The following is a 72,089-nucleotide window of genomic DNA, read 5'->3' on the forward strand; positions in this document are numbered from 1 at the left end:
TTCAACATTATTGGCCAAAGGTTGCAGTGAGCTGACTGGTTACAAAGCGACAAAGCAGCGGCACAACGACACAGACACCACAGTATAAAGCACATCTATGATACATTGCCACACAGCAGTGGCAGAAATGAAAAGTAGTGCACCCACCCAGTGGGGTACGGCCAGCAGAATCACAGTACTTGTTTACATAGTGGGCTACGGCCCAAAGAGTCACAGTGCACAATCTTATTCACATTACACCGCACATAGGGCCTGATTCACATTACACCATAAAGTAGTGTCTCTTATTTATGTTACGACACACAGTAGTGCCCCTTTTACACAATGCCCCCAGTAGTGACCCTTTTACACAATGCCCACAGTAGTGCCTCTTTTACACAATGCCCACAGTAGCGGTGTCCCTTACACAATGCCCCCAGCAGTGGTGCCCCCTATGCAGTCCCTTTAGTAGTAGGGTCCCCTATGCAGTGCCCCCAGTAGAATGCCCCCCAGTAGTATGCCCCCATTAGCAGGCCCCCCCAGTAGTATGCCCCCCATTAGCATGCCACCCAGTAGTATGCCCCCCATTAGCAGGCCCCCCCAGTAGTATGCCCCCCTTTAGCAGCCCCCCCAGTAGTATGGCCCCCCCAGTAGTATGGCCCCCCCCAGTAGTAGGCTGCCCCATTAGCAGCCCCCCCCAGTAGTAGGCTGCCCCAGTAGTAGCCCCCCTGTAGTTTGCCCCCCCTGTAGTATGCCCCCCCAGTAGAAGTAAGCTCCTCCCCAGTAGTATGCCCCCCAGTAGTAGTAAGCCCCCCCAGTACTATGCCCCCCCCCCAGTAGTATGGCCCCCCCAGTAGCAGGTCCCCCCAGTAGTATGCCCCCCATTAGCATGCCACCCAGTAGTATGCCCCCCATTAGCAGGCCCCCCCAGTAGTATGCCCCCCATTAGCAGCCCCCCCAGTAGTATGGCCCCCCCAGTAGTATGGCCCCCCCCAGTAGTAGGCTGCCCCATTAGCAGCCCCCCCCAGTAGTAGGCTGCCCCAGTAGTAGCCCCCCTGTAGTATGCCCCCCCTGTAGTATGCCCCCCCAGTAGAAGTAAGCTCCTCCCCAGTAGTATGCCCCCCCAGTAGTAGTAAGCCCCCCCAGTACTATGCCCCCCCCAGAAGTATGGCCCCCCCAGTAGCAGGCCCCTCAGTAGTATGGCCCCCCCAGTAGCAGACCCCCCAGTAGCAGACCCCCCCAGTAGTATAGCCCCCCCAGTAGCAGGCCCCTCAGTAGTATGGACACCCAGTAGCAGACCCCCCCAGTAGCAGACCCCCTCCAGTAGTATAGCCCCCCCAAGTAGCAGGCGCCTCAGTAGTATGGACCCCCAGTAGCAGACCCCCCCCAGTAGCAGACCCCCCCAGTAGTATAGCCCCCCAGTAGCAGACCCCCCCAGTAGAATAGCCCCCCCCAGTAGTAGGCCCCCCAGTAGTATGGCCCCCCCACATCCCCAGTAGCAGACCCCGCCAGTAGCAGACCCCGCCCCAGTAGAGCCCCCGGCCCTTGCACAAGTAAAAAAACAAACAAAAAAACTTACCTGTATCCCCGCTCCCGCGCCGTCCGCTCTGCTGTCACACGCTGAGGAGGGAGCCGGAAGACGGAGCTCATGTGTGAGCTCCAGCCGGCTCCCTCCGTGCAGCAGCCAATGAGAGTCTGTGTGACTCTCATTGGCTGCTGTAACAAACACACAGCTGCCGCTGGCGGCTGTGTGTTTGTGTCTGTGTAGGGCAGACCGCTATCACAGCGCTCTGCCCTACTCAATAGGAGCCCTGATGTCGGATTCTCTAGTGAGAATCCGACATCAGGCGGCCGCCGTTCGGCCCCGAATGGGGATCCGAGTCAGGCGGTGAACACCCGAACAGGGTTCGGGTGGACTCGGATCCCCAATGTTCGGAGCGGTTCAGATTCCACAGAATCCGAACCGCTCATCTCTAATTATTACACTGCAATTTAGCTTTTTGTTTGTACACAACCCTCCCAAATCTATTTTAATTTAAATTTGCCCCCCCCTGCTGTGCAACAAGCAGTCCGATGGTTTGCGAATGCGCATGCGCATGCTTCATTCTGCACGTGTGCGAACTACTCAGTGCGATCGCAGCCCGTTCGCTCGCCCAGCAAAGACAGCCCAGTGAAATGAGTGACAGGAGAGGCCGTTTGTGGGTGGTAACAGGGGCAGGACACTAAAAACGGGGGTGTGGAGGTGTGAACGCAGGCGTGCCTTGGTGTTTCAATGCCGTTTTTAAGGCATGCATAATTAACAGGTAGTGTCATAGTACACGTCACATGCCTGTTTTTTACACTGAAGTCCTCGCAGTGCTTGCGGCAGGGTAAGGCAACCACAAGCGCTGCATTAGCTTCCGATGGTGCTTGATGTACCAATGTTTTAAAACACTTGTTGGAGATGACGTGCGCTAGTGGGCGTCTCAACATACGCTAATGGGTACATATCGCTCTGCATACTCAGAGCGATCGCTCGCACAGCCAAAGTGGGTGTGCTTATGCCTTGGCCCTGATTCAGACCCGCTTGCTAGATGCGATTGCTCGCATCCAGCGTATGCAAATTTGTCAAAGTGATGACATGAGAAGCGATCGCTCGACAAGACATAAGCACACCCACTTTGGCTGTGCGAGCGATCGCTCTGTGTATGCGGAGGTAAATGTGTTATTTTTCGCCAACTTTGTGCACACTCAGAAATGGTCCAAAAACCAACATACGCAATATGCACTAGGAAGTACACCACTGCCCGGAATGTTGCTAGGGGGCTTCCAGCAGCTCGACAGGCTGCAAGGTCAATGACCAGAGCATAACCTGGACGCTCTGGGCAGCTCTGCAGCAGCACTACTGGCTACAGGATGTCGAACTGAGCAGCCTGCAAGCCAAAAGCAGGGGCCGTAGAGCCATGTAAGTGTTGCCCCTTATGGTCTTGTGCCCTGATGATGGCACCACTCACACACCCCTAGTTACGGCCCCACTAGGGAGGTGGTAGGTAGAGGGAAGGAGTTCTTCTGTGAGTATAGTAAGGGTATGTTCACACAACTATGATCATTTGCACCCTCCACCATGACCTTTCCCCCAGGCATGGGCATAAAAAGATTTTTTTTGGGCCCATAGCAACAGTTTGTAAGCTTCCTATGCACCACCCAATGGTGAAAATATACCACAAGGAAATTAACCAGGGAAGATGGGCCCCCTCAGCTGTGGGGCCAATAGTTACTGCACCCCCTGCACCTAGGGTAGTTCGGCCCTTGCCACCAGATACAAAATGCTGCCATCATTAAGTAAGTGGGAAGTCCAGGAGCAGAGAATCTTATACCTGGCGGAAGGGATCATGTTGGACGATCTGCAATACAAAGTTGGGGACCAGCACCTATGCGCTTGTCTGTGGTTGTATCATGCTGCGGCTGATCATCCCTTGTGCAACTGCTGAAGATGACAGCACTAACTATTATAAATTGATCAGTGGCGTCACTGGGGGGGTGAGGAGTGCACCAGGTGTCACCATCCGAGGGTGTGACAACAAAATGCCTCTTCACTGTGACATTATTGTGCAGCACCCAGCACCTATTCAATGAGGAACATTTCCAGTAGTGCTGGGCACACCCCAGAGTAAAGAAAATGGGGGGCGTGCATTGTGGCCATGCCCCCTTCCCTCGAGGCCACACACCCTTACCTCGAGTCCACCACCCCCAATTTTAGTGTGTTCACGCCTACGGCACGTGTGTGACGCTATTTGGCTCACTGGGTGACACCAACCCCAGTCAACTAAATACTATATGTTAATGTTAGTTGGTAATAGGTAGTAAATGGTCTGCTAACACCATACAGTAGGTCAGGACACTGCAATCATTGCTGCTGGTTACTTCAATTCAATTAAGTAGAGATGAGCGGGTCCGGTTCTCAGAGAACTGGAGCCGCCCGAACTTCACAATCCAAGCTCGGATCCAAGTCTGGGTCGAGTTTTCTCGCCTGACTCAGATCCGAGAACGAGGCAAAACTAATCATCCTCCCGCTGTCGGATTCTCGTGGGTTTTGGATTCTATAAAGGGCCCGGTGATCGGCGCCATTTTCACTCCAGCTGTAGAGAGTGTGCAGAAAAAACGTGCTCTGTCTGTGCTGCTGTTGTTCAATGGTGCAGTGTTGTCGGGTTGGGGATGCAGTACACAAAGGGGGGCTTCAGAACATACAGGGGTGCTGCTGTGTTGTCCATAAAGGGGTTGGGGCTGAAGTACATAAATGGGGGCTACAGTACATAAAGGGGTGCTGCTGTATTGCCCTGTCCATCAAGGGGCTAGGGCTGCAGTACATAAAGAGATAGCTGTGTTGTCTAGGGGTGTTCTGTCAATCCAGGAGTGCTCTTCCCCAGTGTTAAAAAAATAAAAGTTAAATAAAGTTATCATTCCACAAAAAAAAGATCTGTTTTGATTTTTGTGTGTGTGTGTGTGCTATTGTAGCTAGTAGCTACGCTATTATTGTTCGGCAACATCGCTGGCTAGACCGCAGTTACCATCGATGTAATTGTGATTCTGCAGGTGATCCGCCCGCACTCCACAGGGGTGCTTTGTTGTCCATAAAGGGGTGCTATGTTGTTCATCAAGGGGCTGCTGCCTCGTCCAGGGTTGCTTTTCCCCAGTGTAAAAAATGTAAAGTGAAATAAAATTATCATTCCTCAAAATATAAAGAAAAGATCTTTTTTTCTTTTTTTTTTTTTTGTGTGTGTGTTAGCAACTTAGCTGCGCTGTTATTGTTCGGTGACATTGCCAGCCACACCGCAGGTTATCATCCACGAATTGTGACACTATAAGACGTAGCGCAGTGTGTTATTCTTATTCATAAAAAATCTTGTGTCACTGTAAGTGGTAGCGCAGGGTAATATCCAACTTTTCACTTCTTTCCTCTGGTAAATAAATGATTAGTCTACACACCGACTACAAGACCACAACAAAGTGATAAATAACATGCATAATATATAAAACATAATGACATCACTGTAAGTGGCAACGCAGTGTGTTATTCTTTTCTTATTCATAAAAAATCTTGTGACACTGTCAGTGGTAGCGCAGTGTGTAATTCTTTTCTTATTCATAAAAAATCATGTGACACTGTAAGTGGTAGCGCAGTGTGTTATTCTTTTCTTATTCATAAACAATCTTGTGACATTGTAAGTGGTAGCGCAGTGTGTTATTATTTTCTTATTCATAAAATATTGTGACACTGTAGGTTATTGATACAAGTGTAATATTTAAAATTGGTACAAATTGATGTGGGTGCTGTTCCCCACTATATTCGAGTTTGTTGATATGGAGATCGATCAGTTGAGAGAAGAGCAGGAACCACATACTAGTGCTGAAGCTGCTGCCTGTGCCACCAGTCATGACGATACTAGTCCGTCTACATCATCTACTAAAGCCGAGGCCCAAGGCCATACAGGGCTTAAGTCAGGGCATCTAAAATCAAAGAACCAATCTTTTACAGTGGTAAAGAAATATACATCAAAAGGGAAAGTTAGCTGCAAAAGGACATAAACTTGGCAATATGCCTTTCACCACACGAAGTGGCAAGGAAAGGCTAAGGCCTTGGCCCTTTATTTATGACTGGTGGTTCTGCCTCTTAAGATGATGTAAATCACTCACCTGTGGAAGAACAGTTGTTGCCCGTAATAAGAAAAAGCCCATTGTTATTCCTGGGCACAAGACAAAAAAAATCTACTTCTTATGTGTGGAAGAATTTCTATCCAAATCCAGACAACAATTGTCAAGCCACCTGTGACCTTTGTAAAGCCAGACAAGGTTCCTGGCTTTACTGAAAACTGTTTCTAAGTACACATTGGAGGGTGGGCAGCTCAAGTAAACCAAAGCCAATTTGTGCAAGGGCCTCCAAAATTGCCTTTTTTTCCTGCCAGTAGTCAAATGGACTGTCTGACATGCCTATTTGGATGCTATCATTAAAAAATGTAAAATAGTCCTCATCCATTCTTTGAATGGTAACCATATCAGCTGGAGTCATGCTAGAGATCTCATTAATTGTAGGCAATTCTTTTAGACCCGACCAAATGTCAAAACTTGGTTGTGTTGAGTCACCTGCATCACCAGTGGGTCTTTTGGGAAAGTTTTTTTTTCTCGACAGATGCACTTGCGCGAGAAACTGAAGAAGGAGCCATCGCTGCATCACGTGCCACTTGAGCTGACAATTTGCTACCAACAGCTCTTTGCATCCCTTCAGATCAGGGGGCCTGATTCAGAACTGAATGCTCTGACCAGAGCGCTCGCTCTGAATCAGGGCCCTCCTACCTTTTTTTGGAGCGTCCTCATGGACGCTCGCATAGCTGTGGGTTACCACCCACAGCTATAGTGAGCATCCATGATGATGGTTGCGATGGTCTTGACCATTGCGACCATCGGGCTTGCGATGGAGACCCTCCGGTAGGGTCTCGCTGCCGCAAGCACTGGAGTGATTTTGGCTCTAGCAGAGCCAAAATCACTTCCACTGACATCACCAGTGATGTCATTGGGGCCGGCTTGAGACGGTAGGCGTTCCTATGGGAATGCCTCCGTCTGGCAGGCACGCCCCCGGCACGCCCACCAAAGGCGTGCTGTCGATGTTGATTGACAGCACGCCCCCTTTGATGCAAGACCCAGAGCGACGGAGAGCCCGTCGCTCGCCGGTTCTCGCGCATGCGCACGACTGAGCTCCCTCCGTCATGCGCATGCGCAGTGGGGGAACATCGACCCGCTTGCGAGCGTACTGCCGCTCACGAGCGGGTCTGAATGACCCCCTGTGTCCGTTAGGAAGAAAGACACAACATATGACTTAAACCTTAAACCTTGCATTTGCTCTGCTCAGCTTGTCCACATATATGTGGTTAAGTGGACAGTGGGTGCAACAGCATTTTGTGGGCCACTAATTTTTTTTTTAACATCCCTGTACAGGTTGGGAATTGCTTTTCTAGTTAAGTGGAATCTAGATGGTATTTGGTAGTGGGGACACAGGACCTCAATTACCTGTCTAGAACCCACTGCATTATTGGTGGATATTGGACACACATCTAATACCAGCATAGATGTTATGGCATCAGTGATCCGCTGTGCAACTGGGTGTTTGCTGTCATACTTGCTCCCCCTTGCATAGGATTGTTTAACAGTCAATTGTTTTTTTAAAGTACTACTAGTAGTCTTCCTGGTCCCCTTCTGGGATGAAAATCCACTCCCAGCAGCAGCAGGCATAGCACTCAAGGATTCTTTTGAGGCAGGGACTGATGTGAATGATTGAAATATTTTTTGTAAATGCCTCTCTTCCTCCCCTCGCTCCCTCCCTCATAAATTTGCTTCAGAATCCAACATTTTTATTCAATATACTACTAATCAAATCTTACTTTCCCTGCCTTCAACTACATACATACTCTAACTCCCTAAGGCCTCTTGTATAATAAAAACATTTGTTTCCTGATGTGCCATGTTGGAAGCTGAACTGCCACCGCTGCTGCAATCTTTGGCATGCAGTTCTTGAATGCCAAAAATGTCCAAAATGTTTATGGCCACAGACAGCATCTCCTGCATGCCCCTTTAATTTTAAACATTTTTTTGAACCACCAAGTTGATTTTGTGGGCAAAACATGGGACATATTGTTCACCCATACTCTCCACTCCTCCTTCATAAATTTGCTTCGGAATTAAAAATTTTTTATTAAATTTACTACCAATCAACCCTTCCTGTCCCTGCCTTCAACTACATACATACTCCATCTTTCTCAGGCCTCTCGATTAATGAAAACATGGTTTCTTGTGTTCCATGTTGGAAGTTGAACTGCCACGTGTTTGTGCCGCCCATTGCTGCCCCTTATCCTAGACAGCCAGCTAGCTTGGTGCAAATTTTGGGCCTAAACCGGATGAAAACAATATTGTGAGCTTCAAGGTGGTCAAAATTGACTTTAAACAAGTGTAAATTAATGTTATTGAGGTTAATAATACTGTAGGATCAAAAAAAAAATTATAAATTATGTGATTTTAGCAGCTTTTATAAATTTTTTTGGTATACTGGTGGAAAATTTAATGTAATGATGATTGACATGTGTGCTATCACATTGATCTAGAACTGCAGGACCTATGTATGCCTTGAGATCTGATTAGAATGGAATCAGTGTACTACTGCCACACTCAAGCAGGATGTAGACGTCATCCCGGCGGTCAGGATGCCGACGGTCAGAATCCCAGCGCTGGAATCCCAATAGCAGTTGGAATACAGGCTCCAGAATCCCAAGAGCTGGAATCCCGATGGCGAGTATTAGGGTTAGGGTAGGGCTTAGGGTTAGGCACTAGAGGGAGAGTGAAGCTGCGGGTTGGGGGGAGTTAGGGTTATGGTGCCTGCATGCGTCTGGATTCTGACTGGCAGGATGCCACTGTTGTTATACCCAATCCTCTACAGTACAACCAATCTGTTTTATTGCACACACAGTGCGATTCAGTTACACAATTTAGTTTTTAAAGTACATGGAAACAAAATAGCTCAGTGGACAGTTCACAATCTGAGAGATTGATCTGATTTTGATTGGTTTGGGAGTATATATAAGACAGTTTACACAAGCTGAAGATGGATTACCCTGCTTGGCCTGCATTTGATCCAAGTATTAGGCATGAACATCAAACAACCAGATGCGGGTTATATGGTCCTACCGATCTGTGGCTAAATTGGATACAGTGGGTCAATTCAATCAGATTGAGCTTCTAGTTCTGCAACATTTTCCAATATCAACTTCATCATCTTCTACATTATGAAAAGAGTCTGCACCAAATTCATATGAAACACACTTTAATATATACATTTTTTTGCACGTTTTTTTTTTAACTTCAGAGAGCAGCCAAAACAATAACTAAAAAAACCCAACATGCAATAAAAATGCTGCATACTGCATCCTGATGAACTGAAACATCATGACAATAATAAAATGAAAATGTCACCTTTGGGGCCTGTTTGTTTCACTGAATTGAGGTTTTCACGTGGTCAAAACAGCTATAACCTAACAAACTCCATTCTGCCGAGAAAGATGAAATGAAGTTTCACATACAGTATAATTATGTGTGAGGTCTTTTCTATGAGTCAGACTTTAATGAGGGAAGAGGCCAGTAGATACACACTGTGCATGATCTTAATCAGAGTCTGTGGCACCTCTATCTCTGTAAAGGAGTCTCTTTATTAATTCAGATAACTTCAAGTTATTCAAGATAGACACCTAACCTCTGCTCTCAGGAGACGACATTGCAACCTTAAAGTGCGCCTAAAGGGGACCCATTAAAAGGATACCACAATACCACCAGCTCTGGGCTGGTGCACAGTGAATTCTTTCTGCAGAGCAGACATGGCCTTACGCCCCTCCACACATCAAGGGATGCCACTGAAAAATGAGCCTTCTCCAGCCCTTCATCTTATATAATAACCTTCCTCTGCTAAATGAAATCTATTCTCTGCACTTCCCCGCAGAATATAGATCATTCTTCGGTTGGAATGCCTTTCCTGCACTCAACATCTCCATTTTGTTTGTACAAAATGCAGTTCAGAATCCCCACTTTGCTAAGTAATCTGTGTCCCAATGCATATATATTGCAGCGCTTTACAGGGAATATTTGGCCATTCACATCAGTTCCTGCCCCTGTGGAGCTTACAATCTATATTCCCTATCACATGTACACACAAACACAGACACATGTTTGTTAGGAGACAATTATCCTACTAGTATATTTTTGGATTGTGGAAGTAAACCAAAGCACCCGGAGGAAACCGACAGATACACGGGGAGAATATACAAACTCCACACAATTATGGACGTGGTGGGAATCAAACTCAAGAACTCAGTTCTGTGAGGTAGTGATGCTAACCATTACACCAACTGTACAAGTTATAGTAGGCACAGAGAAAGAAAAAGTTGGGCGATTTGCAAGATAGTATGTACAAGATAAATTGAGTTTATTTAAGGGTGTAAAAGAACTGAGCAGAAATTGCTCTACTTTCTATGACAGCATAGAGTATAATCTTTGCAAAATAGCATAATCCTACCATATTATTGCTGCTTATAATGGGTCCATAATAAAAATATCTTGCTGGTAGGTCTAAAGTAACAGTATTCATTTGTTTTTTTATGTATATTGTACTATAACAAATCTTCTGTTAAGTAAGTGATGACAATATGTTATGCATCAAGCAGAGAAGCCAGCGGCCAACTAAGAGGGATGTGATGCACAATTATTAAACAGTACTAAGCATTTTGTAGCATATATACAATGAAAGCAGCCATAGTTGAATCCAAGATTCAGAAGAAAACAACCAATCAATTCTCTAGGAACTATAGACGTGCGCCGACCCCTGTGTTTTGGTTTTGGAACTGGATTCATCTTCATGTTTTGGTTTTGCAAAACCACCCTCACGTCTTTTGGTTTTGGTTTGGATCTGTATTTAAAAACAAAACAAAATAAAAACCAGCTAAAATGACGTCTTTTTGACCTGTTTACTTGCAGTCCAAAACCCCAGGATGATCCAAACCGGGATTTTGAACTTGGACTCGGTTCGACTCGGAACCCCTATATTCTGTTGTTGTTAGTTCTCTGAGAACCGGACCGACACATCTCTACTAAGAACTAGTGAGATCATGGAGGACTCGAGCCTTTGAGTTGCATTGGAAGCTGATTGGGTGCTACTACTAAATGTTTGAAAACAGACTGCATTGAGAACAGTAGCAATAGTAGAGAGTAGTGGGCACCAGCAGATTGATGACATCAGGAATCCTGTGATCACTGCAGGTTCATGTCTGTATAGGCAGAGCCCTGAGGAGCTGATTCAGACCCACTCGCTAGGATGCGTTCGCTCGTAGCTGGGTGATTGTCGCTTTCTACACATGCGTACGCATCCCAATGCACGTGCATACACCAGTGCAAGAGATCGGGAAGCGTTTGCTCACTGCGCATAGACAGCCCAGTAGAGTAAGTGATAGGAGAAGCCGTTTGTGGGTGGCGACAGGGGCTGGCCACTTGAAACGGGGGAGTAGAGGTGTGAACGCAAGCATCTTAACGCTGTTTAAGAGGCGTGCATAATTAACATGCAGCGTCATTGTACACGTCACATGGTTGAGTTTCACACTGAAATGATCACAGTGCTTGCGGCAGGGTATAGTAAACCTCAAGCGCTGCGATCGCATCCGATGGTGCACGATGTACCAATGGTTTCATGCATTTCCTGGAGATGACGTGCACAAGTGGGCGTCTGCATACACAAAGTGATCGCAAGCCAAGACATAGTGGGCGTGCTTATGTCTTGCCGTGCGATCGACTTCCTTGCTGGGTGTGGGGCGGATTTGCATACGCTTGGTGCGAGCGAACGCATCTAGCGAGCAGGTCTGGATGAGCCCCTGAGTCCTCCGTGCCTCCGGTGCAGTGCCTCTGCTGCCACTGACGAGAAAGTAAAAAGGATATGGGCTCTTATAGATGTATCGGGAGGAGCCCAGGTAAGTAAGATGTTTTACTTATCTTCATTTCACATTTTTCCACCTTTTTTAGCTTTATACGGATTTGTCCTGTGAAGCAGCTAATGAACCAGATAATAGAACTTCGTTAAAAGATCAGATCAGAATTTTCTGTTTTAAATAAATAACACTTTGATTTTACACAGTAATTTGATCATGTATGTAATGATACATACCAGGGACATTACTACATGTCACATGTTGGATACTGGTATTTAAAATTAAAATCCTGAAACAAACAAGTTTTACATTATCGATTTCCATATGTCAGTTCCTCTAAGCATCCTTATTCATTATAGAAGCTCTGCGCCATCATTATCCTTATAGGCCAAAACCTAACTCTACCCGACAGTTACACTTCAAGCAACACTGCCCACATAAGGTTAGTCAGGATCAATTATATCACCTGTAAACTGGATGACTATCAGAATGGGTATACTCAAAGACATTTCCTGAGATGTAGTTCTTTCTTCTTAATAAAATAAGAATTGGATTACAGTATAACCAGTCATCAGAAACACTAATAGGATAGAAGGTACAATATACTGTACTTATAAATATTACCCTACCCCGGTAAATAAGTCTTAAATATACATGCAGCAATAACAAAGTTCAAAGTTACAAATAGTTTGAAATGTCTCCACTTTGCCATTTGTACCACTGTAATTGATTGCAATGCGTACAAGGGGATAAATGTAAGAGTGCCAGTCGACGCCGCTGTGGGAATACATGAAAGTATTCCCATCTTTTTAAAACAGCAAGCATGTTAAATGCAAAACAAGCTTGGTTTAGCCTTTAACATGCTTGCTGCTTTAAAAAAAATGGGTATACTCGCATGTATTCCCGGAGCGGCTCTGCCTGGCACTCTAATACATTTATCACATGGTGTTTTGACTTATCGTAATGAAAAATATATATAGTATGCAGTAAAAAAGCCACATCACCCCCCCCCCCATCCGCTTCACCTGAGACGTGACAGGATGCAGGAGAGTTGTCCGGTTACACGGAGGGGGGCCTACCCCACGTTCTTTAATACTTACCTTTCCGGAGTCTTACTGTGCTGCACAAATCAGGGGGGAAATAGTGAGGCGGCCATTTACCCAGCAATTTGCGCATGCGCAGTTGAAAAACCACAGGGAAAATGGCTGCCGCACCATTGTCCTGGAGACCTGTTCATGCACAGTGGGTTTGATATAAAAGATCTACAGTAAAAAGATAGACAATGCTTATATAGACACCAAATGGTAGAGAGTCAATAGGTAGACAGGGACAAAAGGTCGACAAACAATTCGACATGGATGAAGATAGACAGGCACAAAAGGTTATCAGGGTCAAAAGGTCAACATTGAAATGGTTGACACAAAAATGGGCAACATGTTTTTTTGTCTAACCCTAATCTTCACCCTAACCCTCCCCTTGGTGCCTAACTCTAACCCTCCCTCCTGGTGCCTAACCCTAACAATCAGGGTAAGTGCCTAGCCCTTACTGTCCCTCCTAGTGCTAACCCTAATCCTCCAGTAAGTGCCTAAGTCAAACAGTCCCTCCTAGTGCCTAACCCTAAACGTGGGGGGAAAAGTGCCTAACCCTAACCGTCCCTCCTAGAGCCTAACCCTAACAAACTAACAAAAAAAAAACATGTTTCAACCATTTTTGTGTTGACCATTTCAATGTCAAGCTTTTGTACCTGTCATCTTTTTGTACATGTACCTATATATCTTCATCCATGTTGACCTTTTGTGTATTGATATTTTGTACCTGTTGCCCTTTTGTCCCTGCCTACCTTTGAACTATCTACCATTTGGTCTCTATCTAGACATTGTCAAGCTTTTTACTGTAGATCTATAGATTTGAACCCATGCACAGTTGACTGACACAGCGCCAGAGTCTACTCCGTGCGCTGCCAACTAGAGAGGGAGCCCTGAGAGACACAGTACATTGGCCCCCCCTATTAATATGCCCCTGGGGAGCTTAACGTGTAATAATCATCTATCTACATTCACTATTGCTTTCCAGACTGACTATGAAAGCAGCGTCATCAGCTGGAGAGATATACAGCACATTGCTCTTGTACTCTGGAGCAGTTGATTGATACATGCTTTCAAGAATGACATATTACACTACACCATCTGATGCATTGATCTGGATGTGGCAGATGACAATGCTTCCTGTCTTCTCGCGTGTTGCCACTTGTATAGTGCTGATAATTTCGAGCTGTTTATAACGATTATGCCTTACCCCTTCCATGGAGGTAACATTTACCGAATACAGCATATAGTGACATTCTAGAGAATTGTGTGCTGCCAACTTTGTGGCAATAGTTTGGGGAAGGCCCATTCCTGTTTTAGCATGACCATGCCCAACCCATGCACAAAGCAAGAGCCATTAAAAAATAGCTTGCAGAGTTTAGTTGGGTTGACAAGCCGGCACACAGTCTTGACTTCAACGAGATCAGAATGCTGGCTGTGAGCCAGGTCTTATCGCACAATATCAGTGCCCAACCTCGCTAATACTATTACTACTGTGGCTGAATGGGTGTGATTCCCCACAGCATTGTTACATAATGTAGTAGAATTACTTTTTTAGAAGAAGACAGGTGACTAACTCCATATTAATGACTACTAGTTTTGAAATAAAATGTTATTATATATTTATTACTAATTATTTTTATAGCACACATATATTCCACAGCGCTTTAGAGAGAACATTAGTACCCGTTGCCCCCCCCCCCCCTCTCGGCGCCGATGGGTAAAAGCTGATTGATTACTACAGAACTGAGCTTGCAGTTTAATATTTGGTGCTGTAGGTCAAGAATCAAGAAGAAAGTGAATGCAGTGTCAGTAACAAGTAAGCTCTTGTGCAAGGTAAATCTTATATGATATAAAATAAACTTGTATTTTGTTGCTGCAAAACTGATATCAGCACATAGCTCATAAGATACAGTAGTTAAATGTATTTTATTTCAATTAGCCAGGCAGAAATGTACAGCAACTAAAAAGATTGTAACATTACAAAGACTTGTCGTGTATTAGAGCAGCTCAAGTTTGGTTGTTGATGGAACTTTGCAATGATGTTTTAGCTTTTTTCCTGGTGTACTTCACCAAATAAGAAATGTGTTAGAACTTACCAGCGCCACGGACTGAATTCCCCCAATACTGACACAAGCGTGAAGCACAGAGACAGTAAAAAACAGCAGGGAGAAGAGAGTGCTGGTGCTTCAGAAGGGAAGTAACAGGGCAAATTTAGGGTAAGGAGGCTTTCCAGCCATAATTTACCTATTTCCGCACTCACCCAGCTTCATAGAGGCACAGAACATATCAGAAAAGTGCTATAACATTATCAATAATCAGCAGCTAATTTTATTGTTTTTATTCGCTTTTAATGCTATTTTTATTATATTACTGATTTATAGCTTGTTGATACAAGCTAACAAGTTATTGCTACAGATAACACAATACATAGCACTTGATTTTCAGAACAAATAAAAAAATATATTTAAACAGGAAGGCTATATTGGGATCTATTCTTCCATTAAGACCCAAATATCAGTCACTACTGCCCATTGAAGCCAAGAGGTAAATTAAATTTCGTCAACATTCATAATGTCAACATGAGACTGTTAACATAGTCAACATTTTGACATACTCCATGTTGACATGCACCATATCACCCTCCCATGTGAGTGGGCACTCACTTGACCTGGTCTTTACGCACCGTTGTGATATTTCTGATTACTCCAATTGCCCATTCTCCCTCTCTGACCATCACCTTCTCTCTTTTAACCTATCCCTCTCTCCTTCCCCTCCTCTAACTCCTAAAGCTACAATTACTAAGCGTAATATTGAGGCTATTGACACTGTTGCCTTTTCCTCCCTGCTGGACTCTCTTCTCTCCCCTATCATTTCTCTCTCCTGTCCTGAACAAGCTACTTACCTGTACAATTCCTCCCTTACTTCTGCTCTTGATTCTGTTGCTCCAGCAATAACCACTCACCCTCGCAGATCCACACCACAACCCTGGCATTGCAAATGCACCAGATACCTACAAAGTGTTCAAGAATTGCAGAGCGTCAGTGGAGAAAGTCACGCTCTAAGGCTGACTTCCTCCATTTCAAATTTATTCTCTCTTCCTACAGTGCTGCCTTGTCTCTCTCCAAATAAACATATTTCAAGAACCTCATCTCCTCCCAGTCCTCAAACCCCCGGCGTCTCTTTGCCACTTTCAACTCCCTACTCTGCCCTTCCCCTCCTTGCCTTCCCTCCTCGCTCTCTGCCCTCGACTTTGCAACCTACTTTACATCTAAAATTTACTCCATACGTGAGGACATCATATCCCATCAGACCCTCAGCACTCCTCCCCCTCCTTGCCCTTACCACCCCTCCCCTTCTGTCTCACCAACTCTGACATCCTTCTCCCCTGCTTCTGGAGAGGAAGTCATGGCCCTCATCTGGTCCTCCCCCCTTCCACCTCCCCTCTTGACCCTATCCCTTCCCGTCTCCTCTCCCACCTGTCTCCTTCTGCCTGTTGCCATCTGACTCACCTCCTTAATCTCTCCCTATCATCTGGCACTGTCCCTTCTGCATTCAAACATGCTCTTGTCGCCCCCATTCTTAAAAAACCTACCCTTGATCCTAACATACTTTCCAACTATCGACCCATCTCTCTTCTCCCTTTTGCTTCCAAACTCCTTGAGCGTATTGTCTACAACCGCCTTACCACCTTTCTTTCTTCCCACTCCCTCCTTGACTCATTTCAATCTGGCTTCCGATCTCTCCACTCCACTGAAACTGCCCTCACGAAAGTCAGCAATGACCACCTTGCTGCCAAATCCAAGGGCCACTACTCTCTGCTCATTCTCCTTGACCTCTCTGCTGCATTTGACACTGTAGACCACCCTCTCCTCCTGCAAATCCTTTACTCTCTCGGTCTACGTGACACTGCCCTCTCCTGGCTTTCCTCCTACCTCTCTGATCGTTCCTTCACTGTGTCCTCTCATGACTCCTCTTCCCCTCCACTTCCACTAAAGGTAGGAGTTCCCCAAGGTTCTGTTCTTGGACCTCTCCTTTTCTCCCTATATACATCCTCTTTGGGTGAACTCATTAACTCATTTGACCTCCAATATCATCTCTATGCAGATGATACTCAAATTTACCTTTCCACCCCTGAGCTCACCCCTGAGCTCCTTACCCGTATCTCCAACTGTCTCTCTGCTGTCTCTTTGTGGATGTCCCAGTGCTTTCTTAAACTTAATATGTCTAAGACTGAGCTGATCATCTTCCCACCCTCTTCCACTACATCACTTTCCACAATTTCATTATCTATTGATGGCACAACTATCTCCTCTAGCCCCAAAGTGCGCTGTCTTGGAGTTATCCTAGACTCCTCCCTCTTGTTTAAACCGCACATTCAGCACCTCTCGCAGTCCTGCCCTTTTCCCCCAAAAAAATATCTCCTGGATTAGACCCTTCCTCACCCAGGATGCCACTAAAACCCTCATCCACTCACTGGTCATATCCAGATTGGACTACTGTAACCTTCTCCTAGCTGGCCTCCCCATCTCTCACCTCTCTCCACTACAATCGGTTCTTAATGCTGCTGCTCGGCTCATCTTCCTCTCCAGACATTCTACATCTGCTTCCCCTCTCCTTCAAGCCCTACACTGGCTCCCCTTTCCCTTCAGATGCCAATTCAAGGTTCTTACATTCACCTACAAAGCCCTCACCAAATCCTCTCCCGCATACATTTCTGACCTTCTCTCCCTTCACACTCCCGCCCGCCCACTTCGCTCAACTAATGCATGCCGCCTCTCTTGCCAACTGATTACTTCCTCCCACTCCCGCATCCGTGATTTTGCCCGTGCTGCACCCTACCTTTGGAATGCTCTTCCTCTCCCCATCAGACTCTCCACCTCTCTACAAATCTTCAAACGGGCTCTCAAGACCCACTACTTCATCAAGGCCTTCCAGCACTCATCCTAACCCACCTCATGCTCTTTCCTTCCCATCTTCCCCTTCTGTGTCACGCCGGTCTGTCTGCCCCTCCCCTTAGAATGTAAGCTCTCACGAGCAGGGACCTCTTCCCTCACGTGCTTCTCTTTACATTTTCTTCTACTCTCTACTCCCCATTAGGGCACCTAACACGGGACCGCCAATTCCCGGCAGCTTATTGTGAGTGCTTTAATCACTATTTCAGCAATGTATATAAGTTGTGTCCTTGTCCTGTACTGTAATGTACTGTATGTTACTTGTTTCTTGTTCACCTATTAGTTCTATGTACTATGTAAGGCGCTGCGGAACTCTTGTGGCGCCATATAAATAAAGGATAATAATAATAATAATAATAATAGTCTATTTATCAAGCGGTGAAAGTGGACCAGTGGAGAAGTTGCCCATAGCAACCAATCAGCTTCTACCTATTATTGTATAGACTGTACTTGATAAATGCTACTTGAGAGCTGATTGGTTGCTATGGGCAACTTCCCCACTGGTTCACTCCTCACTGCTTAATAAATAGATCTCTAAGTATGTTGACACTGACGAATATTTGATACAATGTATGGTGATAATGTGGACAAGCATTTTTTAGCTAAAGCCTAACCAAAACGCTAACCCGAATCCTACCCTTAACCCTACCACTAACCCTTAAACTAATGCTAACCCTAATCCTAACCTTAACCCTACCACTAACAATTAAACTAATGCTTAGCCTAGTCCTAACCTTAACCCTACCGTTAATCCTAACATTAATTCTAACTCTAACGCTAATCCTAACCCTAATCCTAACCTTAACCCTAACGCTAACCCTAATCCTAACCCTATCCCTAATCATAACATTTACCCTAATACTATGTTGACATGTCATATGTCGACATTTTCTCCATGCTGCCATTTTGCAGATGTCAACATTTTAGAAGTCGACATTTTAAACATGTCATCATAATATTCTGGTGTTGATATTATGAATGTCGGTATAGTGTTGAAACTATCGGGGTCATTCGTGAGCGGCAGTACGCTTGCAAGCGGGTCGATGTTCCCCCACTGCGCATGCGCACGATGGAGGGAGCTCCGTCGTGCGCATGCGCGAGACCCGGTGAGCGACAGGCTCTCCATCGCTCAGGGTCTCGCACCAAAGGGGGCGTGCTGTTGATGTTGATTGACAGCATGCCCCCTGGGTGGGCGTGCCTGCCAGACGGAGGCGTTCCCATGGGAACGCCTACCGTCTCAAGCCGGCCCCACTGACATCACTAGTGATGTCAGTGGGAGTGATTTTGTCTCTGATAGTGCCAAAATCAATCCAGGGCTTGCGGCAGCGAGACCCTACCGCAGGGTCTCCGTCGCAAGCCCGATGGTCGCGATGGTCAAGATCATCGCGACCATCATCATGGACGCTCGCTATAGCTGTGGGAATCTGAGGAATCCAAGATAGGGGAGGACTGAGTTAGCCTTATCAAATTGGATGCAGAACTAGTTCTGATCATGATTGAGGATATTGTTGATGAAGGTGTTGGTGGTGAAGAAGCCAGGAGGTTGGATCTAGCAGAGAAAAGGGAGCTAGCTGATGCTGGACTGCTTGTTGTTACTTTTTTACCCAAAGTTTTTGCATTTTGAAAACATGTTGGATGGATGCTTTGTAGATGACGTAACAGAGAGGAGGATCCTAGATGGTTAAGGTCCCTAGCTCTACTTACACTGGCAAGACAATGTGTACAGATGGCTTGACAATTGTTGTCCAGATTTGGGTAGAAATTATTCCAAACATAAGACGTGGATTTTTTTGCTTTATGCCCAGGCATGACAGAGGGCTTTTCCTTATCATGGGCAACAACTGTTTCCACTGGGGCCTGATTTACACAAACAAAATCCTCATTAACAACATCCTCATCATCCTCATCATCAGCATCCTCATTAGCGTCAGCTACACTAATATCCTCCTCATCCTGGTGCACTTCCACAGAAGCATCCTCAATTTCTATGCCAGCATGTTGACTTGTGCTGCTCATCCCCACATTTGCAGAGGATGCACAAGTGGTGGAAAGAGGCTCCTCTTCGAGTACATTTTTCAAAAGGTCAGGCTCACACATGGCACCCACCAACATGCTTAGACTCTCCTCAGGGATTTGTGACATTTCTGAGCGTACAGTTGGTTCCTGTGCCTTAACGGTTTTCATTTTTCTTAAATTTTTACAGGGAGAAGGGCTTACATTATCATAAGAGGCAGAACCACCAGTCATATATAAAGGCCAAGCCCTAAGCCTTTCCTTGCCACTTTGTGTGGTGAAAGGCATATTGCCAATTTTGTCTTTCTGCAGATAACTTTCCCTTTGATGTTTTTTACTTTACCAATGTAAAAGATTGGGTCTTTGAATTTAGATGCCCTGACTTAAGCCATGTGTGCCCTTGGGCATCGGCCTTAGAAGATGATGTAGATGGACTAGTATCATCATGACTGGTGGCACTGACAGCAGCTCCAGCACTAGTATGTGGTTCCTGCTCTCCTCTCAAATGATCATTCTCCATATCAACAAACACGAAGTAATTGGGGTACCAATTTTAAATATTACACTGTGGTATTAATGACCTACATTGTCACAATATTTTTTATGAAATGAAAAGAATAACACACTATGCTACCACTTACAGTGTCACAAGATCTTTTATGAGTAAAACACTGCACTACCACTTACAGTGTCACAAGATTTTTTATGAAGAAAAGAATAACACTTCGCTGCTACCGTTTACAGTGTCACAAGATTTTTTATGAGTAAAATACTGCGCTACCACTTACAGTGTTCCAATATTTTTTATGAATAAGAAAATAATAACACACTGTGCTACTACTTACAGTGTCACAAGATTTTTTATGAATAAGAAAAGAATAACACACTGCGCTGCCACTTACAGTGATGTCATTATGTTTTATATATTACGCATGTTATTTAGCACTTTGTTATGTTCTTGTAGTCGGTGTGTAGACTAATCATTTATTCACGATTGAGGATAGAAGTGAAAAGTTGAATATTACTCTGCACTACCACAGTGTCACAAGATGTTTTATGAGTAAAACACTGCGCTACCACTTACAGTGTTACAAGATTTTTTATGAATAAGAAAAGAATAACACACTGTGTTACCACTTACAGTGTCACAAGATTTTTTCTGAGCAAAATTCTGCACTACCACTTACAGTGTCACAAGATTTTTTATGAATAAGAAAAGAATAACAGACTGCACTGCCACTTACAGTGATGTCATTATGTTTTACATATTATGCATGTTATTTAGCACTTTGTTGTGGTCTTGTAGACGGTGTGTAGACTAATCATTTATTCACGATTGAGGAAAGAAGTGAAAAGTTGAATATTACTCTTACAGTGTCACAAGATTTTTTTGAGTAAAACACTGCGCTACCACTTACAGCATCACAAGATTTTTTATGAATAAGAATAACACACTGCGCTACAACTTATAGTGTCACAATATGTGGATGATAACCTGCTGTCTGGGTGGCAGTGTCACCGAACAATAACAGTGCAGCTAAGTTGCTAACACACACACACAAAAAGAAAAAAATCACTCTTTATTTTTTGAGGAATGATAATTTTATTTCACTTTTATTTTTTTTACACTGGGGAAAAACAACCCTGGACGAGGCAGCAGCCCCTTGATGAACAATACAGCACCCCTTTATGGACAACAAAGCACCCCTACGGAGTGCGAACAGACCACCTGCAAAATCACAAATACGTGGATGATAAACTGCGGTTTGGTCGGCAGTGTCACCGAACAATAATAGTGTAATTAGTTACTAACTAGTAACTACCTGGCTAGCACACACAAAAAAATAAAAAAAACAATAAGATCTAAATTTGAACTTTTATTTTTTTTACACTGGGGAAGAGCACCCTTGGATTGACAGAGCACCCTTGGATGACACAGCACCCCTTTATGTACTGCAGACCTATCCCCTTGATGGACAGGACAACACAGCAGCACCCCTTCTTGTGTACTGTATCCCCAGCCCGACAACACTGCACCCTTGAACAACAGCAGCACAGACAGAGCACATCTTTTCTGCACACTCTCCACAGCCGGAATGAAAATGGCACTGATCACCAGGACCTTTATAGAATTCAAAACCCGCGAGAATCCGACAGCGGGAGGCTGATGTTTTGCCTCGTTTTTGGATTTGAGTTAGGTGGGCAAATCCAAGCCGTGCTCGTATCTCGGCTCGTATCGCGAAGATCGGGTGCAGGGCCGGCCGGCCCGTTACGCGAAGTATGCAGCCGCGTACGGCGCCAAGCTCTAAGGGCGCCGTCAGGGCCGGCCAACCCACTCAGCACTGCAGGGAGGCACCAGACTGGAGAGGCGCTCTCCCCGCAGCTACTGCTGAGACAATTGTTGCTGCTGCCGGCTGTATGAAAGGCAGCCGCATACTGCAGGGAAGTTCTTGCCACTGGGTCCCCGCTTCCTCCCCCCTCCCCACAGTGTTGCACCACCTGACCTGTCATATTGAATGATGGGCAGAGGCAGGGTCAGGCAGAGCGGCCGTCTGATGTACATGGCCCCGCCCCCAGTAGCGTGTCATCCTCATAAGAGAAGCAGCCTGCCGGTCAGCGGCCCGTCCGCAGAGGAGCACTGAGATACGAGTTCCTGCCTCCTCCAGTCCCCACAGACAGCTTTCATGCAGAGCAGTCAGCTCTGCATGAATACAGACATCCTACTAGGGAAGCAGAGCGTATTCTTCTGAGTTAAGCCTGAAGGTGCAAGCAGAGTGGTGCTTGTGGCTCCACCAACAACACACCCCCAGTATGGAAGCACTCTGATCTTTTCTCAGCTCAGCAGCACTGCAGTGCTAATCTTCTGCACCCTGCTACGGTGAGGTGAGGTGGGTGGGGGGGTGGGGATCTGAGTAAGGGGGGTGATCTATGTGTGTGAAGGGAGGGGAGCTCTGTTTAGGGAAGGAGCTGTGTGTGGGGATGGGTATGTATAAGGGGGGGAGATCTGTGTGTGTGAAGTGGGGGATCTGAGTAAGGGGGGAGAAAGCTGTGTTGGGGAAATTTTAGTGAGTGAGGAAAGCTGTGTGTGTGTGTGTGTGGCTGAGTGAGGAAAGCTGTGTGTGTGTGTGTGTGTGTGTGTGTGTGTGTGTGTGTGTGTGTGTGTGTGTGTGTGTGTGTGAGGGGGTGGCTGAGTGAGGAAAGCTGTGTGTGTGTGTGGGGGGGAGTGGCTGAGTGAGGAAAGCTGTGTGTGGGGGTGGCTGAGTGAGGAAAGCTGTGTGTGTGTGTGTGGGGGAGTGGCTGAGTGAGGAAAGCTGTGTGTGGGGGTGGCTGAGAGAGGAAAGCTGTGTGTGGGGGTGGCTGAGTGAGGAAAGCTGTGTGTGTGTGGGGATGGGTATGTATAAGGGGGGGAGATCTGTGTGTGTGAAGTGGGGGATCTGAGTAAGGGGGGAGAAAGCTGTGTTGGGGAAATTTTAGTGAGTGAGGAAAGCTGTGTGTGTGTGTGTGTGTGTGTGTGTGTGTGTGTGTGTGTGTGTGGCTGAGTGAGGAAAGCTGTGTGTGTGTGTGTGTGTGTGTGTGTGGGGGTGGCTGAGTGAGGAAAGCTGTGTGTGTGTGTGGGGGGGAGTGGCTGAGTGAGGAAAGCTGTGTGTGGGGGTGGCTGAGTGAGGAAAGCTGTGTGTGTGTGTGTGTGTGTGGGGGGGAGTGGCTGAGTGAGGAAAGCTGTGTGTGGGGGTGGCTGAGAGAGGAAAGCTGTGTGTGAGGGTGGCTGAGTGAGGAAAGCTGTGTGTGTGTGAGGGGGTGGCTGAGTGAGGAAAGCTGTGTGTGTGTGTGTGTGTGTGTGTGTGTGTGTGTGTGTGTGTGTGTGTGTGTGTGTGTGTGAGGGGGTGGCTGAGTGTGGAAAGCTGTGAGGGGGTGGCTGAGTGAGGAAAGCTGTGTGTGTGTGAAGGGGTGGCTGAGTGAGGAAAGCTGTGTGTGTGTGAGGGGCTGGCTGAGTGAGGAAAGCTGTGTGTGTGTGTGTGTGTGTGTGTGTGTGTGTGTGTGTGTGTGTGTGTGTGAGGGGGTGGCTGAGTGTGGAAAGCTGTGAGGGGGTGGCTGAGTGAGGAAAGCTGTGTGTGTGTGAGGGGGTGGCTGAGTGAGGAAAGCTGTGTTTGTGTGTGTGGGGGAGTGGCTGAGTGAGGAAAGCTGTGTGTGGGGGTGGCTGAGTGAGGAAAGCTGTGTGTGTATGAGGGGGTGGCTGAGTGGGGAAAGCTGTGTGTGTGTGTGAGGGGGTGGCTGAGTGTGGAAAGCTGTGAGGGGGTGGCTGAGTGAGGAAAGCTGTGTGTGTGTGTGAGGGGGTGGCTGAGTGAGGAAAGCTGTGTGTGTGTGTGTGGGGGAGTGGCTGAGTGAGGAAAGCTGTGTGTGGGGGTGGCTGAGTGAGGAAAGCTGTGTGTGTATGAGGGGGTGGCTGAGTGAGGAAAGCTGTGTGTGTGTGTGAGGGGGTGGCTGAGTGTGGAAAGCTGTGAGGGGGTGGCTGAGTGAGGAAAGCTGTGTGTGAGGGGGTGGCTGAGTGAGGAAAGCTGTGTGTGTGTGAGGGGGTGGCTGAGTGAGGAAAGCTGTGTGTGAGGGGGTGGCTGAGTGAGGAAAGCTGTGTGTGTGGGGGTGGCTGAGTGTGGAAAGCTGTGTGTGTGGGGGTGGCTGGGTGTGGAAAGCTGTGTGTGAGGGGGTAGCTGAGTGGGGAAGGGGAGAGCTGTGGGTGAGAGTGAGATCTGTGTATGTGTAAGAGGGGAGAGTAGTTTAAAGGGCAGATGAGCTGAGGGCAGGGCCAACAACAGAAATCTCAGGGCCCGGCCCACTCATGTTTTTGGACCCCTCTCATCACCTTCCAGTAAGTACAGTACATGCAGGTTGGCCACCCAGCCTGTGTGTCTCACAACCCCAGTGTCTCACAGATCCAGCCTCCCAGCCCCTGCACCAGTCTTACAGCCCCAGTGTCAGTGTCTCACAACTCCAGCCTGTGTCTCACAGCCCCAGCGCCTCTCCAGCCCTATGCTTTCATCTCCATCCCGCCTGCCAATTCATCTCCCACTTCCCCAACCACCGCCTGAACCGTGTCTCCCTAGCCCCTACAACCACCGTCCGAGCATCACTCACCTGCAACCTGCTCCTGTTCCCTGTCAGCTCGGACCCAGCTCTTCTCTGAGTTACCCAGCAGCTTAACGTCATGCGCGCTGCTCCGGGTCAATACAAAACTTTATTTTTCCAGGCAGCCGGCAGATGGCCTCCCTCTCCTTTGTCTCTGTGCCCTGCTGAATACATCAGAGCTAGGGGGACACATGAACTGGGCTCCTGAGAATCCTGTGGAGCCAGGGCCCTTCGCAATCTCGGAGCCTGGTACATGTGTCCCCTTTGTCCACCCCTGTCGCCGGGCCTAGCTGAGGGGGAAAGCTGGGGGAAGGGAATACCGAGTGAGGGGGGAGGATTGTGTGTTTGAGGGGAGGAGAGCTATGTCGGGGGAGCGCTATGTGAGAATTTTTATGCTGTATGTATTTATATATACATTATTTATGGAGCCCCTTTGTGATATTTTCATTGGGCCCTGTGGAGTCACAGGCAATACACAAGGAGACTCAGTGAACATCAGTATATTAATAGGTTCATCTTTGCTCCAGGGGTCGAGCACCTTCTAAAGAGACTCCTGCTGACAGGTGTACCTGAGGTTGTGTCAAAATCTAATTTAATTTAAATTAAGTGAATACGCCCTTACTGCATTCGGCTTATGATTGGCGCCATTCCCCTTTCACACGCTGTGTGCTGGGCTGCTGTGAGGGAGGTGGGGGGGCGGCGCAGAACCCGGGCCCCCGCCGGGCCACTCAGCAAGCCCGGGCCCGGGTAATCTGTACCCGCTCCCCCCCACTCTCGGCGCCCCTGCCTGCGAGTCATATGCATGCGCAGTACGCGGCAATCGGCCGATTGCATGCGTATTAGCAACTGCGTTCCTTGCTAAATCAGGCTCATCGACGTCCCTCTATTATATAGGTCCACTTCTAGGCCCGTGCAAACCTGGAAGAAATTGTAGAACCAGTATGTGTATTTGTAATAAATAAAATAAAAATGTTTGTGTATTTAAAGGATATATACTAAATTCCCATGTTGGTAAACCTGAAAAGAAGCATATAGTAGTAAACAATATATCCAATAGTGGGAAAAATGCTTTTAAAATCATCATTACCTTTGCTTGAGATCACAAGATAACCTACCCTGAGCTCTGACTATAATTAGCATTACTTCTGTTCAATTGAACCAGACACAATTATGCTACTCAAGCCATACTACACCTACAGATCTGTTGTAAAATGTCAAAAATGCTCAGATGTATTAAATAATCATCATGGTGGTGCATTTTACAGCACATAACAGAAGGGTAAACTGACAGGTATTTTTCTTAGAGACATTCTAGAAAGTATACCAGACAGATATTATCCTGTACACTCTCAGCGCACAGCTAGGAATATGGTATTTCTTCATCTGGCTCTAGAATGGAAGGAATAAAGATGTATCCTTGATTTCATCTGCAAGAACCTTCATGCAGTGGGTAAAAATAATGCAGTGTTAATTGTTATCCAGCTAGCATAATGAATTGGATTAGGCTAGAGTTAACATAAAAATCATAAACTCTTTCATAAACTGAATGAAATTAACTATCGATGCAGGAAAACCATCGGGCACGAGTGTCTGATGGTTTCCCACTGCACATGCATCCGTGCCACAACGGTTACAGCAAAAAGATCAGGGGGGGGAATTTAATTGCCAGCGATGGTTGCAAATTGCAGTTGCCATGGCATTTAAATGCTGGCAATGGTAGCACATCTCGCACCCTTCGCCCATCTAGACAAATGCCTGATTCGCACAAAAACGCTCGCTACTCTATGAAATGATCCCTCTGCCATAAAGCGCGGCAGCTGCAGTGCAGATTCAGCCAGCTGAACCAATTCACCCTTATTTGGATTTCACACTTAGGGAAAAATTTACTAAGAGACAGGTTCCAAACCCCGGCGGTTTGGTGGCGGATTCTAACTGACAGCCCTGTTCTATTCTATTCTAAAATAAATTTTTATGGTGGTTTTGCAGCGGTTTTGGCCTTAGTAAATCTGCAGACAGTACAACCGCCACCAAGCCGCCGGGGTTCAGAACCCGTCACGTAGTAAATTTTGTCCTAAGATTGACATTGCATAGAAATCCATGCAATTTCGATTGGGTGTTTTTCTGGGTGGTAACTGAGGGTATGGCTACCAGTCTCGGATGTGTCGTGGGTATGTCGGTGGCAGTGACTATGTCCAAAGACACAGTTGCACAGACACCGGCCACCATGGTCAGTTGGATAGGCAGGTGCAATGTCCAGTGGTCCAACCAACGGTGTGTCGATAGTGCTTCTTTGTACTGCAGCCGGTAGGCATCAAATATGGGACCCGCCCATCAGCCATGGCATTACCATAAAGATGCAGTAGCTTCTTATGGCCTTCTGCTTCTTACAACCCTAAAATGGCTAAATTATCACTGATGACTAGGACGATAGTTGTGTAAATCAAATGTCAGAAATTTACTGATGAAAACTGTCAGTAGATTTGATGTCAGTAAAAAAGGCAACATTTCACCTCTCTGTAATGACCAGTATAGATCAGACACCATACAGTAAACTAAAAGATAAATTGTTGCACTGTGCTTGCGCTTTTTTCTATAAATTGAATTGAGCAGATTTTATATTATATTAGGTGAGTCGACGGCAATCAGTTATACAAAACATGTCTACTTAGTATCAGGAGCATTATAGTTATAATATTTAACATGAACCCCTCCCACCAGAGTCTGTGATGCCCATTCCTGAAAGCTCATGCAGGACTCACATCAACATTCCCCATTTCAAGATCATGAGAAATGATTAAAGGTAATAAGTACACGGGGCAGTGACTGTGTTGCTCAAAGTCCTGAGACTTTGGGTTGGTTCCAGCCAGGTATGGGTTGGTGGTGGTGTTTATAGATAGAAGTTGATGAGTAATCTGAGCTTCTGCTAGTGCCAGAGGGACTGATTCAGTGGTAGACAAAGAATCGATCGGTGGAGCGTCCTCAGTAGCAGTGAATCTGAGAAGGTATGTAAATAATGCAGGTGTTGTCTTTTGAATTGAGACACCCATCGGAGCCTTCTCAAATAAGATGCATGTATCTGAAAACGCATAATCGAATCACCATCGGGAATTTATTGTAGGACCATCGCACATTCAGAGTAAACCTAAGGTTACTCAGAATGTCGACTGCAAGGAAGGTGCAGAGGTCAGTGAATTTGTGCCAGAAAACACATTTGCTGACATTGACATGCCTCTAAAATGCTGGCAACATGCCAGAATTTTAGATGCTCCTCCCCATTGCCATTCCCCACACAACAAAACATCGGTCATTAGCGACCGATTTCCTATTGGTCTGAATCAGGCCCAGAGTACACCCTTGAATCTGAATGTATGGCATGGGTTCTTATATTATAGATTCACACAAAGTAAGGTTGATCTGCAGAGGAGGCATGGGAAAACATTGGAGTATGGTCTCACTCCAATCGTAAATCAAGGCCATCTGAATAATGTGTGTGCCACCACTAACCAGCAATGTACACAGGTAGGGGACATTGCTCCATCTCCCTGGCTGGCTCAACTCCCACCAGGTTCCCCAGACAAGCCCAAGCCCAGGTAATATGTAATCACACCCCCTCACGACACTCCTGCTCATGCAGGCTTAGCAGGTGAGGTCTGATCCATCGTCCTGGACCACATTGGGTCTGGAAAATGTTCTTTGTACTGTAGCCACAGTAACTTGTGTATAATAAGCTGCTAGGGTATGATCCTAAATTTTCAGTAATTTCCAGTAAATTTTGACCACCTCAAAGCTCACAATATTGTATTCATCCAGTTCAGGCCAAAAGGTTGCACCAAGCTAGCTGGCTGACTAAGCTAAGCGACAGCAGTGGGCGGCACAAGCACGTGGCAGTTCAACTTCCAACATGGCACATCTAGGAAACAGAGTGGCACTGCAGTGGCAGACAGGATGGCAGTTTAATAAATTATATGACCCCATAGAAACCAAGAAAGTTTTCATTAATCAAGAACTAGATCAGTGGCCAGAGGGAGGTAGACTAAGTATTTAAAGGGAAAGGAAGAAAGTATTAATTCGTATGTTCATTTGATAAAAAATTTTGATTCAGAAGCAAATTTATGAGGGCAGAGGGGAGAGGATTACATGTTTTAACCATAAAATAAGCAAATCAGAGAAGTGGAAAGCATTATTATAAAACAAGCATCGAAAATCCAAATGAAGTTGTTTGATTGATTGATTGATTGATTGATTAATTGATTTATTGATTGATTAATTGATTAGTGTTGATAATATAACCATAAAAAAGCAAATCAGAGAAATGGAAAGCTTTGGTAAAAAACAAGCATCCAAAATCCTGATGAAGTTATTTGATTGATTATTGATGAAATGATTAGTGTTGATAATTTAACCTTCAAAGAGCAAATTAGAGAAGTGGAAACCATTGTTGAAAAACAAGAATCCAAAATGCCAATGAAGTTGATTCCTCAGGATTTAAGGCTTAGTCAAATTGAATAATTAATTATATGATTTGATGATACTAGTCTGTATCTGCTGAGAAGCTACAGGAAATGGGGCCTATATGCCTGGATGAGAAGCTGGTGAAGGATGGCATTGAAGATACAAATGAGCGCCCCAGAAAAGTACAGTAACAAACAGTACACTGCTTGTCAAGCAGTGCAAGGTGGAATTGTCCTTTGGCCCTCCCACCCTAAAGTTGTATGTTAAAAGGACGTGCGCAGTTTAACAAACCAAACACTTCAGTGACAGGGACTGCCACTTTTGTGGCTGAAGTGATTAGTTTGTTTGGGCCCCCACAAAACACCAATGAGCAGCTAACATGTTTCTTGCCCCCACAAAACACAAATGAGCAGCTAACAGTGTGGTTAATGATGGGATTAAGGCAACTAACAGTGTTGTTGGTAATGATGGGTTTAAGGCAGCTAAACTAACAGTACTGTCAATGATCTCTATAGTGGCAAGATGTTGTCATCATTCTCTTCCTCACCCTCATCAGTGTTTACTTCACACAATATTAATTCATCCCAATTGGAATCCACCATTACAGAAGTCTCTCTACTTTAACGTAATTGTCTTTAAAAGTCTACCTCATGGAATTTATAGTTCATTTTGATGAACATCATCTTTTTCACATTTTGAGGAAGTATCCTTCTGAAGTATCCCGATCGCTGACAAAGTTCCTGGCTGTCCTGAAAACTCTTTCTGAGTACACACTGGAGGGTGGACAGCTTAAGTAAAGCAAAGCCAGTTTGTAAAAGGCATATTTCTTTTCTGTTTTGTTTCAACATTTTGCCTTGTGCTATCATGGCAGCTTTCAATTAAGGCTATAAAAGGCCTACTTGGGTGTGGCTAACAGCCAGCCCTGTATAGATGTGTCCCTCTGTATCTAGGAGGTGAGTACATTTAACTGCAATGTAATGATGTGCTAGGCATATATGCTAGTGTTAGGGACCAGCAGAAAAATGGGGTCCCTTGATGCTGGGCTGCAGGCTTAAATGCTTTGATCAAATCATGACAAAATCCCCTTTGTTTTATTTGCTGCACACACATAAATTTGCAGTATATTATTGTTAGCGCTGATAGCAAAAGTTTTTCTGTTTTGTATACATATATGGCATTAATATTGCCATGCTGCTGGTACCATGTATGATATGGGTAAAACCGAGCGCGGGCATATTTCTTTTCTGTCCAGTTTGTAAAAGGGCCTCCAAATTTTCTCCCAGTAGTCAGAGGGACTGTGATATGTCTATTTGTACACTGTCGTAAAGAAAATTCTCCACTATTCTATGGATGGTGACCATATCAGATTGCATTACATCTGGTTCTGCTACACAGTAGCAGTGAATTTCTTCCAACTGTATACATTTTCTAGCTAGGTCAATGAGACATGAGTTGAAACTGCTGGAGGAGGTAATCTTTATTACCAGCTTCCTCAGAGTCTGTGTGTAGTGATTGCTGACGAAACACAGCTGATTTGTCATTTCCTTCAGTGTTGGTTTGTAATGTGGCTACAGGGATATTTGTCTTTAAGTTTTGGGGGATTTTCCATGCTGGGACTGTGTGGTCAAACTCTAGATCAACAGACAGAGAGACGTGGCGTTGACAGAGTGCTCCCCAATCTTTATCAGAGACAGCAAGAGAGTATTTGTCTAAATGCTCACAGAAGATGTCTAGATGGGTAAAGGGCGGCCTTTCTGGCTTCATCAGTTCTTGAAATACGTCTTCTGATAGACTAGCACAAAAAACACCTAAAACAGACAATTTAGGACACACTCGTAGAACCTCTATCAGAGTGTCAGGAGTTACTTTGCAAACTAACGTTCTATTATTGATGTACAAACTATGGAGGTTTGATCTCCCAGTAGCAATAAGTCTTATAAAACCATCACTTAGAGTAAATGAGAGTTTACGTAAGTCAATATGGTGGAGGTCTATGTGACTTTCCTTCCGGCTCAGCTCCATAATGCTGTCCAGGATTTCTAGACCAGAGTAGAACAAAGGGATCTCCCCACCACAAATGATGTTCACGGACTCCAACTTCATGCTCTTCTTGGCCAAACATTCCAGGATTTATTTGAATTACGATTTTTCATATCGCTTCTTTGGATTGATCAAACTGAGGATCTCATTCAGAGTCTCTCGCAAGTGACCGCTCTCTCACATCCAGCGTATGTACATTTTTCAAAGTGACGCCATGGGAAGTGATCGCTCGCCAAGGCATAAGCACACCCACTTTGGCTGTGCCAGCGATCGCTCTGTGTATGCTGACACCCATTAGCCTATGTTGAGATGCCCACTTGCGCACGTCATCTGCAGGAAGTGTATTAAAACACTGGTACATCGAGCACCATCGGTTGCGATCACAGCGCTTGTGGTTGCCTTACACTGCCGCAAGCACTGCAAGGATTTCAGTGTAAAAACCAAGCATGTGACGTGTACTATGACGCTGCCTGTTAATTATGCACACCTTAAAAACGTCGTTGAAACACTCAGGCACGCCTGCGTTCACACCTCCACACCCCTGTTATTAGTGTCCTGCCCCTGTTACCAGCCACAAACGGCCTCTCCTGTCACTCATTTCACTGGGCTGTCTTTGATGGGCGAGTGAGCGGGCTGCGATCGTACAGAGTAGTTTGCGCACGAGCAGAACGAAGCATGCGCATGCGCGTTCACAAACCATCGGGCCGCTTGCGAGTGCACAGCGCTCGCGAGAGACTCTGAATGAGGTCCTGAATCTTTAGCTGCCTAATCTGGCCAATAAAATACTGCAGAGGCTCAAGTGATATTACACCAGAAATGTTTTTACCTTCATAGAAAGCCTTAAAGAAACCATTTCTTTAATGTCTTTATCAAACAATTGTTATTTGTGATTCCCAATATTCTTTAGAATCTATACATAGTATAAAATAAAGTCCCTGGTAGGCATCTGTCTGTGTGTTCGGGCTAATCTCGAGAACCACTGGATGGATTTTGATGCCGTTTTCACTATTCTATAGAGCATTTGTCGGAGAAGGTTTATGTGTATGAAACATTAATGTATGACAAAAGGGAGCCGAGAAGTGACAATTTTATTGAAGCAAGCAACTCAATAAAAATTTCCAAGTGAGGGCTTATGCTGCCTAAACCATTAAAGATACATCACAACAATGTACTTTATATAATGTAGAGATTGATTTGTATTATCCAGGTTGTCCAGAAAAATTGATGTAAGCGTTGTTTACTGATACAAAATTTCAGATTCTCCCTTTTTTTGAGTGTTCCTATTTCATTTATGTGAAAAACGTTTCTTTAATTTCAAACAAGTCCAATTGAGCACCAGGAGCTTTGCACACCTCTATACTTAAACAACTACAGAAATATTCTGCATTCTTGTGTCAAGTAGTCTCAGAGTTAATAAATCTAATAACAGTATTAGAACCTTCAAATAACTATTTTAGAGCATATTAGGAAAAGAATAACCTCCTAATTATTGATTATCTTTGTTGGTGGTGCTCCCCAAGGTTAACAGCAAAAGTAACACTTATCAAGCAAATACTCCTACAGTCCACCTAAGAAAGGAATCCATAGAATTATATAGGAGGAAGAACCTTTAGTGGGGGCACAAACTTGAAATACCCTCAAAGTTATGTGTATTGGATGACCTGTGATGCATTTTTGTTGATACCACTGTTTTAATATTTTTGTCACTCTAATACATATATATTGAAAAGATATTTTGCTAGGTAGCATGATTTTTTTGTCCACTGCGATATTATATACATAGTGCTACACTCTTTTCTAATATAAAAAAGCAACCTATCATTCCATTGATTACATAGCAAATGTTACAATTTGTATCCTGTGTGCTATACGATTTTCAAATAATATAATATAACTTTGTGTCACAGTTTACTGCAACCTTGTAGCAGCTATGTATTTATGAAAGTGTTTACCATAGCTTATTTTGGAATCAGTGTAAGGGATAAAGTTACTCCTGCCATTCCCACGCTCAATAGGAGTTTGTGAGACTATTTTATATTTTCCGCTGTTATTTTCATCAATTTGGGAACTTGTGTCTTAGCCCATATATATGTGATTTTGACATGATCTACATCAACCAATAAGGGTATAAAGTGTTGATATCTTACCATATGGTTTTTACATATAGTTTGTGACTTCCATAATATGGCCCAATTTAAGGGTATTTGACTGAAGAGGTTTATACTCACTGGGCCCCAGATACCTCGTGACTTTTATTTAAAATATATTAAAAGCTAAGTTTTATGCATTTGGAATTATTTATTCTGTTTTGAATTTTGTGCCCCCATTAAGGGTTCTTCCCCCTTTATACTTCCACAGATTAACCTCATGGACAGCCATCACTCTGTGTCGGGCCACGGCTTACCATATCGCCCTCAGCCGGGATACATTTTAGGAGCAGAACTGCTTATACTGTGCACGAGTGACCTCTGGGGCTGATTTAGACCCACTCACAAGTGCTATGCGCTCACAAGCGGGTCGATGTTTGCCCCCTGCGCATGCGCGCCTCCGGCATGTACATGAGTGAGACTTGGCTACGTGTCTTGTACCAAAACGGGGCGGATTTATATTGTGATTGACAGCTCATCCCATTTTGGAGGTGGGCAGGTGGGGTGGCTGGACAAACGAAGGCGTTCCTGAGGGAACGCCTTCCGTTTGTGGGCGGCCCTACTGACATCACTAGTGATGTCAGTAGGTGGACTTTCTATTAGAGCAGGAAGTCCACTGGGGCTTGCGATGGACGAGACCCTACCACAAGGGTCTCGTCGCAAGCCCGATGGTTGCGATGGTCACGACCATCGTGACCATCACCTGGCCGCTCGCAAAAGCTGTGGGTTGTCACCCACAGCTTAGCGAGTGGCCAGTAGGCCGGAAAATAGTAATAAAAGAAAAAACCTTATTCAGAGCGAGCGCTCTTAAAGAGCGTGCGGCTCTGAATCAGGCCCTGTGTTCATTACTGGGATTATTGTGTACGAGCTAGCTACCTATTTCATTGCACAGCAGACAGCAGCTCTATCTCAGTGATAAATGGATATGTCTTCTGACCATGGGAAATAACATGTAATACATAGGGATGTGCGCCGAAACATTTTTGCCGGATTTGGATTTGGTTTTAATTTGTCGTCTGGCTTTGGATTTGGATTTGCCAAACTGCGGTGACTGGCTTTGGATTTGGATTTTTTTACAAAAATTTACAAAAAAAGCTAAAATCACATAAATTGGTCTTTTTTTTCTTCCTAGAGTATTATTAACCTCAATAACATTAATTTCCAGTCAATTTAGAACACCTCACAGCTTATAATATTGTTTTCAACATTATTGGCCAAAGGTTGCAGTGAGCTGACTGGTTACTAAGCGGCAAAGCAGCGGCACAACGACACAGACACCACAGTATAAAGTACATCTATGACACATTGCCACACAGAAGTGGCAGAAATGAAAAGTAGTGCACCCACCCAGTGGGGTACGGCCAGCAGAATCACAGTACTTGTTTACAAAGTGGGCTACGGCCCTAGGAGCACAGTGCACAATCTTATTCACATTACACCGCACATAGGCCCTCATTCAGAGCCGCTCGTTAGCGGCAGTACGCTCGTTCCGAGCGATGTTTGCACATCTGCGCATGCGTACGCTTTTTAGTACGCATGCGCGAACCAGTCAGTGCGGCTGAAAATCCTTTGTACGCTATATAGCGAGTGCCTGCTATTTTGAGTGACAGAATGAGGCGTATGTGGGTGGTAACAGGGGAAGGTGTTTGAAAATGGGGAGTGGAGATCCGAACGCAGGCGTGCTTAAAGGTCAAAACGGGCGTTTTATGGGTGTGTATATTTAAAACAGCAGCGTCATTGACCACGTCACTGGGTTATTTTATAGCCAGAACTGCACGCAAATTTGTGGTAGCAAACACCAACCACAAGAATAGCGAGCAGTTCATACGCTGGTCGATGTACTCGATTAATCTAATAAATAGCGGACATGACGTAGGATGCGAGCGGCCAGGGGGCGTTTTTAAGAAATAAACGAGCGTATGTTTTGCTCGCTCGTTCAGACTTAGAGGTGTGAACAGACTGCAATGTGCGTACGGATCATTTGAATAGCCACCCCTTGTTTTTAAACGAACGACCGCAAATAGCGTACGGCTCTGAATGAGGGCCATAGTGCCCGATTCACATTACACCATAAAGTACTGTCTCTTATTTATGTTACGACACACAGTAGTGCCCCTTTTACACAATGCCCACAGTAGTGACCCCTTTTACACAATGCCCACAGTAGTGACCCTTATACACAAAGCCCACAGTAGTAATGCCCCTTATACAATGCCCACAGTAGTAGTGCCACTTATACAATGCCCACAGCAATAGTGTCCCTTACACAATGCCCCCAGCAGTGGTGTCCCTTACACAATGCCCCCTGTAGAGGTGCCCCCTATGCAGTCCCCTTAGTAGTAGGGCCCCCTATGCAGTGCCCCCAGTAGTGGTATGCCCCCCGGTAGTATGCCCCCCATTAGCAGGCCCCCAGTAGTATGCCCTCCCCAGTAGTATGCCCCTGCAGTAGTATGACCCCCAGTAGCAGCCCCCCCAGTAGTATGCCCCCATAAGCAGGCCCCCAGTAGTATGCCCCCCCCAGTAGTATGCCCCCCATTAGCTGGCCCCCAGTAGTATGACCCCCAGTAGTATGCCCCATAAGCAGGCCCCAGTAGTATGCCCCCCCAATAGTATGCCCCCCTTAAGCAGGCCCCCAGTAATATGCCCCCCCCAGTACTATGCCCCCCATTAGCTGGCCCCCAGTAGCATTCTCCCCCCAGTAGTATGCCCCCCAATTAGCTGGCCCCCTGTAGTATGCCCCCCAGTAGTATGCCCCCCCAGTAGTATGCCCCCCATTAGCTGGCCCCCTGTAGTATGCCCCCCCTGTAGTATGCCCTCCCAGTAGTAGGCCCCCCAGTATCAGGCCCCCTGTAGGATTCTCCCCCAGTAATAGGCCCCCCCAGTAACAGGCCCCCTGTAGTATGCCCCCAGTAGTAGGCCCCCCAGTAGTAGGCCCCCCAGTAGCAGGCCCCCTGTAGTATGCCCCCCCAGTAGTAGGCCCCCAGTAGCAGGCCCCCTGTAGTATGCCCCCGCAGTAGTAGGCCCCCCAGTAGCAGGCCCCCTGTAGTATGCCCCCCCAGTAGCAGGCCCCCCAGTAGCAGGCCCCCTGTAGTATGCCCCCCCCAGTAGTAGGCCCCTCCATTAGCAGGACCCATACACACACAAAAAAACAACTTACCTGTATCCCCACTCCAGCCGCCGTCCGCTCTGCTGCCACGCGACGAGGAGGGAGCCGGAAGACTGAGCTCATGAGTGAGCTCCAGCTGGCTCCCTCCATGCAGCAGCCAATGAGAGTCTGTGTGACTCTCATTGGCTGCTGTAACAAACACACAGCTGCCGCTGGCGGCTGTGTGTTTGTTCTGTGCAGGGCAGACCGCTATCACAGTGGTCTGCCCTACACTCGAGGAGCCCTGATGTTGGATTCTTTAGTGAGAATCCGACATCAGACGGCCGCCGTTTGGCCCCAAACGGGGATCCGAGTCAGGCGGGAACAACCGAACAGGGTTCGGGTGGACTCGGATCCCCTATGTTCGGAGCGGTTCAGATTCCACAGAATCCGAACCACTTATCTCTAATCATACATGGACTTTACACACAACTGTCTACAGTTGACTTATCCATTCTGGTGTCAATCCTTTCATTCAACCACAGCGCAGCACCTTACATCACCATATACTCTGTACTTGTATATATGGTATTTTTAGTGGAACATTGATCTGTTTTATCTAAATTTATGCTTAATGTTCATAACATTTATTAGACTATTCATTTTTTTTGTTATCCTTAATAATTATACAACATAAATATTTCAAGCTATACTAAATCTGTAACTGAGGTGATTACTGATATACTGTAACGTAAATTTTTTTTTAACCACAATGAAAATTGGGTTAATAAAAAGCCTCATGTAGCCAATTATTAATAGGGAATCCCTGCCATAAATATAATAGATAATATTCTGATGTGAATGCAATAGTTCTAAATAGGGAGTGAAATCGCCCCCACATATCCCTTATATCAGTAATGCAGGAGACAACAGGGGCCACAAACCAGAAATAACCAGCCTTGGCCTGTCAGGTGAGGTGTCTGTGAGGTCATGCTGTGATGTCATAATGGTAACTGCCTGTGCCAGTGCTTTGCTGTTGATGCCTCTGTCACACACAGCCAGGACACTGACATGACACAGCATAGAGGTGACTCAGTTGGGTGTATCTGCAGACTTGGAGGGTGACTACCCTACTATATGACCTTAAGGACAGGACCTTATCGGATAAAAACCAAATCTCCCACCTACTAGGACAATGCCACCTGCAGCAGCATCTGGGACCTCTGACTGGAGAACAACGGTGAGTGCTGTTTGGATAGGACTGTGGGCGGGATGTTCTAAAGGGGAAAGTGCTATAAAACCCCCGAAAATGCAGTTTTCAGTGGTTTTACCACATACCCCATATGTACTTAGCACTGGAATGCGATGCTTCTGGTGCTTTGTCCCGATGGGTAATGCCATCTTCAGGTAGCATTCCCCAATAGAAGCTTATGGGCTTCATTTTGGGATGCCTCTCCTCAGAGGGGTCTAATCAGATCCCCCCCATCACTCCCAGCATCCTTCTGCACATTCGCAGAAGGACGTCAGAGGGACTTCTGGGTGTTACACTCGGAAATGCCTCTCTCCGGAGCCATCACAAAGGACAGCTCTTATCTGGAGAGCCGGCGTTAACGGAAATGGGGTGTGCCAGCTCCGTTTTCCGGGAGTGGCAAGGCCAGGGGCTGTGTCCACGGATGAAGTTTATGGGCCTCGCAAGCCGGCCAGCCTGGGTAAGCTGAGGCTTACTCAGCTGGCCATTGGCACTGCGCCACCCACAATCGTGACCGATGTACTGGGATTGCAAATATGGCATAGGGTGTCAAACACCTACTGCTGCATTTGCATATTACCAGCTTGCCACAAATATTGCACCTACGGGTTATTTCCCACAGGTGTGAGATTTTTGGTATTAAATTGGGAGCGGGGTTTTGGGTTTTATTTCTGCGCTTCAGCCTCCTGCACATACGCCAGCCTAGTACACACGCTGCCCCCATAGCCTCGCACACACACACATACACTGCCCTCGTAACCTCACACACACACTGCTGTCCCTGCTTCACACATATACATGCTGCCACGATAGCCTCACACACGCACACTTCCCCCATAGCCTCACACATACACACACTGCCCCCATAGCCTCACACATACACACACTGCCCCATAGTCTCAAACACACACTGCCCTCATAACCTCACACACACACTGCTGCCCTGATAGCTTCACACATATACATGCCGCCACAATAGCCTCACATGCACACTTCCCCCATAGCCTCACACATACACACACTGCCCCCATAGTCTCAAACACACACTGCCCCAGTAGCCTTACACACACACAGCCACAATAGCCACACACACACACAGCCACAATAGCCACACACACAGACACACACACACACTGCCCCCATAGCCTCACAAACACACTGCCCCCATAGCAACACACACACAGCCCCATAGCCTCACACACACACGCACACTGCCCCCATAGCCTCACACACACTGCCCCATAGCCTCACACACACTGCCCCCATAGCGTCACACACACACTGCCCCCATAGCCACACACACACCCACTGCCCCATAGCCTCACACACACACACACACTGCCCCCATAGCCTCACACACACACACACACTGCCCCCATAGCCTTACATACATAAACACACACACATTGCCCCATAACTTTTACACACACTGCCCCATAGCCTCACACACACACGTCTTCACACACACACGCTACCCTGTAGACTCTCACACACACACTGCCCACACAGCCTCACACACACACACTGCCCCCATAGCTTCACACCAGGGTTGTTTCTATAATGGGTGCACGGTTTGCGGTGCACACGGACCCCCGGGTCCAGGGGGGGCCACACCGCATACTCTGCACCCATATTATCTAAAGCTTACCTCCCCGAGGTCCCACGGGTGTCTCAGTGCTGCTCAAAACTCCAGAAAATGGCCGCAGCGGCCATTTTTCTGGCACTTTGCACATGCGCGGTAAGGAAATCGCCGGGAAAATTCCTTTGCAATCTGAGCATGCACGGTAGACTCTGGGCACACTCTAGTGCCCAGAGTCTTCTAATGCCGCGGTTGCCGGCCAGCCGCATCAGTCGGCTGCCAGCCGCCGGGGTGAGAGGAGGTTGCCCCGGACAGCACATAAGATGCCCCTACACACACATACTGCCTCATAGCCTCACACACATACACACATGCTGCCCCATAGCCTCACCCACACACACGCTGCCCCATAGCCTCACACACACACTGCCCCATAGCCTCACACACACACACTGCCCCATAGCCTCACACACATACAGACACGCTGCCCCATAGCCTCACCCACACACACGCTGCCCCATAGCCTCACACACACACTGCCCCCATAGCCTCACACACACACATGCTGCCCCATAGCCTCACACACACAGTGCCTCGATAGCTTTACACAAACACAAGCACACACACTGCTCCCTTAGCTGCACACACACACGCTGCCCCTTTAGCCTCACACACACACATTTCCCCTTAGCTGCATACACACACCCTGCCCCATAACCTTTACACACACTGCCCCATAGCTCACAAACACACACAGCTTCACACACACACACTGCCCCATAGCCTCACACACACACACACACACACACACACACACACAGCTTCACACACACACACGCTACCCCATAGACACACACAAACTCTACCTCAATAGCCTCACACACACACACACACACGCTGCCCCCATAGCCTCACACACACATGCTGCCCCCTTAGCCTCACATACAGGATCTGCCCACTTAGGAGTCTATTTATCAAGCTGTGAAAAGTGTGGAGAAGTTGCTCATAGCAATCAATCAGCTCCTACCTTTTATTTTATAGACTGTACTTGATAAATGCTACTTGAAAGCTGATTGGTTGCTATGGGCAACTTCTCCACTGGTTCTCCACTTGGAAGCTGATTGGCTGGCACTTATCACAGACTTATCACTTTTCACTCTGTCACTTATCACTGCTTAGTACATAGACCCCTAAGTCTCATACACATGCTTCCCCCTTAGCCGCACTCACACACAAGCTGCTCCATAACATTTACACACTGCTCCCATAGCATTGCACACACACTGCCCCCATAGCCTCACACACACAAACACACACACTACCCCCTTAGCTGCACCACACACGCTGCCCCCTTAGCTGCATACACACATGCTGCCCTATAACCTTTACACACTGCCCCATAGCCTCACACACACACAGCTTCACACACAAGCTACCCCATAGACTCTCACACATACATACACTGCCGCACTAGCCTCATCCACACATACACGCTGCCTCCATAGCCTCACACACACACTGGCCCCATAGCCTCACACACACACACACATACACACACAATGCCCCCATAGCCTCACACACACATACACACACGCTGCCCCCATAGCCTCACACACACACATACACACACATGCTGCACCCATAGCCTCACACACACACATACACACACATGCTGCACCCATAGCCTAACACACACATAAACACATGCTGCCCCCTTAGTCTCACACATACACTCTGCCCACTTAGGGGTCTATTCATGAAGCAGTGAAGTGTCCTGTTTTAGCTGAAAACAGGGCCCTTATCTGCTTCGTGTGATTCATGGAGCAGTGTACCATGGAGCAGTGTACCATGGAGCAGTGTACCATGGAGCAGTGTACCATGGAGCAGTGTACCATTGGAGAAACATATTACTTCTCCAGCAGTGCACCTGCTCCTGCATGTATAGCATCACCATACATTTGTATAAAGTATTGTTCCTCTGCTGTTGCCTCCGATCCCTTTTCTGCCAGCAGCAAATCAGAGGTGCCCAGGGAATATGCATATGCATATCCTGGGTCACTTCCTGCAGTGCTGACTGCTGGCTGGTTGACCCAGTGGCCCCCGTTCCACTTCTTACCCCCTGCTATTTTAAAGTGACCCGGCATCCAGGATGTCCCGCTGCCCCCACGCCCCCTCTGTTCCTTCCCTTGCCGCTGCTATTCCTACCATGCTGCCGCTATTGAAAGGTGACCCGGCCGGATCGCTTCCACTTCCATCCAAGCTGCCCCTGCGCCCCTCCACTCTGCTGCACCCCCCATGGACAGCTCACTCTGCCACATCACATGTTCTGTCCAGTATGTGTCATGTGTGTGTATATATAATATAATATATACACACTATTGACTCCACACTGCCCCCGGCTCACTTTGCCTAAACTCCTACCCACCCTTGCACCGTGGCCACACACCCGCCCCCACCAGCGCATGATCGCCTGCTCCCACGGATCAAAGGGTCAGAGCCAGCGTCAGGATCAACAGCTGCCCACGGTGGGGGTATTGGCAGTGCATGCGCAGGACCAAGAAGACCCAAGGGACGTCTGTAAACTCACAGAAGAAAGGAGAAGACAGGATCGCCGGGACCCAGAATACCGGATTGCATCGCGGAGAAGGTAAGTGTACATGAATTGCAACTTATTACACCACCAATGCGATGTCCGGTGTTAATTAACATATAGTTAACGCAAATGTACATGAATAGACCCCTATGTCTCATACACACTGACACTTCCCCATTAGCCACACACACAGCTTCACACACACACTACCCCATAGACTCTCACACACAAACACTGCCCCCACAGCCTCATACACACTCATACACACACTGCCCCCACAGCCTCATAAACACACTACCCCCACAGCCTCATACACACACATACACACTGCCCCACAGCCTCATACACACACATACACACACTGCCCCCACAGCCTCATACACACACACTGCCCCCACAACCTCATACACACACATACACACACTGCCCCCACAGCCTCATACAGACACATACACACACTGCCCCCACAGCCTCATACACACACGCTGCCCCCACAACCTCATACACACACATACACACACTGCCCCCACAGCCTCATACACACACATACACACACTGCCCCCACAGCCTCATACACACACGCTGCCCCCACAGCCTCACACACACACACTGCTCCCACAGCCTCATACACACACATGCTGCCCCCATAGCCTCACACAAACACTGCCCCCATAGCCTCACACACACACACACTGCCCCCACAGCCACATACACACACATACACACACACTGCCCCCACAGCCTCATACACACACATACACACACACTGCCCCCACAGTCTCATACACACACATACACACACACTGCCCCCACAGCCTCATACACACACGCTGCCCCCATAGCCTCACACAAACACTGCCCCCATAGCCTCACACACACAAACACTGCCCCCACAGCCTCATACACAAACATACACACACACTGCCCCCACAGCCTCATACACACACACTTCCCCCACAGCCTCATACACACACATACACACACACTGCCCCCACAGTCTCATACACACACATACACACACACTGCCCCCACAGCCTCATACACACACAGACACACACACTGCCTCCCACAGCCTCATACACACACATACACACACACTGCCCCCACAGCCTCATACACACACATACACACACACTGCCCCCACAGCCTCATACACACACACTGCCCCCATAACCTCATGCACACACATGCTGCCCCCATATCCTCACACACACATGCTGCCCCCATAGCCTAACACACACATACACACCCGCTGCCCCCATAGCCTCACACACACTCTGCCCACAGTTTCATACACACACACGCTTTCCCCTTAGCCACACACACAAGCTGCCCCATAACATTTACACACTACCCCCATAGCCTCACGCACACACACACACGCTGCCCCCATAGCTTCAAACACACACTGACCCCTTAGCCTCACATACAAAATCTGCCCACTTGGTCTCAAACACACACACATGCTTCCCCCTTAGCCGCAGACACACATGCTGCCCCATAACCTCACTAACTCTGCCCCCATAGCCTCAAACACACACTGCCCTTATAGCTTTACAAACACATGCTGCCTCCATAGCCTCTCTCACACACTCACACACTGACTGTAGGGGTGTTCGACCTGTGTGGTCGCACAGGGGCGCCACCCATAGAAGGCGCACCCCTCCCCAAAATCCCGATTTCAGCGGGACAGCACTGTCCTGCTGTTCCACCCGTGGGCAGAAGTTCCCCGTGGGTGGTTAAATTGGGAGGTCGGGAACCCCCACCGCCGCAGCTGTGTGACTGTGCCGAACCCCGGAGACTCTGAATGGATGCTGCGTGCATGCGCGCGACATCCATTCAGTGACGGGAGAGGGGCTGGGGGAAGCCCAGCTAGTGAGGCTCCCCCCAGCCTGACATTATTTGGAGGTGGGCACACCTCCTAATAACGTCACACAAGGGGCGTGACCTATGGTAATTAGGCAACACCCCCATTTTCAATCGCGCGCGGCGAAGATAGGGCGCAGTGGAGAGGGCCGGCACAGGGTGCTCCGGACCCTGGAGCCGGCCCTGCCTCACACATTGCCACCTTAGCCTCACACACACTGCCCCTATACACTCACACACACGCTGCCCCCATAGTCTTACACACACATTGCCCCAATACACTTCCCCTCCTTTCTCTTGTTTCTCTCTCTGTCTCTCCCCCCATCTTCCTGTCACTAGCTCCTCCTAATATTTTCTCTTCCCCTGTTTTCACTCTAAATCCTTTATATCTGACTTTTTCATTGTGGAAGTGGGTATGCCATCAATGTGCAGGCACATGCTTCACTGGCCGGTAAATATGTTGATATTTCTGGGCAGCTTTGGAGTGACAGAAGTGGTGACTGGGCTATACACGGTGGGTGGGTGGGTGGCCTGGGCAAACTCTGCATAGCCTCCTAATGCCCAGAGGGAAGGGCAGTCCTTCAGCCATGGTTCCCCAGAGGTTTCCTCCACAGGGGGTTTTTCCTCTCCTGAGTGCTGAAGGATGACTCTTTGTGAGTCCTGAGGCTTCCGCCATATTGTTCCTCTTACAGGACAAGTTAATAAAAGCCATAGGCCTATCTTCATCCAGAATTCCCTATTTTAAAAATGCAGAGTAATAAAGTGACATTTTACTTGTAATAAAAATTCATAATAAATGTATTTCTATATATATTTTGCTTGCTGTTGTCTTTTTGTTTTATTAATAAATGCTCACAAAAGGTGAGGAGGCCACAGTGAGGCCTAGCAAGGTAACTGAGAGCAGAGGTGGTAATGGGAAGTAATACAGTGGTGGGAGCAGGACAGGATGAATGATCAGCTTAGATAAAGCATAGGAAAAGGGGTGAGAGCTGCAGGCTGAGAGGGGAAAGACTGAGGTGACAATACAAATGAGGGGTGTATGGGGAAATGATGGGAATGGATGGAGGTCTCTGAGGAATATGTGGTCAGGAATTGGTAGAGACACTTTATATTAGTAGGTAGGAGAATAATACAAGTCAGTAATAACATTATATACAGGTGATAAACTCCAGATAAGTAGACCTGCTGCTTACAGAATGAGGAATATGGTTACCCTGTAATCGCTGTTATCAAGTATAAAGTGAGTTGAGGGAAAAGTAACAAAAGAGAATACAGTCACATATTATAGTAATTTACTCAAAAACAATATCTAATGATAATAATAAAAACCCTAAATAAAGTAATAATGTTACATTAATTTGGTGACACTAACAAAACATTAAATGCATTATGGGCCTTATTCAGAGATGTACGCACACCCAATGTTATGCAGCCCATCTGGATTATTAGCACCTCAGGAGGGTTGGGATAACATTGGGCTGGGGTAAGGGTCCCAATGACACAGACTTGGTTTCAGTGCGAGTAGAGTCATGATATGAAAGGGACTATAACAATGCATCTTTTCCTTTTGTATCTGTCTAATAAAAATATAAAGCAATTAATGTATTCAAAGATTCATGTTACAGGACTTTATGTAATGTCTATGATGGTACTACTGAGGCTGCTTGCTGAGCTCCCCATTTCCTATACTTCCATTACTTATACATTCCTACACTTCTACAGACGACCCTCAACATCAGATGTTTTGAGTGACTGATTGGTAAGTGCATGACCGTAGCTATAGTGCAGGTGGTGCCATTGCTATGGGGCCCAGAGGCTTTAGGGGCCCTGAACCCAGGTAATATACTGTAGTTGTATACAAATTTCCCAGATTTGCCTGCTAAGTAATTGGGTCCGACCCTTTGCCCAGCCTGAATGGGGTGACATTCTATTTTCAGTAAGAGGTGTGTAGTGGTTATTAGAATGATAAAGGGGAACTGTAATGTGGCATAATCTGACCTGCTTATTCTAATGTGGTAAATATAAACTGGTTGGCATGTTAATGTTACATATTATGGACTGGTGCACTGTAATGTGGCACAATGTGAAGTAGAGGCACTATAGTGTAGCATAACATGAAAAGGGGACACTGTTATGGGGCATAATTTGAAAATAAGGGCACTATAATGTGGCACTGCATGAACTTGGAGGCACTATGGTGTGGTATAATATGAACAGGGGGCTCTGTAATGTGGCATAATATTAACCGGAGACACTGTATAACATGTGAATTGCAGGTACTGTGTGGCATAATGTTTACTAGCAGCCCTACAATGTGAAAATGTGAACTAGGGCACTACTATTGTTCATAAAATAAACTGGGGTACTAGTAAGTAAAGAGTGAGGGGTCATCTGAATTTAGTTCCCTGATTTAGATTATCCATAATCTGATGCACTGTTGCCTGCCTGTTAACCTGAGCAAGTCTTCCCACTCTCTCTTCCGTTCCAGCATCCATCAGCCATTTACGACCACATGCCTTGCGCTCAAACCCAGTTTTTCATCTGCTGGTCCACTCTGTGTACACTTTAACAACTGTCTCAGAATTACTTTAATTCTATATATTTTTATTGCACCACATGTCCATCTGGTCCTAAGTGTATCAAACCAAGCGTAATACTATCAGGTAGCCTCAAAAATGGTTTAACACCATAGGGGAGAAGTATCAAACCTTCAAAAGAGATAAAGTGGAGAGGTTTCCCATAGCAACCAATCAGCTTCTAGCTATCATTTACTTTGCACAGTCTATAAAAAAAAGTTAGAAGTTGATTAGTTACTATGGGCATCTTTTCCACTGTATCTATTTAGAAGGTTTATTGCATCTTCCCCAATGACTAACAATATGGAACTGAAATGCAGCACAAGTGAATTCAAGCATGGCCATGTCCAGAAGCTTCATTATCTATAGTATGAACTTTTGTAATTCATACTGTATCACCATATATGAGGGATTAAAGACAACAGGAAAGTGAGGCCAGATGCTTCAGTTCCATCATCCTTATCGTCACCATTGCATATATACGTTCAGACTAGGGATGTGCAGGCTCGGTTCTACTCGGTTCCGTTCGGTTCTTTTTACCGAATCTTATTGGCTATCCAAAACTCGTGACAGCTGAAACCCAATAAGATCCGGTAAAAAGAACCGAACGGAACCGAGTAGAACCGAGCCTGCACATCCCTAGTTCAGACCCACCTCTTCAAAGTAAGCACTGATTCAGAGGGAGTCTGCTCCCCATCTATTGTTATGATATTTTAAAGCCATCTTATTGCTATACACCTATCATATTCATAGTAATACACACGATTTCTCCCTTTCTCGTCCACATATCATTCAGTTGGGGAGCTTCAAGATTTTCATGTACCTGAGAGAGGATCCTTCAGTATTGGTATCCCTACTGAGACCTTGGCAGAAACATAAGAAAGAATCCCCATTCCTTGGATCTCACATGAGTGGAGCTAACACTGCACTATTTTTCACTGGACCAGCTTTGTTTGGGAACATCATTTATAATGTCTCCTCCACGTGGCATGGGCTGTTAGCTGGAGGAGGGCAGACGTTTGGGCAGTGATGAGGAGAAAGGAGCTCTATGTGCTACAGGCTACAGTTACTATAGACAATGCCCAGGATGCTGACTACTGAGATCTACAGTAGTGATGTCCATCAGTGGCTCTAACATTGATGGTTTATGGTTTTCAACCATCAAAAGGAAACCATTCAGGGTTGGGTAATCAATAGATGATTATTGCACATGCGCAGAACTATACATTGAAATGCCACCTGATTTTTTCCAACATCAGGCAACATCATCGATGCTGCAGTATTGTCGGTCCACCATCTATGACAAAAGAAACAATTGCCAACAGCCATAGACCATTGATGGTCGTGAAACAATGAATGGTGGCCATCCATAATCCACATGCTCCATAGAAAGGGTGGTGAGTGAGCGAGATGAAATGCATGGCAGCCTACCTACCACATTATCCTCCTGAAGGCACCATCTTGGACTACTGATATGTTAGGGGGTTTGTTCGTTGCCACTGCTCCTTCCTGGCTATGCCACTGGACCATACCCACCATGGAGAAGGAGGGCATTAGATTTAAGGAGGTCATTGAAGGTCTTGCTGAGGGTGGTAGTTGGGTGTCACCTTGTTTAGAAACATTGCCAGCTCTCACCTCCAGTCACACTATTGTCATCCTTATCTGTTCCCTCATAATTATGGGAGAGATACAGTATCAATACCTTTTTCCTGACACAGGAGCTTGTGAACCTCCTTGGATATCCTGTGTGTCTCCTTGAGTTGCAATTATTCTTCTCCTACGTTATAGCATGCGTTCAACTTACACTATCTTTATAAATAAGACCTTTTGAGAATGAACCCATAAAATGAGAATCTAAGCATTTTATTTTGTGTGCTGCCAAGTTTCTGGCATTTCAGAATCACTACACTAAATACACTCTAATAAGTAGGTTTGCTAAATCCTTCTCGATACATGCACAAATAGGTTGTTCAGGTCATTTGTCATTCTGATCCCGAATAAATGAGATCTGCTCGCTGGTTATATTATTCAAGTTTACCACAGTGTTTCAGACACTGAAAAAGGCAATTAGTTTGCATAACAATGCGTCTGGCGTTGCTCATCACTAAATGGTGCGAAGCCTCGGCTTCGTCATGTGTTGCTATTACCAAAGGTCAAGGCTCACTCAGAAATACTCTATTCATTTACCAATGTAATAGTTTTGAGTAGCATAAATACCCTATTTTTTCGTAAGTGCAGGATCTCACTGTTTCTCATGTCGTTCTTCATAAAATCCATTTCATAAACAAGTGGTTGTAAATAAATGTCTCAAGACATTGTCGTGAAATACATCCATGAAATAAACATATGCTCAGAGTTTGGGCTAAGATTTTACATATATACAGTTATAGTGCCTGCGCTACTTTGCGTAATTCTATAGGTGCCTAATGTGACAATCAATATGTATATGTAGAGCTAAGAATACTAAGCACACAGGGATAATAGTTAGGTGGTTTGAATGGATCCAGTTAATACTACAACAAATCAATTGAAAAGTCACAGTGCTCTCTAATTTGAGGAGTAATGTACACAGGATATGGTACAGGGAAGTGTATAGGAGTATATGGTGAAATGAACGTAGAAAAAATGGGGGGGATAAAATAGTGATGGTGGGGAGACTAGGTCTGTACAGAGGCAGTTATGGTGTGTGCCGTGTGCACACTTCCTGGATACTCTGGTTTGCCTTTCACTTCCTGAATTGAGCAAATCCTCGCGGGAACAGCTATTCTTGTTAGTGCTTACTCCGGTAAGCGTTCCTATGTCAGCGTGTGTTCCAAAGATGGATTGAATGTTGTCCAATGTGTTGCAGCCTTTCGGCCTTCCGCAGGGACGTGAATGATGGATGTGTCTTAATCAGGTTTAAATAGGCTTCTTGGATCTAGCGCAGGCACAATAACTATATATTATCATTGTCTGTAGGAGATATGGGATTATCTCCATAGTGTCAGCAGCTACCATTATCCTATACCAACCAACAAGCGCAGGTTTTGCATAAAGGTCATAAGATTTTACTTAGTCGTTAAGATTGCAACTTAATATACTATATTATTTGATAACCAAGGAGGTCATTCAGACCCGCTCGCTAGATGTGTTCGCTCGTGTATGCAAATCTGGCACACACCCAGCAAGGCCGGCGATCGCACAGCAAGGCATTAGCATGCCCACTATGTCTTGGCGTGAGATCACTTTGTGTATGCAGACGCCCACCAGCCTGTTATAAGATGCCCTCTTGTGCACGTCATCTCCAGGAAGTGCATGAAACCATTGGTAAATCGAACACCATCGGATGCAATCACAGCGCTTGAGGTTGACTATACCCTGCCGCAAGCACTGCGATCACTTCAGTGTGAAATACAACCAGGTGACGTGTACAATGACGCTGCCTTATAATTGTGCACACCTCTTATACCGTGTTAAGATGCTCAGGCACGCCTGCGTTCGCACCTCCACTCCCCCATTTCTAGTGGCCTGCCCCTGTCACCACCCACAAATGGCTTGTCCTGTCACTCACTCTGCTGGGCTATCTATGCGCAGTGAGCAAACGCTTCCTGATCTCTCGCACTGGTTCATGCACGTGCACTGCGATGTGTACGCATGCGCAGAAAGTGTAAATCGGCGAGCTGGGAGCGAACACATCCTAGCGAGCGGGTCTGAATCAGTTCCCAAATTCCATATGATAATTATGTTTTCTACCTTCTTCAAATGGGATGAGAAATGGATGTCACTCCCTGGATCATGAGAATATTACAAACTCAGTAGGGGATATTTATATGATGGTGCAAACAAACATTGATGCTTTTTCCTTTAGCAACCATTCAGATTCTAACATTCTATATTTAGTTACAGTTTAGAAAATGGAAACAAATGTATAGTTCCTACAGGTACATGCTGCAGGCACAGTATGCAAGGCCAACAGGTTACATACAATCCCTATTATCTTCATGACCTGGGAGAAGAGAGAGAAAGAGAAGATTGTAGTGTAATGACAACTTTGACCGGTGGCATCACTAGGAGGGTACAGACTCCGAGGGGGTGACATCAAAATGCCAGTTCCTCAGTGACCGGAAGCTGAACTGTGATGTTATTGTGCAGTGCACGGCTCCCAATCACTGAGGAGGAGCCAGCAGTGTGGGCAGAGTCTCTGGGGGCATCTACGGGAGTGCTGGCCATGCCCTCAGAGTGATTAAACATGGATGTGTCACAAAGCCACTATCTCTTGCCCATGAGGTCATGCCACTGATTTTGACACCCTATAAATGAATGATAATGATAACTTGCACTAGTTCACTTACAGTAGAGGGTCTGCCTGCTATGCTTGAAAGTGAAGGGACCACTGGAGTGACTTTTATATAAGTGGCACTTTTTGGGTTCGATCCAATTAGGTGCTATTGGTGCGATGTGCCATGGCAACGGCGTTAAAACGCCAGCAAACGGCGTTAAAACGCCGGCAAGGGCCCGGCACATCGCACCCTTCGCCAGGGCCGGATTAAGGGGGGGGGCGACAGGGGCGGTCGTCCCTGGGCCCCCACACATGACCAGGGGCCCCCGCACAGGGTCAGTGTGACCCTGCCGAGAACAGGAGTCCAGTGACACCTGTTCCCGGATTGAGGCTCACTGCCGTGATCCGCTGTTAATGTATGCAGCGGCACAGTCAGTGCTGCTGCATACAGCATAGAGCGGCTCCTGAGTCTTCTCTCCGGCGCCACAAGACACATTACATCCACAACACCGATGAGAGGACCAGGGAGCAGCTTTGCTGGGAGGAGGTCACGCCCGCACGCCGGGAAATCAGGTAAGTCAGCGGCGGAGGCTTTGCTGGTAGGGTAGGAGGGCAGAAGTCTTAGGGAGAAGGGGGGAAGCTCCGTGTGGCTTGAAGGGGCCCCCGCAATTTAGTTGCCCAGGGGCCCCCACTAGCCTTAATCCGGCCCTGCCCTTCACAGCCCGACTCGTTGCTGAATTTGCTTGAATTTGCACTTTCAGGCAAATCCGGGCGGCCGTCAAGCACGGCCACTGAAGCGATGACTCGCACACGCGAGTACATCGCATCTAATTGGATTGAGCAATTTATGTTTAAAACGTTATTTCATTTACATTGGTCAAACTGCAAATAAAAATCTCCTTCCAACTGCAAGTGCAAACTGCATCCCAAAAAGCTAGCTGCAGTGGAAATGGTTCTGTGGACTTCATCACAGGAAGGAACACACCTAAATTTCTACCATCTCCATCCCATTATCTTATTTATATAATCTTGATTCTACTGTTCTCTTGAAGACTATAGATTTGTCTTCATACATTGAGCAACTTTATGCCATATGGCGTGAGATGCTGGCGCGATAAGGACGCTCTGAGGCGAGAGGTGTAATGTTTTTTTCTTTACATTTTGCGTCTTAGTCGTATCGCAGATGCAGTAAAAAGCCGCTCACAGTGTACTAGAGACATTAGGTTGATACTTTGATCACACAGGAATTAAAGTTGCAGATGGAACTTGGCATGAGGAAAAGCCGCAGCTACTCACATTGGAGCCTTTTTTACACAGGTTTAGTCCCAGTCGCACACAGATGTACAAATGCCGCAAACCCCAGTGGTCAGTGTACCTAAGCATTGTAGTTCCAGATCTTTAATTTATGTGAATGACTTTTTGAGCGAAAAAGATGCTCAACGTGGCTGAATAGCACCTGGCTCGCCAAGCTGGGCTATGTGGCACAACTAAAGTCACAGTATAAAAGAACACATCTGTATATGTATTGGTGGGAATATTTCACAATTACCAATTAACATCCTTCCCCTGATCAACTTTTGTTGGTACAAACCAGCTCCTCCTCAGATGTCAGCTGCAGACACCTTAATCCAGAAAACAGAAACTACAGACGTGTTCTCCTACACAGGGGCATATTTATAACGGGTGCAGGGTGTGCGGTGCACATGGGCCCCTGTGTCCAGGGGGAGCCCGCACCACACACCCTGCACCCATAATTACTTGCCTCTCCAGAGTCCCACCTCAGCACGGGGGGCCGGCGCTGTAAAAAACGGCTGTAAAATGGCCGCCGCAGCGGCTGTTGTGCGTCTGTATATGAAGTGGAACTTACCGTGGAGAAAAGCTGCTGTCACTGCATCATACCACTACTTATGCTGATTCAGAGCCGCAGTCACACACAAATATACAAGTGTCGCATATCAAATTAATCAGCACAGTCTGCTGGTGCATCATAGTCACATCGCATTTAGGGCCTGATTCAGACGCGCTCGCAAACGCGGTTCACGGTGGCCCAGTGCGCACGTGTGGCATGCGCACTGCGTGTGCGCGAGCCTCGGAGCGAGCGCAAAAAGCACTCGCTCCGTGGCTCACTACAAAAGGGGCGGCTGTCGATGTTGATCGACAGTTCGCCCCATTTTGGCGCACTGGCGGGGGGTGGCTTCTCAAACGGAGGCGTTCCCATGTGAACGCCTGCCGATTGTGGGCGGCCCCACTGACATCAGCAGTGATGTCAGTGGGAGAGCTACCGGCTCTATTAGAGCCAGAAGCTCTCTGGGGCTTGCGGACACGAGACCCTACCACAAGGGTCTTGTCGCAAGCCCGATGGTCGCGATGGTCTTGACCATCACGACCATCATCCTGGCCACTCGCAATAGCTGTGCAAGCGGCCAGGATGCCGCTCCAAAAAAAAAAAAACGCCCTGATTCAGAGCGAGCGCTCTTTCAGAACGTCCGGCTCTGAATCAGGGCCTTAGTTTTATGCTCATTTTCTGCAAAAAAAGACACAAAAAAGATGCCTAGTGCTAGCAGAGTCTCACGGGACATGGCGCGCCGAAAGGGGCTGTTTGGCGCAACTGAAGCAAAGATGTGTGAGGACTCATCTTTATATCAGCAAGATTTTTAAACTAGTTGTGGGCAAGATGATATTTTTAGGGAGCACAAAAAGGTTAACCCGCACAGAAATAAGTGTAACTCTGGGTTAGGACCCTCATAATAACAAACTTTCTTTAGGTCAGAGAGTTCTTTGTTCTGAAGAACTTCAATTCCTCGTGCCAACAGAATGGGAGGAAACAAAAGAAAATATCATGGTGTAGTATGTTGTTCGGACAAAAATGTTACAATAGAATGCAGTAATTTTGATAGGGAAAAGTTCTTCCATCAATGAGATGTAAGAAAAATTAACACAGATTATGTATTCCATTCCCAATGAAGGTAGGTAAATAATGTGTGTAACGGTATCTTTTATTCTCAATGTCCAAAGAATAAGGGTGTACCCAACTCATACGGGTGTTAGTAATGACATACACATCAATGTATCTTTACTTTAATGTAGAGATGTGCATGTACAACTGTTTTGGTTTTGGATCTGGATTTATCTGTGTGTCTTGGTTTTGATTTTGCAAAACCACCCTCAAGTGTTTTGGTTTTGGATTTGAATAAAAACCTAATAAAATTCAATTAAAAAAACCATAAAAACAGCTTAAATGTCCGAATCAAAAAAACTGTGTTTAGTTTTAAATCTGAGTTCTGAACCAGTACTCAGTTCAAAAACCTCTACATACTGTGTGCGTATAATTTGGACTTATTTGAAAATCAGCATTCAGCATATGTGCTCCTGCAGTTCTCTGACTCTTCCATTGTTTCACCGTCGTGTTGTATATTAATAAACATGGTCCTATTTTTAAGGCTTGTACTCAAGCCACTGTTGGGGGAATGAGCATAGTTAATTTGTGACAGTATGTACTCTACCATACATGAAGGGCTGACTGTTGAACTGTAGTACTTACTGGACTGGTGCTGGTAGAGGTGGCTGCTATCGATGGCCATTGTTAGATGATGTTTTGTAACTATATTTTCAGAGATGGCGATATGCTTTTTTTTCACTATAGCATGAAGGCGATGCTTGCCACCCTTGCTTGGTGCGTGATGATGGTTGTTTACCGATGTCTCCTGCTGCATACACCAGGCAGATGAGAATATCCTTGACAGCCCAAACCATTGAACAATTATCCATTGATTTTTACATACCATCATTAAGCAGAAAATATGTTAGAAAACTGAAACCATTCATATAGGCCTTCAGAATTCAATCCCTAGTATCTGTCTAATGTCCTAAAAGAACCATAACCCATCGTCTTATTCATGATTTATTTCAAGACAGATTATTGATGAAGTAGAAAAAGGGTCTGAGTATGGACCAATGCTATCCAAGTGAACTGCTGGTCAACTACCTCATAGGCCAACATAGGACCTGGACATGACTGTGACAAGCTATTGCTCTACTTTTTGTGGCATCCTCACCACAGATCAAAAATCCATCTACCCTCTTCCTGAATTACCTCACCTCTTCCTTCTCCTCTTTATTCCTTCATCTTTTCACCATTCCCCTGTACCATACACACTGGCTGGTACAGATTGTGGCAGCTTCGTAGTGATAAGCAGGAATACAGTATTTACACAGTGCAATATTGCACCCAAATAAGTTCCAGACTTTCACAACTGTTAAAACTCAGCTCACAGAGCTACAGTAACATGATGCAAAATATGTATGGAGTCTGAAACTGTCAAGGCTGGCTTAGGGGAATCTCCTACTGAGGAGCTGAAAACTGAGGTCCCCGGTTGTGGGAAGATTTGGAGGTGAGGGGCCTCGATGTATGTCTTCCTCATCCATAAGTATCAGATGTTGCGAGACCTGACCAAGGGTGCAGAGTCTAACCTGCTGGGAGGTGTTCACCAGTGACCCCACCAAGCAGGATATGGGTTTAAGCTGCACCTAGCAAGCAGGTAGTGGACCTTTGGTAATGGTATCCGATACAGGTAGAAAATGGAGGGAGATAATACCGATGAGGCCCAGGAGAATGTACATCTGAAAGAGGCACTAGCAAGGATTTGGGATTTTTTACAGAGTATGCGGCAAGGTATCAGACACACTGCTGGCACAGGAGAGTGACACTGTGGTTGTACTCGGAGGATGTACTGAGTATGTGGGCAAGGTATCGAGTCGCACTGCTGGCACAGAAGAGTGACACTGAGGTTGTACTCGGAGGATGTACAGAGCACACGGGCAAGGTACCCAACACACCGCTGGCACAGGAGAGTAACTATAAATGACTTGAGAGTAAACAGCAAGGGAAGCTGGATTGAAGTGATGGCAAGCAAACACTAGTAGTAGTAAAGGCAACTTCCTGTTGTCCAGAGCCCTGTTATATACCCTGAGGTAGCAGTCCATTGTAGGACAGCATCAGCTGACAACAGCCTCACTACCATTGGGTAAAGAGTCAGTCAGGTGATGAAGACTGTCATGGCTGCACCCATGATGGCAACTGCAGCAAACAAGACATGGAGCAGCTCATGGATATCTATGTGGTCCCTAGGCATAATCCTCAGAGCATCACTTGCCCACTTGCCGCCCCTGACATCTGACCACTCGAGAAGTATTGGGAAGCTGGTACTGGGGTGAGTAATGGATGATACTAGGGCGCAATCTGACAGTACCTCCCCTTTCAGGGTGGACTCCAGACACCCACAATGCTTATCAGGAAATCTTCTGTGAAAAGCTCAAACAAGTTGAGGAGCATGGACATCAGAGGCCTTAATCCATGTTCATTCTTCAGGTACTTATCCTTTCCAATCAATAAGATACTGAAGGCAATTAGACCGATGCCGAGAATTAAGGATTTTCTCAACCTCAAATTAGACTCCCAGTTGAGTTTAAACTTGATGAGTCTTGGATGGAGAATGCTGAAATTGATTAAGAACCAACGGTTGTAACAAAGAAGCAAGAAATGTGTTGGAGATTCTCAACTGCAGAGCGAGTTCCAATTTATAAATCACAGGGTTGATGACTTTAAGAATGTGGTATGGTCCAATGAAGCATGGAGCAAATTTTATGCTTGGAACCTTAAAACTATTGTTATTAGATGATAGCCACACCCTGTCTCCAACTCTCCATGGGCAATATTTCTTGAAAATCTGGTACTCGTGGATGTTTACCATACACTGCAAGGAATGGAGTGGAATTTGAAGCAGAATGGTATCTGAAATTGTGGACAAATTCTGCCCAAGGCAACAAATCGATCCAGTCATCTTGAAAGGAAGATACGAAGAGTCTGATAAACATCTCCAGCTCCTGATTCACCCTTTCTGTTTGGCCATTAGCTTTGTGGTGATAGGCGGACGGAAATTTCAACAAAGAGCCCTCCAAACCTTTGCCACAAATTATACCCCACAGTCATATACAATCTCCTTGGATAAACCATGAAGCCGGAAGATATCACGGATGAACACTTTGGCCAGTTGTGGTGCAAACGTAAGACCGATAAAGTCTTTTTTGAAAATCACTCTACTACAACCTAGATGGTATTGTGTCCCTTAGAAGGTGCTAAAATAAGATCCATTGAAAGATGGGTCCTAGGGGCATCTGGCACAGGCAGAGGATGCAATGGACCAACAACCTTGTTACAGATGGTTGTATGCTGGGCCCACTTGGCACAGGACACAGTAAAGTTTCGAAAATCTTCCTTCATAGTGGGCCACCAGTAGGATCGCTGTAAAAACTTGAAAGTCTTGAGAATGCCCAAATAACCAGCAAAAAGAGAAACATGGGCCCATGACAATAAGTTTTTACGCAGCTGAGGTACCAAAAAGATCTTGCAAGGAGAAGGAGACAAAAGTTGAGTGGGAGCAAAGATGAGAGAATCCAAAATTGGCTGAAATTGAGGTTGATCCTCCTCCTCTTGTGGAGACAAAAGGATCGAGAAATAGCATCAGCTTTCTTATTCAGGACCCCAGGATGACACTGAAGTTTGAAGTCAAATCTAGCGAAGAAGAGGGACCAACAAGCTTGTCTGGCATTTAGAAGTAAAAATAAAAATGGTGTGTTGCGCTTGTCTTTCCGCAGCTCAATAAATAGTGGACAGATTAAAAATATGGGTATATGAGCGCTGGTATGAATAATTAGTAATCAATAATAAAACATAAAAATAAAATGAAATAAAAAAATATAAAATATTAAAAAAAAATTAAATAAAGAACAAAGATGAAAATAGAAAGAAAAAACAGCATAGGAGAGAAAAGGCATAAACAGTATTATGGAATTGATGTTTACAGTCTTTATAAACTAGTTGGGGGGTGCCAGTTCTGCATGTACCCCACGAGGGGTCCGCTGTGCTATTGCCACCTAACTCACCCTAACTAGCTCGGTGTTGACTGCTGACTTCAGCTGCAGATTCCCATCTGAGCCACGATCACCTGTCCCACCAGGCTGGCGCCGCTTGATGACAGAGGGCGCCGGGGGATGTTCAGTGGGCTTGCAGTGGCAGTTGTTCTTTTCCTGTGCACTCCTTCCAATCTCGTGTTTCGGACCTTCCTCGGGTCCTTTGTCAAGGATGAAGGGGGTGGGCCTTGGTATGGCTTTATTTATAGCGTGACTGATTTGTAAAAAGAGTTAAAAACTGGATATGCGGTCCCGGAAGTTGTGGGAGGGTTGGAGGCAAGCACATGTTCTTTTTTCTGTGCCTGACTCCATTTTGGTTTATGCCAGAATGGTGTAGATTGAGAAAAGTTAAAGGAAAATAGCAATGAAAGATAAGCAATGATATGAAACTAACAAAATAAGAATAAATATAAAGATAAATAAAGATAAGAATAACATAAAAAATAAATTAAAATAAAATTTAAATAAAGTGAAATAAAATCAAAAATAAAAATAATAATAATTTTTGCTAGTGAATAATGAATCTAAAAATTCTTTTGATTTTAAAATACTTATAAAAAGGCATTTAACCGGTGAGATGTTTGGAGATAAACAAGGTTCTTATGATCCTTGATGATGGTAACAGGGAATCTTGTGCCTTCCAAAAGGTGTCTCCACTCCTCCAGTGCCAAATGCATAGCCAATAACTCTTGATCTCCGATGGCAATTTTCTTCTCTGCCGGAGAGAATTTGCGAGAAAAGAACCCACATGAATGTTTCTTCCCATCTTCAGCGGTTTGGGAAAGCACAGCTCCTACACCTACCAAGTAGGCGTCTACTTCCAAGAAAAAAAGGTTTCTCGAGTTGTGGTTGGTGAAGAATTGGAGCTGTTTCGAGATCTTGGAAGGCACTTCTGCTGCAGACCAACAAGATGGGCTAGACCATTTCTTAGTAAGAGCTGTGATGGGGGCAACCACCGTAGAAAAGTTCAACATAAATCTCCAATAATAATTGGAAAAGTCCAGAAATCATTGAAAGGCGTTCAAAGAATTTGGCTGGGTCCATTCTCAAATGGCTTTTAGTTGGTCTGGATCCATTTCTAGGGAATGTCAACAAATGATACGCCCCAAGAACGGCACAGAGGATTGTTCGAAGAGACACTTGGAGATCTTCCCATATAGACAGTGGTCACGAAGGTGGGACAGAACCTCTCTGACATGAAGTTGGTGGGACTGTATGTTCTCAGAAAAAATTAGAATGTCATCAAGATAGACTACAACATATTTGTAGAGAACAATCTGTAAAGATCTCGTTGACATATCCTTGAAAAATGGCTGGAGCATTATATAATCCAAAACACATCATCAAATACTCAAAATGGCCAACCCATGTGTTGAACGTGGTTTTCCACTCATCCCCGCTTTGATACGGATCAAATTGTAGGCCCCGCGGAGATCCAATTTTGTGAAAAAGTGAGCCCCATGAACCTTGTTGAAAAGTCCTGACATGAGTAGCAGAGGGTATCGGTTTTTGATAGTAATTAGATTGAGTCCCCAGTAATCTTTGCAGGGTCTGAGCCCACCATCTTTTTTTTCGACAAAGAAGAATCTAGCTCCAGCAGGAGAAGAGGACAGTCTGATGAACCCCTTGGCTAAGTTTTCCTTAATGTAATCGGACATGGCTGCTGTTTCTGGAACCGAAAGAGGGTAAATTGGGCCACAAGGTGGCATTTTCCCAGGAATGAGATCAATGCTACAGTCCCACGAACGATGAGGAGGTAATTTGTCCATAGCTTGTTCAATAAAAATGTCAGCAAAATCCTGGCAAGGTTCTGGCAGACGGGCATTTAGGAGAACTTTCAATTGATCATGAGTAGGAGAGTTAAGAGAAGGTCTGGTAGAAACTTGATGGGTATGCACAGGAAGCACATGGGACAAACATTAATGAAAATAGCTCAGACCCCAAGCAAGGATTTGCAGAGTAGACCAATTCAATATAGGATTGTGTTTTTTAAGCCAAGGCAGACCTAAAACTAGTTTGTAAGAAGTTTTAGTTAGAACTAGGAATTTCAACATTTCTTGATGGAGGCATCCTACTTGTAGAGACCCCGGGTGGGTAATCAAGGATATAGAATCCCCAAAAATGATGTTGCTGTCTACCCCTGAGAGAGCTAGCTTGCTGTGTAGAGGAGTGACCAGTATACCCAGTTTTCGACTTGTAGGAAAGGAACACCAATAGTCAGGTATCCGACACAAGTGGAAAATGGAGGGAGATAACAACGATGAGGCCCAGGAGAATGTACCACTGAAAGAGGCACTACCGAGGATTCTGTACAGATTACGCGGGCAAGGTATCAGACACACCGCTGGCACAGGAGAGTGACTCTGTGGTTGTACTCAGAGGATGTACTGAGTACATAGGCAAGGTATCCAGTTGCAAAGCTGGCACAGGAGAGTGACACTGTGGTTGTACTGGGAGGATGTACAGAGCATTTGGGCAAGGTATTCAACTTACTGCTGGCACAGCAGAGTAACTAGAGATGACTCAAGAGTAAAAAGCAAGGAAACCTGTCCAGAGCCCTGTTACATACCCTAAGGTAGCTGTCCATTGGAGGACAGCATCAGCTGACAACAGCAGCACTGCCATTGGGTAAAGGGTCGGTCAGGTGACGAAGACTGTCATGGTTGCACCCATGATGGCAATCGCAGCAACCAAGACACAGACCAGCTCATGGATGTCTACGTGGTCCTTAGGCATAATCCACACCTGACGTCTGACCACTCGAGAGGTCAGGGGAAGCCAGTGCTGGGGTGAGTAACGGACAATCCTAGGCCACAATCTAGCAGAAACCTTGTGAAAATTGTCCACATTAACAAAAAATCTGACACTAAGATTCAAAGTTTTATTAAAGGAAAGTTTGAAATGAACGTTGGAAAGCTGTCCTTACATTTTCAGAAATTCAGTTACAGTACATGAAGGTAACATAGCAACCTCCATTTATAGCTCAATCACACAACAACTCCCTGAAGAAGACAATAGACTTTTTAGTTGTTCCTCGACTGCACAAGCATAAAGTGACATGCCTTTAACATACAACACAGAACCGAATAAAAAAAAACCCATCAATCTTTTCTTGAGTAATTGAGACATTACATCCTACTTTAGTATAATTATGTTGTCATTTAGAGGACGGCTCATATAATTAGTACAATAATTACCAAAGCCTTTTTAAATAGACTGTCTCCGTTTGAAATACAATACTTTTCTCTTGAAATGTGCATCAGAAGATAAACTAATATAAGAGTATTTTGAACTATATAGAAATAAATTGTTGGTCAAAATCTGAAACATGTATGCACCTGTTTATCTGTTGTGACATTGGACTGAATAACATATTGAGCTGGCATAAACATATTCAAGCAAATAGATAAGTATATTATTTGAATTTGCAATTAATTTGTATGCAATTTATTTGCATTATATTACATTGTAATCTTAGTTGTAGACTAAAAAATTTAATTTATTTAAATGCAGAAAAACATTAGATGATACCATATACTGTAGCGTATATTGTAATTTATTATAATATATTCTAGTGCTTTCATCCTGTCAATTGTATTTATCTATCTATCCACATAATTTTAAAATTAACTTTAAAGTTTAAAAAGACAAATTGGTTTAAGATTGTTGGGAAAAAAAAAAGTTCGGAATTACTCATGAGGGGATGTTCCAATATAGCTGATGAGAAAGATGTGGGTGACCCCGCACAGAAAACAAGTGTATTATGCCATATATCGTACCAACAATTGGATATATCTTTCAAAAAGTATTGACGGGTTTCTCAGTTGGTGGTGCTCCCTAGAGCCAAAATATGAGTATGAACAAGCAAAAGAGAAAAATAAGCTCTTTTTTCTGGGGCACTCTTAAATAAATTGTTTGTATTGAAATATAACTTTTAATAAAGATATTTAAAATAGTGCATCTCAAATTAATAACAAATAAGATAAGTCCAGCATTGCCAGGACTATCCAGGAAAATTATATTTTCCACAACAAATTTTTAACAAAACACACACAGAACATACATAAGAACATTTGGCGAAAATATTATAGGCAGTGAATTGAGACCAATAGTTCTCATACACGATTTACTTCATGTATGATGGGTGTCTGTAACAAAGGTTTATACACGTATGGTTGCATCAGAGGTATTACGGTCCATACCTTAGTCCATAAAATGTATACAGACCCCAATTTTCCACAAAGGGGAAGATGTTGGGAGTAACAGTCTGTTAATGGTGTGTTTGAACTCAGAGCATATGTATAGATTGTTGTCATATAATAGAACAATATGTTCAAATCTGCACATAAAAAGTTTGGACAAGAATCTATTCTATTCAAATTGTGTCATCCGCATAGCTGGTAAATCCTGCTGGGTTTTTGCAATTTTGTCACTTATGCTGCAGCAAAAAAGGTCTAATATAATAACGATGAAGATTATTTACCCCTTAAACCAATAGGAAGTTGGGAAGCAATGGATATGAAATAAGAATATCTACTATATCAAGTGCATTATTAACTCATCGCATTACCCTCTTTTTCCTGCATATCTGTATGCATTATGAGCACAAGGAGCTAACTCAGTCAGGGGTTAAACCAGATCGTATATGACATAGATAGAATGCAGTACTTTATCCTTATTGGCTATTAGCATACATATGACCCAGCAGGATTTAACAGCTATGCGGATGACACAATGTGAATAGCATGTGACCAGATAAACCAATAGAATATGGTCTCTCACACTGTGCATACCATGCGACCGGATTATCCAATGGACGCTGGTTTTTCATATCACATGTGACCGGGAGGAATACCCGGAAGTAGGTATTTTAACAGAGAGCTAAGGCTCTCTATTCATGCGGGGGTGAACAAGCCCTACAGGCGAAATGCGCGTCCCCGAGCGGCACAGCAACGGCAACACACGATCCTGGTTGGGCAGGTGCACATGCCATCCACTTCTTTCTCCATGTGTTTCAACGAAGGGTAAAAGTATCAGTTGATACAACTCTAACTGTCATTATAATCTGCTAGTATGACTTGTGGTATTTATTCATCTATTTGTAGGAATATGACAACACAGCATTGACATTTCTTTCTAAGATATATGGCTATTGCGGTAGCCACACATGCTCATATGTGTCATTTTTCCGTATAAATGACACATATATTATGTCATTGCATTGCAGAGATAATTAGAGTTAATATCCTTGTATGATGTTGTGGATGACCAAATAGATTCTTGACCAAACTTCTTATGTGCAGATTTGAACATATTGTTCTATTGTATGACAACAATCTATACATATGCTCTGAGTTCAAACACACCATTAACAGACTGTTACTCCCAACATCTTCCCCTTTGTGGAAAATTGGGGTCTATATACATTTTATGAACTAAGGTTTGGATCCTACTACCTCTGATGCAACCATACATGTATAAACCTTTTTTACAGACACCCATCATACATGAAGTAAATCGTGTATGAGAACTATTGGTCTCAATTCACTGCCTATAATATTTTTGCCAAATGTTCTTATGTATGTTCTGTGTGTGTTTTGTTAAAAAAAATTTGTGGAAAATATAATTTTCCTGGATTGTCCTGGCAATGCTGGACTTATCTTATTTGTTATTAATTTAAGATGCACTATTTTAAATATCTTTATTAAAAGTTATATTTCAATACAAACAATTTATATAAGAGTGCCCCAGAAAAAAGAGCTTCTTTTTCTCTTTTGCTTGTTCATACTCATATTTTGGCTCTAGGGAGCACCACCAACTGAGAAACCTGTCAATATTTTTTGAAAGATATATCCAATTGTTGGTACAATATATTGCATAATACACTTGTTTTCTGTGCGGAGTCACCCCCATCTTTCTCACAAGATTATTATACTGACCAATTGATGTCAGTTTCTGAACTCCAGCACGAATCAGTTATTTATTATTATTATTTTATTGCTTTCTATTTGCATACTATATCTCTGACTAACTAAAATTCACTAAAATAGTGACATCACTCTGGATCTTGGACACACACTCCCATTTGTAGTCATATTGACTCTTCTTTTTACCTACTACATATATCTCACCTGAGAGAACACAGAGATTCCTTTTTTCTTCTTTCCCTTTCCCTCCATTCCCCCCCCTCCCCTTGTTTTGCCGTTATAGATATAATAGTCAATCCGGTTATACATTATGTCCTCTTTTTCCTTAAAAAATTAGTTGATTACTAGAAGAAAAACACCGGAGAATTTAGATGAGATCTTTCCAGATATCCCGGTGAAAGAAACACAAGTTAAAACCTGGGGTGATGATCTTTACAAACTTAAATCTCTCTTATAGAGAAGAATCAGAGTCTCCTGGGACATAACGACTCTAGAAAATTATTCAAAACATAAAATCACACCCAGGGGCCTTAGACCTAAAGTGTTTCCAACCTTCAAACTCGCAACCGATAACCTGGTCAAAGACTGGGAATCGACTTTACTCAAATGTTCGAATGACTTAATGTCTATTCTTATTAAACATAACTGTCTAATATTGGACATTTGCGAGAAAGAGATTGAAGATCTAGGCAAAAAACTGGAGACCTGAGAAAAGGACCTAAATTTAAAAAAAAATTAGAAAAAAATAAGAAAGACCTTGAGACATACAAATTGAATATCATTGATCGTAAGAAAAATAAGTTTAACCGGGATAAGAAAGACTTTCAATCAGGCAACATCTTTAGATGGAGTAAGTCCAATTTACAAAGACCAACTTCCAGACAACAGGATTACACCTCTTCCGAAGCAGAATCGTCAGGAGGTGAAGAATTTCCAGAAGATACCAGTTCTAGTACCTCAATGTTCAGAGGGGATCACTATAGCGAGAATCCATCTGTTCCTTTTTTAGGATTGGGGAGAGGTGGCAGAGGCAGACACCATCCAAGAGGAAGACGAGGAGGGGGAGGAAGAAACCCAGCAGAAGCAGACTGGGACCCCCAATTAATACCGAGACACACAATGAGGACACGGAAAGGCAACTGAAAACTACCAACCAAAACTTAAAAATTATCAGTCTCTCTGAAAGTACTTTTATGGATATTGAAATAAAAATTCTGGAAAAAGGTCTCACTTTCTCTCCCACAAAAACATTTAATCGTTTTATGTGGGAAAAGGACCAGAAACTTTTTGGATGCAAATTACTTCTTAAAAAATTATTTTCCAATAAAGAAAGAAATATGGAAAATATGGAGGATGATATGTCACCACCAGAGACATCCTCATAAATGTTGGAGGAAGATAAACTTATTGCACTCAAAATCCTGGAGGATCTGAAAAAGGAGAATATGCCATCTTTCTCCACCACATTATTCAAGAGACCTCTGTGCAAAAGGAAATCTGATTTCTTCCCACAAGAACAGATATGTCCTGAAGTAAAGGTATTTCAGGAACTTGTGTCTCGAGATCTTGATACATTACAAGATCATTGTAAGAGAAAGAAAAGACATGGATTTGGTAATCTCAATTACAGAGAAACTAAAACTCTTATGTAAATGAAAAAGTGGCATGATGTGGTGATCAAACCCTCAGACAAGGGGGGCAATATTGTGATCTGGCCCACAGACATGTATATAAAAGAAGCCATGCACCAATTAGGGGATGATAAGTGCTATAAAAGGATCTTATTCAATCCAACTGATAACTCCAATGTGATATTAAATTTGATATTGAAAAAAGCTCTTTCAAATGGGACCATTTTAAAGCAGGAATATGAGTATCTTACAACATCATATCCCAAAACACCTACCTTTTACCTCCTTCCGAAGGTCCATAAAAACCTAAAAGAACCACCGGGAAGACCAATTGTCTCAGGCATTGGTGGCGTATCAGAAAAAGTGGGCAGGTTTGTTGATCTACATTTACGACACCACGTTTTTGGATTACCATCTTACATCCAAGATACAGCGGACATATTACGCAAATTGCATGATGTGAAACTAGATGAACACCATCTGTTGTTAACCCTTGACATTGAATCACTTTACACGAGCATTGAACATAATCTAGGACTCAATGCCATAAAATACTTTCTCATGATGGAAGGTTATAATGATTTTCACCAATTTCTCTTAGAACTCCTTGAATTTGTACTCACTAGGAACAACTTCACATTTGGAGATCAACACTACCTACAGATAAGAGGTACAGCAATGGGGGCAGTGTGTGCCCCCACATATGCTAACCTCTTTCTGGGGTGGTGGGAGAGAGAAATAGTATTTCATGATGACAATGAGTAATTCACAAAATATGTCACAGCGTGGTGGAGATATATTGACAATGTAATTATGATATGGGAAGGATAAAGAGAACTTTTGATGTCATTCATCAAAACATTAAACAACAACTCAGTTAATTTGAACTGACACATTACATCAGTCATCAAGCAGTGCCTTTTCTTGACCTTAAAATCTATAAAGACTCTACAGGCCTATTGCAGACAGAAATGTTTCGGAAGGAGACGGCGACCAACAGTCTCCTGCACCAGACAAGTTCGCACTTCCCACCAACCATAGAGAATTTGCCCAAGGGGGAATTTCTCAGATTAAGATGCAATTGTTCTGATAAAAAAAATATTTGAACTTAAGAGTTGTGAACTTATTGAAAGACTCCTCGAATGAGGATATAGCAAACGCTCTATTAGGAAAGCTAAAAAGTATACATCAGATATCCCAAGAGAATCTCTGATTTTTCCAGAGGAACAAACACAAAAAGAGAAAAAAGTGGACAAACTACGTTTTGTGGGTGACTTTTGTCACGAATGGAGGCAAATACAAAACATCGTACAAAAACATTGGCACACTCTCCACTTGGACAAAGATCTATCTAGCATTCTTGATGAGAAAGTTTCCATGAGTTGGAGATGCTCAAAAAATTTGAGAGATGAACTGGTAAGGAGCCATTTTGTCAAGAATCCACCCAGACAAGTCAAATTGACAGGCACTTTCTCATGTGGTACCTGTAAGGCCTGTCAATTTATATTGAAAACAAATGTGGTTAAGGACAAACTTGGCCAAACAATTATTATTAGGCACTTTATGAATTGCAATGCAATAGGGGTGGTTTACTGCATAACTTGCAGTTGTAATATGAAGTATGTTGGAATGACATCTCGGGTTTTTAAACACCGTATTTTGGAGCATATTGGTTCCATCAGAAATGCCCTTACAGACTTGACAAAACACAAAAAACTAACATCAGTAGCCCAACATTTCCTAAAACACCATCATGGATCAAGTAAAGAATTCAAAGTTTTCGGCCTAGAAAAGATAAATCTAGGAATACATGGAGGTGACCTGGTCCGAGAACTACTAAAACGAGAGAGCGCCTGGACCTTCAAACTTGGATCACTCACACCAAGCGGGCTGAACGAATACATCAACTACAATGTATTTGTGTAGGGACAACAGTGATTTGGAACACTACATTCTCCTAGATTATCTAATAGATTAGACAGGATCAATCCACTCATATACCATGGGAGACATTTTTGGCAGTACAGCATAGCTCTTTTATACCGAGGGTAGGGTAATCTCACTATGCAGGACTACACTTCTATTTTTTCACTACACTACACCCATATTCACTGTGAATATGAATCAGAATTCTTATAGTTTCAATATTTAAGCAGTGATATGGACATTTGTTTGTTATAGGCTGTCCATTTCCAACTCCCATTTTAAATTTATCAAATTTTATTTCTCTAACCAATAAGGACACCCTTTATTGTTTATTGCTTTCCTCCTTCTCACGTTCACAGTAAAATTTAAGTTCAACACTCTTTTTTGGCATAGGTTATGCCCAGCCCATGTACTCACACCGATATTACCTTACACTTCTAATTGGATACACATGAAATTCTTATATCCTTTATCAGGATTATCCTACCTCCCAATATCATAGCTATATGTCAACAATTTTCTGTCCATCCTGTTATCGGTATTGATCTGTCCAAGATCACATGGAAGAATATGTGTACCTCTCTCACTAAAATCACCAGCTTAACTATGGCTATCCTTTTAATCTCAAGCATGCAATAAAAATAGGAGGAGGATGACAACCACTCTGCAATGCTATTAGTAATAGAGCTAACCCATCCATCTGTACTATTATGTGAGCAGCTTCACTTTCCTATATTCCAAACCATATCATGCATGGCCCGTTTGCTCACTGATCATCAATGTCCTCTGAGAAATATGATCAGAAGTAGCATGGGTATCCACCCCTGAGATTGTACCTTTTTCATGTCTGTAAATCTTACTATGGACACTCTCATTACAGATTTTCAGGGAAGGATTCTGCAATGTCTTCATCAGGACCCTTCCTGCTGATACAATGTAACAGCAGATGCCCAGTTCACTTTTTCTTACCCCTATAAAGCAGAGGAGGTACGCTCACACATCATTCTATGTCCTTACACAATGATATGCAGTAGCTACAATCTTCTTTCTATATATATAGGGGTTACTATCTAACTCTTTTTCTATCCATCCTCCCTTTCTCTTTCTGTGCTCATAAGGGAGATACTCTCTCCGTCTATTATATGAGGTTCACTCTTCCCAAATATATGGGGAATCTGTACATATAGATACACATATATGAAGATTAAACAATTAATGTATTACGTGAGCTACAGGAATGATATCACCCAAGCTTTTTACTTTATTTTTATTTTTTTATGATTCTAAATGACCATTGTGGCCCCTCTCTTCGTGTTCTCTCTGGAAGAATAATCTTGTGCTATGTATATTTATGTAATAATTGTAATTTAACCTTATTTATGTATATTGCATATAGTACCTTTATAAATCCTGTTTAGCTAATATAATACGATAGCTGCTTTAAATAGAAGCTTTTTTGCAATTTTGTCACTTATGCTGCAGCAAAAAAGGTCTAATATAATAACGATGAAGATTATTTACCCCTTAACCAATAGGAAGTTGGGAAGCAATGGATATGAAATAAGAATGTCTACTATAACAAGTGCATTATTAACTCATCGCGTTGCCCTCTTTTTCCTGCATATCTGTATGCATTATGAGCACAAGGAGCTAACTCAGTCAGGGGTTAAACCAGATCGTATATGACATAGATAGAATGCATTACTCTATCCTTATTGGCTATTAGCATACATATGACCCAGCAGGATTTAACAGCTATGCGGATGACACAATGTGAATAGCATGTGACCAGATGAACTAATAGAATATGGTCTCTCAGACTGTGCATACCATGCGACCGGATTATCCAATGGACGCTGGTTTTTCATATCACATGTGACCGGGAGGAATACCTGGAAGTAGGTATTTTAACAGAGAGCTAAGGTTCTCTATTCATGCGGGGGTGAACAAACCCTACAGGTGAAATGCGTGTCCCCGAGCGGCACAGCAACGGCAACACACGATCCTGGTTGGGCAGGTGCACATGCCATCCACTTCTTTCTCCATGTGTTTCAACGAAGGGTAAAAGTATCAGTTGATACAACTCTAACTCTGTCATTATAATCTGCTACTATGACTTGTGGTATTTATTCATCTATTTGTAGGAATATGACAACACAGCATTGACATTTCTTTCTAAGATATATGGCTATTGCGGTAGCCACACATGCTCATATGTGTCATTATTCCGTATAAATGACACATATATTATGTCATTGCATTGCAGAGATAATTAGAGTTAATATCCTTGTATGATGTTGTGGATGACCAAAAAGATTCTTGACCAAACTTCTTATGTGCAGATTTGAACATATTGTTCTAATATATGACAACAATCTATACATATGCTCTGAGTTCAAACACACCATTAACAGACTGTTACTCCCAACATCTTCCCCTTTGTGGAAAATTGGGGTCTGTATTAAGGATGTGCAGGCTCGGTTCTACTCGGTTCCGTTCGTTTTTTTTCCCCGAATCTTATTGGGTTTCAGCTGTCACGAGTTTTGGATAGCCAATAAGATTCGGTAAAAAAAACCAAACGGAACCGAGTAGAACCGAGCCCGCACATCCCTAGTCTGTATACATTTTATGGATTAAGGTATGGATCGTAATACCTCTGATGCAACCATATGTGTATAAACCTTTGTTACAAACACCCATCATACATGAAGTAAATCGTGTATGAGAACTATTGGTCTCAATTCACTGCCTATCTATAAATGTTCTTATGTATGTTCTGTGTGTGTTTTGTTAAAAATTTGTTGTGGAAAATAGAATTTTCCTGGATAGTCCTGGCAATGCTGGACTTAAATTATTTGTTATTAATTTGAGATGCACTATTTTGAATATCTTTATTAAAAGTTATATTTTAATACAAACAATTTATATAAGAGTGCCCCAATATAGCTGATGTCGCTCATGTTTTACAGAGTGCATAAAAACAGTGTGTAGGTCTTATGTTTGCAAACTGGATCTGTGATAGCAAAAACATTTGAATTTAGTAAATTTGGCTTCCTAAATTGGCAACAGCAAATAATAGTTTTTCCCAAGTGTAATTTGCGACATAATTACTTGCATTAAACTTTTTAATTATTGCCTAACCTTTCTGTTTAACTCTGCCTCCAACACCCAAAAGCACAATAATTTAGTTCTAGTCAAGTGTAATAGACAAATATACTTGTTATTATGTTTTTTAATTGTACATTAAAAAGACTGAAGTTAAGGAAAATAATCTATAATTAACACATTAATATATTGTAATGTTTCTTAAATATTGTAATGGGCTTTTGCCCATCTATAAAGACACTTTTTTTTTTCATCTCTTGAAGATGTGTTAGTTTCATTGGGAATAATGTTTCTATTTTTTAATCTATGCAATCTAATTTAATATACATATGTTGAAGCACACATGGTAACCCTTTTATAGATATTTGGAATAATATATTTTATTTTACCAGCTTATATATATTGAAAAATAGGCAAATATAGTAAAAAAAAATATACTTCCCATTTTCCAGTGATTACTTTGATATGACTAATGATTAAATGTACATTATTTTGAAATAAAAAAGTAAAACAAATTAAATTAACTTTCCATGAGTCTTCCGAATCTTAATCATGGACAATTAGTGTAACCTCAAAATGTAAATTTAAACAGGTAACTATCCAAAGGATAATTATACCAAATATACCGTACTTGTAATTAATACAGATTTGATTCAGGTACAGGGGCCAGAAAAGAAGAGTCTAATAAATAAATAATTCCCTGGGACTCCCATACACAGAGAGCGAATCATAATCATTTTCCATGCTAGCTAATTATGATTGGCTAGGGTCGAAGGAGATTTTTCCTTCAATTTAGACAATAGCTCATTCTAGAAGAAAGCATTTAATCTTTAGTTAGTAATCTCTCATGAGCAAGGCCCTCTTCCCTCGTGTACAAACCATTGGGTTCAGCAGGCATTACTTATTTGGATATTATGACTGCTGAAGCAGCAATGTTTATAAACATTGTAGACCATGTTCTGCAATGCTTTGTACTGTGTCTCTTTTCTTGCTTCATTCATACTGTTTCTATCTATGTACTTTGTAAGGTGCTGCAGATGCCTTGTGGCACCATATAAATAAAGGATAATAAGAATAAATAATAATAATTTTAATAAAGCTGTAATTAAATATGTGGAGTTGTTGCTTATTCAAATAACTTTGAAACACTTATTTGTTAATTTATTATTTTAATTTTTATCTTTTGTCATAATAGGCATTGGTCTTGAGGAACTCTGTTCATTGTAGGGGGACAACTGTTGAACTGAAGTTGCCACTTCATGGGTCTAAACAGTCCAGGGAAGTACTTGAAGAGTCCTCATTTTTTTCAAAACAGTATTTTTAGGCTAGGCACAACAGGCCAACGTATAGGAGATAGCAGTCAATTCACCAGTAGAAAAGTTATATTCTAAAAATGTAGTCCTACATATTTTCATATCTCTAGAACTGACAAGATCAGAGTACCTTTGTCTATTTCTTCACATAATCATGTCCTTCATTTATTATATATGTCCACAAGCTTTAAAATGCCCTTGTTGTACTCATCTGTCTCAAATCCATTGAACAAGTAATCGACTGCAAGCTTCAACTCATCATAACTTCCAAAACATTTTCCATCCAGGAACTCTTTGAGCTTAGTGAAAAGGTGAAAATCGCTTGGAGCAAGGTCCAGATTATATGGTGGATGATTGAAAATCTCCCATCCAAAACTGTGACAAGTGATTGACATCCCAGTTAATCTTCGTTAAGTACATTTGTTCATCCATTATTGAACTATTCATACCACTTTCTCACATCAACATACACACAAGGTTAATTTTCTCCCTTAAAATTGCAAAAAAAAAACATAACTTGAGCACTTGAATGACCTGCATGGCGGGAAGAGATGTTCAACATATTGCCAAGGGAGACTGCATTTTATGTTTGATTTTTTATTTGTTTTGATCGGGATTCATGCAAATTATAAAATGACTCAGAAATAAAGATATGGGAAAACAATTTGAAAGTTTCACATTTTATCAATTTTAGAGTTTCACAGCCAAGTCAGGCTGAATATTTCTGAAATTATCAA

General features: G+C 44.3%; 1 pseudogene; it reads right to left on the minus strand.

Moving 5' to 3' along the window:
- Positions 1 to 30,374: 30,374 nt before the first annotated feature.
- Positions 30,375 to 58,424, minus strand: LOC148500836 (uncharacterized; annotated as a pseudogene).
- Between the last annotated feature and the right edge of the window lie 13,665 nt (positions 58,425 to 72,089).

The sequence above is a fragment of the Taudactylus pleione genome, unplaced genomic scaffold (genome assembly GCF_031769625.1).
Source record: "Taudactylus pleione unplaced genomic scaffold, aTauple2 ptg000545l, whole genome shotgun sequence".
In the NCBI taxonomy this organism is placed as follows: domain Eukaryota; kingdom Metazoa; phylum Chordata; class Amphibia; order Anura; family Myobatrachidae; genus Taudactylus; species Taudactylus pleione.